General features: G+C 35.4%; 2 protein-coding genes across 3 annotated transcripts; one reads left to right on the top strand and one right to left on the bottom strand.

Annotated features, from left to right (window-relative positions):
• Positions 1–32,188: 32,188 nt before the first annotated feature.
• LOC110792609 (uncharacterized) lies at positions 32,189–33,417 on the bottom strand. Its single transcript, XM_021997435.1, has 2 exons — positions 32,886–33,417; positions 32,189–32,679 (listed from the first exon to the last, which is right to left on the bottom strand). Exons 1-2 carry the CDS (start codon positions 33,415–33,417, stop codon positions 32,189–32,191), a joined length of 1,023 nt encoding a protein of 340 aa, XP_021853127.1.
• A 3,792-nt stretch (positions 33,418–37,209) lies between these two features.
• On the top strand, positions 37,210–66,392 carry LOC110792610 (uncharacterized). Of its 2 annotated transcripts, none has more exons than XM_056831671.1 (17): positions 37,210–37,341; positions 42,501–42,615; positions 43,504–43,597; positions 62,492–62,613; positions 63,338–63,370; positions 63,471–63,575; positions 63,689–63,808; positions 63,901–64,036; positions 64,261–64,431; positions 64,524–64,679; positions 64,780–64,886; positions 64,979–65,063; positions 65,150–65,291; positions 65,367–65,526; positions 65,614–65,730; positions 65,822–65,945; positions 66,040–66,392. In XM_056831671.1, the coding sequence occupies exons 2-17, from the start codon at positions 42,521–42,523 to the stop codon at positions 66,295–66,297; spliced, it is 2,025 nt and encodes a 674-aa protein (XP_056687649.1). In that variant the 5' UTR covers positions 37,210–37,341; positions 42,501–42,520; the 3' UTR covers positions 66,298–66,392. The 2 variants fall into 2 exon arrangements, with proteins under 2 accessions (XP_056687649.1, XP_056687648.1); XM_056831670.1 differs by having other exon boundaries at positions 43,483–43,597.
• Positions 66,393–72,089: the final 5,697 nt, after the last annotated feature.

Here is a 72,089-nt window from a genome sequence, read left to right as displayed (position 1 = left end):
ATTTCCGATTCTGACAATATTTCCGTTTCCGGCAATATTTCCGATTCTGGTAATATTTCCATTTCCAACAATATTTTCCGATACGTACCATGTTTCCGTTTCCGGCAACATCTACGACTTGGATAATATTCATATTTCCGATACGATCCATATTTCCGTTTCCGGCAATATCATCGTTTCCGGAGTATTCATTTCTTGCCTGTGACGATCTTAGCTCCCACTGAAACCAAGATCCGTCGGTTCCGAATATTCATAGATGGAGTATTTAATGCCATTAAATACTTGATCCGTTTACGTACTATTTGTGTGACCCTACGGGTTCAGTCAAGAGTAAGCTGTGGATTAATATCATTAATTCCACTTGAACTGAAGCGGCCTCTAGCTAGGCATTCAGCTCACTTGATCTCACTGAATTATTAACTTGTTAATTAATACTGAACCGCATTTATTAGACTTAACACAGAATGCATACTTGGACCAAGGGCATTATTTCCTTCAATTTTTGTGTCAATTTTGCATGTAAAGGGCATTCTAAAATTTTGACAAAAACACTATTTTTCGGCCGAACTCAGAATTCCCAAATTCGAAGCCTAACTATGACTTTTCGGAGGTTTTAGTTTTTCGAATGCAAAAAGTTTGTAATTTTAAGATGTTAAAATAAATATTTGTGATTCTTGTTGTAAAATCTTGAGTTTTTGATTGACCTACTGTATATGTTTAACAAATTTAAGTGCCTAAGCTTATTAATTATACAACCTAATTTGTAATTGTAATTAATTTGTTGAAATTCGAATAATTTAGAATTGATTTGATTTTCATAATTAATTGACGATTTAATTAGGTATCCATGCTTAAAAACCACTATAAAAAATTGTTAATTTGTGATAAATTTTAAATTTTTATGACCTAGATTTGAATCCATGATAATTGGAAATTAATTGAATAATAAATTTTCGATATTTCGCCCTAAAATTATGAAATTAATATGATTTATTAATTTGTCATTAATTTTGAATTAAAAAGTTTTAATTTTTTATGAAATTTGCTCATAATTGTTGCACGCACAAAGCAAAGGACGCTACGTGTTACCCTTAAGGGGTGTTGTATAGTGCGGGCACGCGACGACGAGCAAGGGAGCTCGTCGCCCGTGCGGTACGAATGCCGCGAGCAACAAGTGATGGCGCGCGCGCGAAGCAATGGTGCTGGACGTGTGTGCTGCGCATGGGCGATGGGCGATGGGCAATGGCGTGAGCCAGGCGAGCAGTCGCGTGTGGGCAGCGAGCGTGTTGCGCCACTGCGCGCGCTGCCTCGCCCAGCGAGCATGGCAGTAACGTTGTGCAATGCGGGCTGCGCGCAGCGTGGCCTCGCATGGCTGCGATGCGTGTGGCCTGCCCGTACGTGCCTAGCGATCAGTCGATGGGGCGCGCATGCCTCATGACTCGATGGGGCTTGGGAGCAAGCCCAAGTGCCTCGTCTTGTTACGATTGACGCGTTTTAAATTTAATTTTAAATTTTCAGTCCGGAAACGATTTTAATTAACTTTAAAATTCGTAATTTAAATTGTTTTCTCGGAATATAATTTTGAATAATTTAATTATTATAAATTTTGATTTATACTAATTATTTTACTAAAATTAAAACCTTGAATTAATTTAAATTTAATTATTTAATTCAACTGAAAATAAATTAAAGGATTCATTTAATAAAGTATATGAGCTTTAAATTTTAATTAAATTTGTATGTTTCCGGTTAGACTAGGAAATACATTTTTATGTTTAAAATTAGTAAAACATGTACAGTTATTGGTTTAATTGGGAGTTTTTTAGTCATAAACTTTTGATTAGGTCTACATTCCTTTAAGGTTAAAACAACTTGATTAGAAAGGTAACAGTAAATTTCCTCGATTGGTAGTGAATCTAAGAACGATTCATGAAAATAAGAGAAAGTGAGCAATTTAAAATGTACGTTTCTTTTAGTGACTTTTATGGTTGTTTTCGAGTATCAAAGTCGAATGGCAAACCGATTGGTGCTTGTGAATTCAAAATACAATGTAGTTTTGAGATCATAAAGCATTGAGTTTAAAAGCTCATTTTTACCAATGGTTAACAACCTAATATCTTTTATCCATTTAATTCTCGAATGAGTCTAGTCCCTAGACATTCGAATAGATCGATGCTTAGAGAACTTTAGAATCTTCTGGTAAGATCATCTGGTTGAAACAAAATATTCAACATAAATTAAATGGTTAAGAACTTTGATGGAGTGACATTGGACATGTCTAACAAAGTATAAAAGGCAACACTAGAGAAATCAATTCTTAAGACTATAAGAAAGGGTACAAGAAATAGGAAATTAAGGAACAACTGAAAGGAATTTTACTATTTCGTTTCTACCTATAAGTTTATGTTTAAAGAGAAGTGACCTAGCAATCAAATTTCCTTGGTATCATATACCGCTTGAGATTCTTACTTCGGTAATAATTCAAACAATGGAAGCTAGGCTACACTAATGACCTACAAGTGGGAAATGAAGCATGGGATTGCTACATTAGTTGTAGGGTCATCTAGTTTGTTTTAAGTCATTTCAAGGCTGGAACTTAATGGCTATTTTGTTCCAAATCAGCATACCTAAATTTCTGTTTTCAAACACAGAAAGACTTACATTCAAGAAAAACAAAAACAATGTTTGTTTGTTTATTTGAATGAAATGGTCATTTACGGGTTGAGTCAATATGCTTGATTAAAACGAACAACTCTTTAACAATAAACTTTACTAGGTTCAAATCAACCTTGTGATTTGAGTTCCACTAATCTTTGGCATTGTTGCTTAGACCATATCAACAAGTTAACATTCAAAAGCTCTATTTTGATGGACTTTTGAAAGTTGATTGATTTCTAGATCATTCATGACAGGCTAGTCTTACTTGTTGAAAGTAACAAAAGATATGAACTATTGTTAGAATGCCTAGACAATAGAGTTCAAAGCTAAAGAAAGATTTTATGACTTTATTATTTCACATGGTTTTGAGTGAATATGGATTTATTTACTCAAAGTGATATAAGTTTGAATCTGTTTGGTTAGTTCAAAGATTCAGAAATATAAAATCCACTTGGCAAGGAATCATAAAGATCTAGGTTAGATCATGACGATGATCACTTTAAGACCAAAAATGATCATTAATGATTGTGTGTAGTAATTTTCACAATCTAGCTCCATAAGATATGGCATATCTAAGTTGGAATGATCGAAGTACATTGGTACTTGATTCGATCAATGATGATTCATAAAGACTTTTCCTATAATTTCTAAAACAAAATGCTCAACTACCACCAATCTAAACCAAATTCGTCAAAGCTATTGAAAAGAAATTTCAGAATAACTTTTCGATAATATATATCTAGAGAGTTGCCAAACTCAGTGGGAGCTTAGTGTTTCTTATTCGACAAACTAAGGCCCAAGTATAGATATATGTTTCATTCTGGTTTATTCAAATGAGACAAAGGGTATTGTTTCTACCACGAATTTTTGAGAACATAATGTTTGTTTGCTCGAAATAATGTCCTTTTAGAGATTCCTTTCCAAAATGACAAGTGGGAGAAAATAGACCTCGAAAGGTCTTCGAGGCGAACAACAAACATAAACGGACATTCCGGAGGCTTTTCGAAGTTCTTCAAAAAATCCGAACACTTATTCTTTAAGGAGTTTAGAAGTGGCTTTAAAGAATGGACATCTCTTAGAAGACTTTACAAGTGCTTCAAGGAGAACAGAATATTCAAAGGACTTTCAAGTGGCTGTTGATATTCTATTGTTTGATGTTCTATACCCAAGTAGGCATATAATTTAATTCACTGAAACTATGAGATTCTTCTATTAGATAGTGAAGAAACATGGAGTTTAGGTCACTGAAGCTATGTGATTCTTCTATTAGATAGTGAAGAAACCTACAACTTGCAGTCAAACTATTATCATGTAGATTAATGAGTTTGTGACTTGTAAGAAAGCTATGACGAAACCTAGATTCCCTAAAATGGTTAGAATCCATATATAGACTCAAATGTTTTAGATGGTTAAAGGCCATAAACATAACCAATGTTTTGATGACAAAATTGAAATTTTGTTGATTTGCAAGAATAGTTTCACACCTATTGGTTGCAAGTTGGTTTTAAGGATAAAAACCATCAAACATAGGAATTATGTTCACACACAAAGCTAGATTAGTTTCTAAAGGTTACAAGCAAATTCATGGCATGGATTGTGTTGAAACCTCATGCATAATCGTAATGCTCAAGTCTATAATTCAAGCAATGATTGCATATTGGTACATATGACAATTGGATGACAAAACGTATTCCTCAATCAAATGTTGGAAGAAACTATGTACATGGCATGTCATAGGGTTTGTGGATCCAAATAATGCTTGAAAAGAAAGCTAGCTTATGAAATCTAAGTACAGATTTAAGCAAACAACTGGGAATTAGAATTGCATTTTAGTGAAGCTAATAAGTTTTTAGTTTCATAAAATGTACATGATTCTTATAGATGTATAAGAAGTTTAGTGGGAGTACATAAAACTTTATTGGTCCTATGTGTATCACACACATATCTCTCTATTATGAAATGACATTCAAATGCTATTAAGTTAGATTTGAAATTATTCATCAAGGATGGACCAAGGCGAAACTTAGTACATAATGGGTTTTAAGATCTATTTACAAAGATCTTATATTATTGTTTTAGATTAAGTAATGGCATTTACTAAATCAAACACCAAAGACTCCATTGGAGATATTCGACCCATATGAATAAATCTAAGTAATGAATGTTTGAACTATGTATAAGAATTTACTAAGTTAAACATCAAAGGATCTAAATGAGATTCTTAACCTATATTATATGTCAATGAATTTAGCTGGATTCAGTATCTAATTGAATGAGCTAAAGTTACATGAATAGTATTCAATTGGGAATTATTCTGCAAAAGAATTTATCATGTGTAATATAATATGAGGATCACCAAAAACGTATCGTATGACTTAAGGCATGACGAACATATACCAATCTCTATTGGTCTAAGTAAAGATCAACTAGATTGAGATCAAGAATACCTATACTACTTGAAAAAGTACATAGGAATAGTTCTTGATTCAAGGAAATAAAGATATGCTAAATATTGATGCTACACGCATAAACACTGGCAAAGGATCAAGCAAGATCCCTTTGGAGTTAACCATTGGCAAGGACGGGCTATAGAGCATTGTGTTTTGAAATGACAACATGGATTGGAGACCATGAGTTGTTGCGTGGGAAATTGAATATTAATTTCTATGTTCTCCACATATCTGTGAACTGCTTGGATAAGTAGATCCAAACAAAGCATCACTAGCAAGCTATACAGTTGAAGTAAAAGTACTAATTGCCTAAGAAGCAATAAAACAGGGTTGTTTATGTTAAAGAGTTCTTCATTGAACTTGGGTAGATCACATGTCTGTTGACTTAATGGTTTTTCATTGCAAAATGCGTAGAATCATTATTGAAGTAAGAAAGACTAGATCACATAATAAACAAACTCAAAAGATCTTATCATCCTATCTCGAAAGAGATTCGATGAAAAGGATATTAAGATTGGCAAAGCATTATAACTAAACCTATGCAACAAGTGAGAAACAACACTCATATTGTAGCACTGGAAATCAAGCATAGCTTTGAATTCCATGAACTGTTTTAAAGATGGGTTAGAGGCCCATGGTTGTAAAATATTGGGGTTGAACATTTATCATATATAAAATGTATTTTCATATTCCATTTAATCTTGGTTTAGTATTAAATGATGAGTCCCTTCAATTTGACGATATATTCAAGATAGAATGTCAGGACCAGTCATGTGACTAAGAAATGTCTATCAAGTGAAATTGAATGTCAAAAGTTAAAAATGGTCCCTCGTCGGAGTTTTCTATAAAGATGGACGCATAGAAAACGTTAGACGACTAGAATGCAAGATGACTAGTAGTTCAGTTTCTTGAACTATGTGGACATGGCAATGTCGGAATCATTTGCATAGATACTTACTTTGGGAAGACTAGTATCCGACAGACCGATGAAACTTTACTGTAAGAGATGAAAATCTGTCATAAGTAAATTTCATTAAAATTATTAGACACTAATCCTCAATACCTGAGTGATTTGAGATTACTTGTTTGAGAACTGCTTACTTTGACGTTGTCAACCATCGCACTGTAAAAGGAGGCTATAAAGGCAACGCTCGGGTAATCACCTATCAAACGAAGTCTAATCTCAAGATCGCAAGATTGGGATTGTCCTCCTATAAAGCGGGATAAGATGTTGAAAGTTGTACAAGGCCACTCGGAGAGCTAGAAAGTGTAAAATGCATGGCCGTGCTCAGATGAATCATAGGCCATGATTATCTGTTTAATTGATCAGTTGAACTCTGAAACCGAGAAACACCTCTGGATATAATAAGGATGACAACTCTTACCTTATGTTCAAGAGCAAGCATCGAGCGACAAAGGAATTAGGAAATGCACACTTGTCCCTAAGGACAAGTGGGAAACTGAAGGAAATAATGCCCTTGGTCCAAGTATGCATTTAATGGTAAGTCTAATAAACGCGGTTCAGTATTAATTATACAAGTTAATAAATTCAGTGAGATCAAGTGAACTGTATGCCTAGCTAGAGGCCACTTCAGTTCAAGTGGATTGATGATATTAATCCACAGCTTACTCTTGAATGAACCCGTAGGATCACACAAATAGTACGTAAACGGATCAAGTATTTAATGGCATTAAATACTCCATCTATGGAAATTCGAAATCGACGGATCTTGGTTTCAGTGGGAGCTGAGATCGTCAAAGGCAAATAATGAATACTCGCGATGATATTGCCGGAAACAGAAATATGGAACGCATCGGAAATATAAATATTATCCAAGACGTAGATGTTGCCGGAAACGGAAACATGGTACGTATCGGAAAATATTATCGGAAATGGAAATATTACCGGAATATGAAATATTGCCGGAAACGGAAATATTGTCGGAATCGGAAATATTATCGGAATCGGAAAATAATTTCGGAAACGGAAATATTAAATATTCGTTCGAAACGGAAATTAATTCCGAAACCGGAAATGTAAAATATTGTTCGTATCGGAAATGAATTCCGGAATCGGGAAATTAATCGGAAGCGCGTCGTACGAATTAGCATCGGACGAGCTTGCTAGACGAAGGCCCAGCGCGAAGCCAGGCCCATGTCCAGCAAGCATGGCGTGCCACACAAACAGCCCAAGGCTACGCCAGGCCCATCGCAAGGCAGGCCCAGCGCGCGCCTAGGCTGCGGCAGCTTCGTGGGCTTCGTAGCTCGCGTGGGCTTCGTAGCTCCGTGGGTTTACGCGGGCATGGCTTGCGCGCATGCGGGTCATGCTCATGTGAGTACGAAACCTAAATCGTGTAGGATTCGTTTAATGATTAAATTCCTATTCCTAATGGATAAATTAATTAATAGAGTTTTAATTAGATTCTAGTTAATTAATTCGTTTCCTAGTAGGATTCCAATACCTTTTCCATACCCTATAAATAGGTGATTAATGCTCACAATTTATAACGAGTTTCAAGTATTAAAAAAGAGAGAATTTTAAGCAAAAATTCAGTCACTTATTTGCCTCACATTAGCCGAAAATTATAGTACCTTAAGGGCGATTCTTGTTAGTCAAACTTAAGGCGGATCCGGACGTGCTGTGGACTTTCTACGGAGGGACGACACTTGGAGTCCTAAAGACTTGTTTTTGTTCGGTTCGGGCGCAGCAAGGGAGGGCACGCTACAAAGAGTATTCATTCTAAATTATGCTAATTGTTATGTGGAAATTAATTTGAATCCTGGCTTTATGGTTTTTCCGCATGATTTATATTCAATTATATGTATCATAACCTAACACATAACACAATTGAAATCTCCACACAAGATCCAAGCATCTTGTGTATTAAAGATTTCAAATCCTTCCACAACCCTTCTCTATTATGACTATCATTGAAAGCATATATGAAAGTACAAAAGAAACCAGGCATACCACTCATTGGTTGAATGAAGCAATGCATGAACTGACTAGAAGCTGCTTGAATGTTCACAGAAAAACTTCCTGGATTCCAAGCAATGATTATTCTACCACCCTTATGATAGCTAGCATTACTAGTGAAGCACCGGTTTGGAAAAACTCTTTGGTAAAGCTTCCCTAAGTTAGAAAGCTTAACCTTATGCTCTAGGAGCCCAACTAACCCCACTTTATACTTGTGAAGAAAATGCTTCACAGTATCCTGTTTCTGAATTAGATTGATGCCCCTAACATTCCATGATAGGATTCTATCAGTAAGATTTGGAAGATTCCCCTCTTCCTGTGCTAACATCCTCAACCTCATCACCCCTATCCAAATCAGCAGTACTGCAAGCACTATGGTCACCATCATCATTAAGCATTTAGAAATGATTAGCAACTAGTGTTGGCACTAAGCTGGTAGTTCTAACCCTGATTGGCCTGAGAGTTCTTTGAAATCCCTCCTGATCCACCTCTGGTTCAACCACCTCTGTTGGTACTTAAGCCTGTTGCTTTTTCTGCACCCAGATCTTCCTAGTTTTCCCCTTCTTACACTCAGAGGTTAAGTGACCAACTAGTTTGCAATTATCACAAATAGTTGGCCTCCATTCATAAGTGATGGGAACTTGAACCAACTCACTGTGTTCATTCATAAAAGATACTTGATCAAGAAGCTTTTGAGTGATTGGCATATCAACCAAAACCCTAGCAAACTGAAGTTTGTCCCTAGTCACAGTGGCTGCATCCCTCTTGATTGGTTTACCTAATTGACTCGATCACTATTTTGAAAAGAGACTTTTCACCCCAATACTTAAAATTCAGACTCAACTGAATCCAAATAGGGACACATTTGATCTCCTCCTTCTCCATATCCATGTCAACATTCCATTGGCTTGCTGTCAAAGAAAAAATGGCTAGAAGTGACCTTATCCCTCATATCCATAGTTAAGAATCTCACCAAATAGATCCCCTTCTTCACCAGCACCACCTTATCAACATTAAATTTCTTCCAAATTCGTCTAATAAACCCTTCCATTACATGTATTGGAGGATTAGCACCAAAAATATAACATATAATAGAAGAATTCCAGAAATTCACCCCTTCCTGTATATCATCAAGTTCAATCTGTACAGGGCTAATTACTGTGTTGGTTTCTATTGTATCAACTGATCTAATTTCATCATCATTACTACCAGCATGCTCAGTCATAACATCATCAAATTGTTGTAAAATTGGAATAGAAATCGTACCAATATCAACATTGGATTGAGTGTTATTCACCTTGTTGGCTGATCGATGAATCGTTTGCATCTATTCATTGAATGAGTGCCTGAGTTCAGAACGAGCTTGTAAGTGTTGCAACCCAGATTTAGGGGTGAGAATCTCATTTTCCATCGTCAAATCCAACGCTTCAACTCCCAAAACCTCCTCAATCGATCGAGTTTTAAGGGCCTGAGAATCGGATGATGGTCCACGTGGTTTCTTCTTTGCATTGCCATGCTTACTACCTTGCGATTTATCCCCAGATTTCCTTGCCATGGCAGCAGTGCACAATAAGGTATCATGCACCGAAAGGAAACTTGGAGAAAAAGGCAGAAACAGAGACTTGAAACTATAAAGGAAGACGCATGTGGAACTGACTCTATAACGTGGAAGACACATACAAATGCGTGAAACTCTTTTCTTTTATAGCCTTCTTAGATGCCTTGGTCACTACCTCATGAGGAACATGATCTTATCCACTACATATAATGCATCCTAGATTTTTGGCACGATCCCCATATTCCTAAAACCAACCAGTAAAATGTCAGTTTAATATAACACGAAATTTACAATGGATACATAGGCCAGATTCTAAAGTTTTTTTTGGATAGCAAATGAAACTTTATATTAATTGGATAAGCATCAATCAGTAGCAATAAAATCATCAATCACTGCCAGGCACCCCCCCCACCCATATCCTAGTAGAGTAATCCAATGGACTTAGGTGAGCGATGACGTGAGCCGCTTCATTCGCCTCTCTAAACACATGATCAAAACTAACAAAATCAAAAGAGCTAGCTATAGATAATGCCTCTCTGACAATGACCCCAAGGTAAGACCCATCTCCTTCATTAGCTTGGAGCAACCTCACCACCTGTAAACAATCACACTCGAGTGCCATAACCTTCACCCCACATTGTAGCGCCATCTTTAGGCCCAACACGACAGCCTTCGCCTCCACTATGCTTACCTCCCACACTTGCTCCATTTGTTAACACCCTGTTCGAACAACAGTACCCTCATGGTCTCTTATGATTACTCCCAACCCTTCCCCTTTCTCTCCAAATGTAGCACCATCTACGTTGACTTTCATAATCCCTTCATTTGGATGCTGCTAAATGACCTGTCTTCTTGGCCTTAAACTCCCTTTCCCCCTGCTATTATCCACCCCAATAGCCTCCCAGTAAGCTGCCAAGTACAACAATGCCCCAACAGCCACTTCAGTCAAGCACCTAGGCAAACTTCCATGTGTTACCGTATCCCTTTCGTACCAAGTTCCCCACAGTATGCACGCTACATGTGCCATTTCGCCGCCTTGTAAGCAGATTAAAACACCAATCCACCCATTCTGCTGCACTCCCAACACCACGTCCCTCCAGCACCCCTTCACATCCCCCATCGTCCCAAAAGTTTGCTGCATATGGGAAACATACTATGGCATGGATGTCAGTTTCCATCTCATTGTTACACCTCCCGCATACAGGATCACAGCTCTCCATCCTCTTATACAGGCCCATCTTAGTAGGAAGTGTTAGGTTATGATACATATGACAAAACATAAATCATGCGGAAAACCTTAATGCCAGGAAACATATTATTTACACATAATCAGTTAGCATAGTTTAGGTGCATACACTTTGTAGCGTGCCCTCCCTAGCTGCGCCCGAACCGAACAAGAACAAGTCTTTAGGACTCCAAGTGTCGTCCCTCCGTAGATAGTCCACAGCACGTCCGGATCCGCCTTAAGATTGACCAACTAGAATCGCCCTTAAGGTACTATAATTTTCGGCTAATTATGGGCAAGAATGTGACAAATTTTTCTGCTCAAAAATCACTGTTTTATTGTATGAATACTTGTTGAAAAACTCGTATATAAATTTATGACCCTAGGCATATATTTATAGAACCATGGAAAGGATTTCGAATCCTGTTAGAATACTAAATAATTAATTAGAATGCTATTAGAACTCTAAATAATTAATTTAATCTTTTAGGATTAGGATTTAATCAATGCACGAGTTCCGATAGCTTTAGGATTCGTATAGCATGTACACACGCACCGCACGAGCACCGCACGCCCTTGCGCAAGCCTCGCGGCCCACGCTGAGCGCACGGCGCACAGACCCACTGCCCGCAGCCCATTTGTGCGCGCGCGCCAGCCTTGGCTGGGCCTGGCCTTGCGCTGGGCCTGGTCGAGGCCTTGGCGTGTGTGCTTGATGCGTGTGGCTTGCTGGGGGACAGTCTGGCTTCGTGCTGGGTCTTCGTCTAGCAAGCTTCGTCCGATGCTAATTCGTACGATACGCTTCCGATTAATTCCCGATTCCGGAATTCATTTCCGATTCGAACAATATTTAACATTTTCGATTCCAGAATTAATTTCCGTTTCGAACAAATAATTAATATTTCCGTTTTCCGGAATTATTTTCCGATTCCGATAATATTTCCGATTCTGACAATATTTTCGTTTCCGGCAATATTTCCGATTCCGGCAATATTTCCATTTCCGATAATATTTTCCGATAGGTACCATGTTTCCGTTTCCGGCAACATCTACGACTTGGATAATATTTATATTTCCAATACGATCCATATTTCCGTTTCCGGCAATATCATCGTTTCCGGAGTATTCATTTACTTGCCTTTGACGATCTTAGCTCCCACTGAAACCAAGATCCGTCGATTCTGAATATCCATAGATGGAGTATTTAATGCCATTAAATACTTGATTCGTTTACGTACTATTTGTGTGACCCTGCGGGTTTAGTCAAGAGTAAGCTGTGGATTAATATCATTAATTCCACTTGAACTGAAGCGGCCTCTAGCAAGGCATTCAGCATACTTGATCTCACTGAATTATTAACTTGTTAATTAATACTGAACCGCATTTATTAGACTTAACATTAAATGCATACTTGGACCAAGGGCATTATTTCCTTCAGTCTCCCACTTGTCCTTAGGGACAAGTGTGCATTTCCTAATTCCTTTGTCGCTCGATGCTTGCTCTCGAATATAAGGTAAGAGTTGTCATCCTTATTATGTCCAGAGATGTTTCTCGGTTTCAGAGTTCAACTGATCAAATAAACAGATAATCATAGCCTATGATTCATCTGAGCACGGCCATACATTTTACAGTTTCTAGCTCTCCGAGTGGCCTTGTACAACTTTCAGCATCTCATCCCGATTTATGGGAGGACAATCCCAATCTTGCGATCTTGAGATTAGACTTCGTTTGATAGGTGATTACCTGAGCATTGCCTTTATAGCCTCCTTTTACGGTGCGACGGTTGACAACTTCAAAGTTAGCAGTTCTCAAACAAGTAATCTCAAATCACTCAGGTATTGAGGATTAGTGTCTAATAATTTTAATGAAATTTACTTATGACAGATTCTCATCTCTTACAGTAAAGTTTCATAGGTCTGTCCGATACTAGTCTTCCCAAAGTAAGTATCTATGCAAATGATTACGACATTGCCATGTCCACATAGTTCAAGAAACAGAACTACTAGTCATCTTGCATTCTAGTCGTCTAATGTTTTCTATGCGTCCATCTTTATAGAAAACTCCGACTAGGGACCATTTTCAACTTTTGACATCCAAGTTCACTTGATAGACATTTCTTAGTCACAGGACTGGTCCTGACAGTCTATCTTGAATATATCGTCAAATTGAAGGGACTCATCATTTAATACTAAACCAAGATTAAATGGAATATGAAAATACATTTCATATATGATAAATGTTCAACCCTAATGTTTTACAACCATGGGCCTCAAACCCATATTTAAAATAGTTTATGGAATTTAAAGCTATGCTTGATTTCCAGTGCTACAACGTGAGTGTTGTTTCTCACTTGTTGCAAAGGTTTAGTTATCATGCGTTGCCAATCTTAATATCCCTTTCATCAAATGTTTTTCGAGATATGATGATAAGATCTTTTGAGTTTGTTTATTATGTGATCTAGTCTTTCTTACTTAAATAGTGGTTCTACGCATTTTGCAATGAAGACTATTAAGTCAACAGAAATGAAGAACTCTTTAACATAAACAACCCTGTTTTATTGCTTCTTAGGCAATAAGTACTTTTACTTCAACTGTATAGGTTGCTAGTGATGCTTTGTTTGGATTTACCTATCCAAGAAGTTCATAGATATGTGGAAGACTTTCCAACTATATCTTAGAACATAGAAATTATTATTTTAATTTCCCACGCAACAACTCATGGTCTCCAATCCATGTTGCCATTTCAAAACACGATGCTCTTTAGCTCGTCTTTGTCAATGGTTAACTCCAAAGGAATCTTGCTTGATCCTTTGCCAGTGTTTATGCGTGTAGCATCAATATTTAGCATATCTTTATTTCCTTGAATCAAGAACTACTCTTATGTACCTTTTCAAGTACCATAAGTTTTTCTTAATCTCAATCTAGTTGATCTTTACTTAGATCAATAGAGATTGGTATATGTTCGTCATGCCTAAAGTCATACGATACGTTTTTGGCGATCCTCATATCATATCATACATGATAAATTCTTTTGCAGAATAATTCCTAATTGAATTCTATTCATGTAGCTTTAGCTCATCTAGTTTCAGTAGATACTAAATCCAGCTATATTCTTTGACATATAATATAGGTTAAGAATCTTACTTAGATCCTTTGATGTTTAACTTAGTAAATGCTTATACATAGTTCAAACATTCTTTACTTAGATTTATTCATACGGGTCGAATATCTCCAATGGAGTCTTTCGTGTTTGATTTAGTAAATGCCATTTACTTAGACTAAGATCTTTGTAAATAGATCTTAATACCCAGTACGTACTAAGTTTCGCCATGGTCCATCATTGATGAATAATTTCAAATCTAAGTCATTAGCATTTGAATGTTATTTCACAATAGAGAGATATGTGTGCGATACACATAGGACCATTTAAGTTTTATGTACTCCCACTAAACTTCTTATATATCTATAAGAATCATATACATTTTATGAAACTAAAATACTTATTAGCTTCACTAAAATACAATTCCGATTCCCAATTGCTTGCTAAAATGTACTTAGATTTCATAAGCTAGCTTTCCTTTTCAAGTATTTATTTGGATCCACAAATCCTATGACATGCCATGTACATAGTTTCTTCCAATATTTGATTGAGGAATACGTTTTGTCATCCAATTGCCATATGTACCAATATGCAATCATTGCTTGAATTATAGACTTGAGCATTATGATTATGCATGAGGTTTCAACACAATCCACGCTGTGAATTTGCTTGTAACCTTTAGCAATTAATCTAGCTTTGTGTGTGAACACAATTCCATGTTTGATGGTTTTTATCCTTAAAACCAATTTGCAACCAATAGGTGTTTAATCTTTTCTTGCAAATCAACAAAATTTCAATTTGTCATCAAAACTTTAGGTATGTTTTATGGCCTTTAACCGTCTAAAACATTGACTCTATATATGGCCTCTAACCATTTTAGGGAATCTGGGTTTCGTCATAGCTTTCTTACAAGTACAAACTCATTAATCTACATGATAATAGTTTGACTGCAAGTTGTAGGTTACTTCGTTATCTAATAGAAGAATCGCATAGTTTCAGTGATCTGAAATCCATGTTTCTTCACTATCAAATGGAAGAATCTCATAGTTTCAGTGACTTGAACTCTATGCCTACTCGGGTATAGAACATCGATCAAACAATAGAATATCAACAGCCACTTGAAAGTCCTTTGAATATTCTGTTCTCCTTGAAGTACTTGTAAGGTCTTCTAAGAGATGTCTATTCTTTGAAGCCACTTCTAAAGTCCTTCAAGAATAAGTGTTCGGATTTTCTGAAGAACTTAGAAAAGCCTCCGGAAACTCCGTTTTATGTTTGTTGCTCGCCTCGAATACTTTCGAGGTCTATTTTCTCCCACTTGTCATTTTGGAAGCGAATCTCCAAAAGGACATTATTTCGAGCAAACAAACATTATGTTCTCAAAATTTGTGGTAGAAACAATACCTTTGTGTCTCATTTGAATAAATCACAATGAAACATATATCTATTCTTGGGCCTTAGTTTGTTGAATAACAAACACTAAGCTCCCACTGAGTTTAGGAACTCTTTAGATATATATTATGAAAAGATATTCTGAAATTTCTTTTCAATAGCTTTGACGAATTTGGTTTAGTTTGGTGGTAGTTGAGCATTTTGTTTTGAAATTTTAGGAAAAGTCTTTATGATTCATCATTGATCGAATCAAGTATTAATTGACTTCGATCATTCCAACGTAGATATGCCATATCTTATGGAGCTAGATCGTGAAATTACAACACACAATCATTGATGATCATTCTTGGTATAAGTAATCAACAACATGATCTAACCTAGATCTTTATGATTTCTTGCCAAGTGGATTTTATACTTCTGAATCTTTGAACTAGTCAAACAGATTCAAATTTATATCACATTGAGTAAATAAACCTATATTCACTCAAATCCATGTGAAATAATAAAGTCATAAAATCTTTCTTTAGTTTTGAACTCTATTGTCTAGGTGTTCTAACAATAGTTCATATCTTTTGTTACTTTCAACAAGTAAGACTAGCTTGTCTTGAATTGATCTAGAAATCAATTAACTTTCAAAAGTCCATCAAAATAGAGCTTATGAATGTTAACTTGTTGATATGGTCTAAGCAACAATGCCAAAGATTAGTGGAACTCAAATCAAGGGTTCGATTTGAACCTAGTACAGTTTTTATTGTTAAAGAGTTGTTTGTTTTAATCAAGCATATTGACTCAACCCGTAAATGACCATTTCATTCAAATAAACAAACAAACATTGTTTTTGTTCTTCTGAATGTGAGTCTTTCTGTGTTTGAAAACAGAAATTTAGGTATGCTGATTGTGGAACAAAATAGCCATTAAGTTCCAGCCTTTGAAAGGTTTTAAAACAAACTAGATGACCCTACAACTAATGTAGCATTGCCATGCTTTATTTCCCACTTGTAGGTCAATAGTGTAGCCTAGCTTCCATTGTTTGAGTTATTTACCGAAGTAAAAACCTCAAGCGGTATATGATACCAAGGAAGTTTGATTGCTAGGTCACTTCTCTTTAAACATAAACTTATAGGTAGAAACGGAATCGTAAATTCCTTTCATTTGTTCCTTGTTTTCCTATTTCTTGTACCCTTTCTTATAGTCTTAAGAATTGAATTCTTTAGTGTTGACTTTTATACTTTGTTTGGACATGTCCAATGTCACTCCAACAAAGTTCTTACCATTTTATTTATGTTGAATATTCTGTTTCAACTAGATGATCTTACCAGAAGCTTCTAAAGTTCTCTAAGCATCGATCTATTGGAATGTTTAGGGACTAGACTCATTCGAGAATTAAATGGAAAAAGATTTTAGGTTGTTAACCATTGGTAAACTGAGCGTTTAAATGATCTCAAAACTACAGTATATTTTGAATTCACAAGCACCAATCGGTTTGCCATTCGACTTTGATACTCGAAAACAACCATAAAAGTCACTAAAAGAAACGTACATTTTAAATTGCTCACTTTCTCTCATTTCCGTGAATTGTTCTTGGATTCACTACCAATCGAGGAAATTTACTGTTACCTTTCTAAAAGGATTTACTGTAGTGCAAGATATTTAATTATAAACAATAATTAAAACATACATTGAAGCATGCAAAGTCTAAACATTTATCATGAATAATAACTTGAAAATTAAAGAAATCATGCAATTTAAACAAGTTATTAGCATTTTATTCGAATTTATTGTTCCGGCAGGTGTGAATAAAATGATTCCAAGACCCTAAAACCATTGAATAATTAAGCACATTATGTATTTAGACTCAATTCTAAAATCTTTTAGGTAAGCAAAAGCCTTTTGCTAATAGTCTAGAAACTACTCTTGGTTGATAGGTACGTTTAAGAGCTTATTAGGTAAACCTATCGAATTTGCCACGACATAAATGGACTCCTTACTTATATCGTTGAGTTTCACCAAAACTAACATGTACTCACAATTATTTGTGTACCTTACCCCTTTAGGATCAATAAGTAACACCTCGCTGAGTGTAAAACTATTACTAGATTGATGTAAAGGTTATCCAAGTAAGTATTATTTTGGCATGGCACCTTTTTAACTCACTTTTTAAACTTTGGAACTTAAGGCTCTTACTATGTTGGTAATATTTTAAGTGAGCTAAAATCCTTAATCATGCAACATAATCAAGCTATAATCTCATGCATAATTAAGACATATTTAAAGCAATAAATAACTTAAAGCATGCATAAGATAAATGTGATCTAGTGTGGCCCGACTTCATCTTGAAGCTTCAACTTCAAAGTCCGTCTTGAAAATGGATTGGAGCTCCGTATTGAATTTCACCATGGGAGGCGCCATTTTCTTCAAATAGGATCAGCTATAATTAAACTAATTACAACTATTTGATGGTATGCATACCATATTTGAATTGAAAAACAAACTTTGGTGCATTAGACCAATTACATTCAAATTAATGGTACGCAGACCATATTTTCTATTCTATTTGGGCCATACTAGTCACTTCATAACCTGCAAAACAGTACATATACAATATATACCATTCACCCATTCATTATCATGAATGGCCCACATAGCTGGTTAGTAAAACACATTGTATGCATCACATAAATATTTGCAGCAATTAATCAAGGGCACCAATAATCTACCAATTATTCAGTCCTTATTAATTCTAATCAAGTTGTTTAACCTTAAAGGATTTGTAGACCTAATCAAGAGTTTATGACTAAAGGCTCCCACGTAAACCAATAACTTTATATGCTTTACTAATTTTAAACATAAAAATGTATTTCTAGTCTAACCGGAAACATACAAGTTTAATTAAAATTTAAAGCTCATATAAAATTATAATCGAATCCATTTAGTTTAATTTATTTTCAGTTGATTTAAACGAATTTAAATTAATTCAAGGTTTAATTTTAGTAAAATAATTAGTATAAATTAAAATTTATAATAATTATAATATTCAAAATTAAAATCCAAGAAAACAATTTAAATTATTAATTTTAAACTTAATAAAAATTATTTCCGAACTGAAAATTCAAATTAAAATTCAAAACGACTCAATCGTAACACGACGAGGCACTTGGGCTTGCGCCCAAGCCCCATCGAGTGAACGACTGATCGCACGGCCATGGCACAATGCAGCAGCAGCTACACGCAAGGGATGCACCGCTCGCTAGGCACAAGCAATCTCTCGTGGCGAGGCTGCGCTCGTTGGTGCGCGGAGCAGTGCTCGCTGGGCGACCCAGCTTGCGCTCTCCCGCGCGCGCACCTCGACTTGTGCCACGCCCCATCGCCCACCGCCCAAGTACACAGCACACACGCCCAGGAAGCCTTGCCTCACGCGCGCGCCATGCTTGGTTGCTCGCTGCATTCGTACCGCACGGGCGACGAGCTCCCTTGCTCATCGTCGCGTGCCCGCACTATACAACACCCCTTAAGGGTTACACGTAGCGTCCTTTGCTTTGTGCATGCAACATTCAAGAGCGTTTTTCATAAAAATTTAAAATTTTTAATTTAAAATTTATGACAGATTAATAAAACATATTAATTCCATAATTTTAGGGCGAAAAATCAAAAATTTATTAATCAATCACTACAAGAAAATGACCATTTAGCGACGGATTTTTGTAACCGTACAAATATCGGTTGCTAAATTACTACTTGTCAAGTGTCAGTCGCCACTTTGGTACGGAAGTATTTTCGGTCCCTATTTAGCTTCGGATTATCATTCAGTCACAACAATCTGTAACAAATTACCTACCAAGCATACGTTGGTCACTAATTATTTACTGAAATAATTTTAGCCACTATTTAATTACCAACAAAATTTCAGTCACTAAATAGTTACAGAAATACTTTTTAGTCACTATTTTGATATAAAAAATTTTCAATCCCCATATAGCGACAGACACGATTTCAGTCGCAATGCGTTAGTCACAAAACAAGGACTAGCTAATTTTCTGTCACTTATTAGTTACAGTTAATGTTCTGTCACAAATTCCAGTCGCAATTTTATTACCAACTAAATTTCAGTCACTAATTAAACACTGAATAACTTATGGTCCCTATTCCACTACGAAGATAATATTGACTATAAATTTTCGATTGAAATAAGACATGAGTGTGCTTGTACGTACATATAAAATCAATACAAACACGAATTTAACCAAACTATATATTCACGTATGACACGACAAGTTAAATATATGTAATCTTGTACTTCATTTGTTACGTTCCTGAAAGTTTTCCATTTCTTTGGGCTCGTACACTTGCCAATGCACATTTTGTAGCATTAGCATCTCTAATTACATGTTAGGAAAAAATATACATTTTTGATATTTTTAAAATACTGGCCGAGACGAAATAAACAATACCCACATGATTACATTTTTTCTTACATATCCTATATAATAATAAAAAAAGTCATTGGCTTATGTGAGGCCTCCAAATCTCCAATGAAGCAATTCTATACACTACCGCCAAAAGTACTTAAATCCCACCCAAACAACCATCACAAAATTTAAAAATTGAAGAAACAAACTCCCATTTAATAACTTCCCAACTAAAACTTACGTAAAAACAAAAGCCACCTAAATTTATGGTACACTTTCTCTCTCTCTCTCTCTCTCTCTCTCTCTCTCTCTCTCTCTCTTCAATTTGTAAAAGCTTTATTTGCCCTTTTGTACCATGGTTCACGACAACACAAGAAGAGTGCACATTCGAAATTTTCAGAGGGGGCTGCATGCAATTTCTAGGGTTTTGATTTTAGAAGGTTCAGAACCATATATGTTCTCTATCAATCGAATTGCTTTTTTTATTTTAGATGAAATTTTGTTGTTTGGGGATTACCCGTCTAAGCCCATGTATGTCGTTGATTGCTACTATATGGGATGGATCGGATTGGGCTACCGATGGAGGCCGGTATAAGATCAACCACGGATATGATCCGTTTGTGGCTGAATTTACCGGAGTTGTGACCCTTGGGTGTGCATTCGACCCAATACAAATTCCATCAGGTTGCGGTGAAACAGGTTGCGGTGAAATAACACTTGAAGGATTACGAGACTATGAGGAGTTTAGGAGGCAATAACTGACATACACTACAAGAAAACGTGGCATATATGGACCCAAGTACTTCGACGCTTTTAAAGAGGGTCGGTAAGTTTTTTGTCTTGAAAAAATGTTAAGGAAAATTAAAATCTAATAATCTAACCTTTGTCCGGTAATCTATTAACAGTCCCACCTATGAGGTATTCCTAGCTGATCCAACCTTTGGTACCCATTTTCGTTTAACAAACCCTTTTACCGGTTACCTGAAAGAAAAAGTCAACCAATTTATAATTGACTCAATTACGCTTGCGTGGCATTTTTTTTTTTTTAAGTTTTATGCTGACTGGGAAATAACCCTTCATTTCCCTCCCTTTCCCTCTTAGTATCTGATATCCATAACCATGTCTAAGTGTCAAAAATTGGACAATACTGGTAAAATGAAAAAACCAAATTTTTACTCCACTCTACAAAATTGGCAACCAAAGGCGGGAACATCCAGGAGAGAAAAACCCAAAGCCCTTAATTCTGAATTTCTCCAGCCATGTCATCAACCTTAATAGTCCTCGACAACGACGACGGAACCATCAACATCGACATCGGAGGAGACAAAAACCCAACCCTCATCACCCCAAACGCCACCGCAAAACCACCACTTTCTCTCTCCAAAAAGCTCCTAACTTCCGACGAAATCCTCTCCTCCGACCCCACCTCCGACAAAATCTGGATTGTCAACCCATCTTTATAACACTCAATCGACTTATCAATCCGACCAACATAGAATGCATAAACCCAGAAAACGCCGCCAAAGCAAGATCAGTTCCTCTAGAAAGTTCTGGAACTTCAATTGCCCTTTCAAGCACATGAATCGCCTCATCAAACCTCCCTAAACTGCAGTAAATCGCAGCAACAACATGAAGACTCATCGCCAAATCCAAATTAGGCCTCCCTTCAACCGCACATCTCTCGAACGATTTAGAAGCCCGAACCGCAAAATCCAGAGCCTTAACCCGGCCATCCCCATAAGCAATAGTGTCTCTAGCAAGTTTGAGGAGAAACAGACCTAGATCTGGTTGTCGAGGGAGGATTCATCTAATTTGAGGGGCCGAGTAGTTTTTGCGGGTCGAGTTTTCTCTTCCCGGAGGATCGGTCAGGGGAGGGTTTAGCCCGAGAGGTAGAGGGGAAAGGGGAGGGAGTGCGTTTGGGTGCGGGAGATGGGGAGTTGAGGCGGGACCCGATGGAGGGGCGGATCTGGCTGGTGAGAGTGGTGGTTTCTGCGGTGGAGAGAGAAAGTGTTGGTGCCTGCCATTTTTGTTTGTTAGTGTGGGAGGAGAGAGAAAAGGGGAGAAGTTGGAGGAAGAAGATGAAGAATGACTTGGTTTGGTGGTGAAAGAAGGAAACCTGCAAAAATCACAATGGTCATGCCACGTAGGACATGTGACCTGAATTAGCAGGTCACCATTTAAAAGGGTTTGTTAAAAGAAAATGGGTACCAAAGGTTGGATCAGCTAGGAATACCTCATAGGTGGGACTGTTAATAGATTACCGGGCAAAGGTTAGATTATTAGATTTTTATTTTCCAAATGTTGATGAATATAGACGTTTTTAAACGTATAAATATATATCGGCTGCCAAAATAATCGAAACTTGCGAAAAATAACACGTTTCACATTACGTGTCTTTCAATCCCCACTACTTTGAAATATTCAAAGACTAAAAAAATTCATAATCCCGCTTTAGACCCACGAAACCCTCAACCTCTTCCCTTAACCGACTTATGCCGCCGTGTAATTGAGCTCAGATCTATTCTTCAACAAATTGATTCTCAGCACAATCTCATGAAGAAATACATAGTTCTCACTCCTCGCCTCTGATTTCATCCGTTTATGCTTCTTTGAATTTGCGTTTCGCAAAGCTTGTTGTAAATATGAAATTGAAGTTTAATTGGTAATTTGTTTAATGAGGATTTCAAACCAAATCGGAGCTCCATCAACTCCGGAGCCGAATAATACATCTCGACTGATTATCGCTACTAAATGTAAGTTTTTGAGTGTCCTTCCTGCAACGCATGTTAATTAGAGTGAATTGTAAAATTTCAGTGCTCGTAATTTTTGCTATTGGGGTTTTAATGATAGTTGTTGTATGCTAGTTTTAATGGAAGGGGAGAATTCTAAAGTGAAGATAGAACGATTTAAGGAAGGGGACGCTTTTTATTGAGTTTATGTAGTTGATTGTAAATTTGTAATTACTCTTGTTCAACAGGTTCAATTTGTTTCTAATTTGTATTCTCTCTTTGTCGATTTTTTTAGTTATTTTAGTGAAATCCTAATTCGTGGCATTGTTATTCCACAAATTGATGTTAGTATAATAAAAAAAATCCATCTATTTTACTATTTAGGTGTTCATTAGATAAGTATGCTTTAATTATATAGGTTTTAGATTTAGTTGTAGATTGTATTGCTTCTAGAGAATTTGGGTCATAAGGATCCGAGTAAGGAATAGTGATTATTATTGATTGCTTTTTCTTTTGATAAGTGAAACACGTTTAAGAACATTTATCTTATTTCTCAGTTATTAGAAAAAATTGATAATTTGTGGACAATCACATTAGAACTGAAAAAATAATAAGGGGGCTAATTAGAAAAGAACAGTACCTTTTACATGTAATTCAACCAGAATACCAGATGATTACTGGGAGGTTGATTGGTCTTGGTATATGTCAATAGTTTCGCCAACTAATATGCTATGATGTTTATTCAAGCCATACAAACTTTTTGTCTCGTAACCTGTTCGATCATGTAATCTCTTGTATGGAGTAATAAGAAAGGACTAGTAAGAAAATCCAATCAATGCCATAAATTTTCCATTTATTTTTCCGTTTATTGTTTTCCTACAGGTTTTTATGGTGGTCACAGTTGGTATATTTGAGGATTTGGAGTAATGGATTAGTAGTCAATTTTATGGTAAATTATATTGTTCTCGGACCCCGATTCGATTCTTCTTCTTCATCGACTTATGCTGCTGCTGCCTCAGACAATCTTCGTCCTTATGGCGCCGCCTCGGTCAAGGTCTGTAAACTTTTTGGGTTTAGATATGTTGATTTTAATTGATTTAGCTGTTTTTATGATCTGGGATTTGTTTGTTCTTCACTTTTGTTAAGTGGGTATTGTTTTTTGGATCTGGGTTTGTTGTTATTGATCTGGTTTTGTTTTATTGTGTTTTTTGTTGGTAAAGTTTTGAACTTTTTGTGTTTTGAATGGTGGATTTTTATGCCTTTTATTTTCATGTTAGTGTCATAGTGTGTTCGTGTAGGGAAGAATTAAAAATTTTCGTTTAATAAGGTTGGTGTAGTGCATTGAGCTGGATTTTCTTGGCTGTAACTTGTATTTTGATAATGGAATTCCGAACTTGGTTAATTTTGGTAATGGAGAGATACATGATAAAGGGAATCCAATTCCAACCTGGGTTTGCTTCCTCAAACTCACACCTGCTTGCAGATTTAATAAATTCAACGTAGCACTTGCAACCATGGAAATTGGAATGAACAACTCAATTCTTGATTTTTCCGATTCCTGATTGTTTTCTGGAGGAGACAGAAAAGGTTCCTTGTTCTTCTTTCCAGTTGTAATCCTCTCTTCAAAATGTAAACTTGTTATCAAAATTAAATCTAATTAAGAAGCGCCTTTCTTCTAAATTCTAAAAATATTGTTGCATGTCTGCTTTATAAGAAAAACAAAATGTATGATAAAATCACGCGTCCTTCAGTGTTTATTTGAACACATATTTAGGTGAGATATGAATTAGTCGTGTCTCGCTCATAAAGAATCCTACAGACATTTATGTATACTGTATTGCGCTCATAAGGGAACTTACAAGACATTAATGTTGTTATGTATGTCGAATTGGATGAGCGAATAATTGGAGCTTTATTGATTAACATTACACTGGTGTGCTATGCCGTGACTAGCTTAGCACATGTGTTAGGCACGTACACTCCCCTAATGAAGTGGGTTCGTTTCATTTTATCGTTTGGTTGGTGAATTGTTTAACTATTGTCTGTTCTTTTTGCTGCTGCTGTTGGTGAAGAGTCTTCTTGCTTCTTAATTTCAGTTAGCTCTCTCTTAATATCCTGTTGTTGCTGAGGTAGATTGTTTCTCATCTTGTTAGACAAGATTATGTTCAATCTAACCATCTTGTTAGACAGTCAAAATTGAGACAGTCACAAATCAGTCATGTTGTTGCTACAAAATTTTAACTGTCTCAATTTTGCGACCAAATCAGACAGTTAAAATTTCCTTCAACTTTGATTATATATAAACTATCCTCTAAAGCCATATACAATAATTCGCCAGTCGCCACAACCTCCAGAACATTATCCCCCTCACCCTCCGAATGTGGAAAATAACAAAAAATAAACCCTTTCTAAACATGGCTGGTAACCAAGGAAACACATAACAAGGAATTTAAGCATCAGAAAGATTCACCAAGACAGCCCCTTATTATTTTTTAAGGATAATGTTCCTAGAAAGTTCATGTTTGCTAATAATGTCAGAACATAACATAATCTGATTGGCATAAGGAAACTCAATTCATGGTTAGATTGAACATAATCTTGTCTAACAAGATGAGAAACAATCTACCTCAGCAACAACAGGATATTAAGAGAGAGCTAACTGAAATTAAGAAGCAAGAAGACTCTTCACCAACAGCAGCAGCAAAAAGAACAGACAATAGTTAAACAATTCACCAACCAAACGATAAAATGAAACGAACCCACTTCATTAGAGGAGTGTACGTGCCTAACACATGTGCTAAGCTAGTCACGGCATAGCACACCAGTGTAATGTTAATCAATAAAGCTCCAATTATTCGCTCATCCAATTCGACATACATAACAACATTAATGTCTTGTAAGTTCCCTTATGAGCGCAATACAGTATACATAAATGTCTGTAGGATTCTTTATGAGCGAGACACGACTCATTCATATCTCACCTAAATATGTGTTCAAATAAACACTGAAGGACGCGTGATTTTATCATACATTTTGTTTTTCTTATAAAGCAGACATGCAACAATATTTTTAGAATTTAGAAGAAAGGCGCTTCTTAATTAGATTTAATTTTGATAACAAGTTTACATTTTGAAGAGAGGATTACAACTGGAAAGAAGAACAAGGAACCTTTTCTGTCTCCTCCAGAAAACAATCAGGAATCGGAAAAATCAAGAATTGAGTTGTTCATTCCAATTTCCATGGTTGCAAGTGCTACGTTGAATTTATTAAATCTGCAAGCAGGTGTGAGTTTGAGGAAGCAAACCCAGGTTGGAATTGGATTCCCTTTATCATGTATCTCTCCATTACCAAAATTAACCAAGTTCGGAATTCCATTATCAAAATACAAGTTACTGCCAAGAAAATCCAGCTCAATAAACTACACCAACCTTATTAAACGAAATTTTTTAATTCTTCCCTACACGAACACACTATGACACTAACATGAAAATAAAAGGCATAAAAATCCACCATTCAAAACACAAAAAGTTCAAAACTTTACCAACAAAAAACACAATAAAACAAAACCAGATCAATAACAACAAACCCAGATCCAAAAAACAATACCCACTTAACAAAAGTGAAGAACAAACAAATCCCAGATCATAAAAACAGCTAAATCAATTAAAATCAACAGATCTAGACCCAAAAAGTTTACAGACCTTGACCGAGGCGGCGCCATGAGGACGAAGATTGTCTGAGGCAGCAGCAGCATAAGTCGATGAAGAAGAAGAATCGAATCGGGGTCCGAGAACAATATAATTTACCATAAAATTGACTACTAATCCATTACTCCAAATCCTCAAATATACCAACTGTGACCACCATAAAAACCTGTAGGAAAACAATAAACGGAAAAATAAATGGAAAATTTATGGCATTGGTTGGATTTTCTTACTAGTCCTTTCTTATTACTCCATACAAGAGATTACATGATCGAACAGGTTACGAGACAAAAAGTTTGTATGGCTTGAATAAACATCATAGCATATTAGTTGGCGAAACTATTGACATATACCAAGACCAATCAACCTCCCAGTAATCATCTGGTATTCTGGTTGAATTACATGTAAAAGGTACAGTTCTTTTCTAATTAGCCCCCTTATTATTTTTTCAGTTCTAATGTGATTGTCCCCAAATTATCAATTTTTTCTAATAACTGAGAAATAAGATAAATGTTCTTAAACGTGTTTCACTTATCAAAAGAAAAAGCAATCAATAATAATCACTATTCCTTACTCGGATCCTTATGCAACCAATTGACCCAAATTCTCTAGAAGCAATACAATCTACAACTACATCTAAAACCTATATAATTAAAGCATAATTATCTAATGAACACCTAAATAGTAAAATAGATGGATTTTTTTTATTATACTAACATCAATTTGTGGAATAACAATGCCACGAATTAGGATTTCACTCAAATAACTAAAAAAATCGACAAAGAGAGAATACAAATTAGAAACAAATTGAACCTGTTGAACAAGAGTAATTACAAATTTACAATCAACTACATAAACTCAATAAAAAGCGTCCCCTTCCTTAAATCGTTCTATATTCACTTTAGAATTCTCCCCTTCCATTAAAACTAGAATACAACAACTATCATTAAAACCCCAATAGCAAAAATTACGAGCACTGAAATTTTACAATTCACTCTAATTAACATGAGTTGCAGGAAGGACATTCAAAAACTTACATTTAGTAGCGATAATCAGTCGAGATGTATTATTCGGCTCCGGAGTTGATGGAGCTCCGATTTGGTTTGAAATCCTCATTAAACAAATTACCAATTAAACTTCAATTTTATATTTACAACAAGCTTTGCGAAACGCAAATTCAAAGAAGCATAAACGGATGAAATCAGAGGCGAGGAGTGAGAACTATGTATTTCTTCATGAGATTGTGCTGAGAATCAATTTGTTGAAGAATAGATCTGAGCTCAATTACACGGCGGCATAAGTCGGTTAAGGGAAGAGGTTGAGGGTTTCGTGGGTCTAAAGCGGGATTATGAATTTTTTTAGTCTTTGAATATTTCAAAGTAGTGGGGATTGAAAGACACGTAATGTGAAACGTGTTATTTTTCGCAAGTTTCGATTATTTTGGCAGCCGATATATATTTATACGTTTAAAAACGTCTATATTCATCAACATTTGGAAAATAAAAATCTAATAATCTAACCTTTGCCCGGTAATCTATTAACAGTCCCACCTATGAGGTATTCCTAGCTGATCCAACCTTTGGTACCCATTTTCTTTTAACAAACCCTTTTAAATGGTGACCTGCTAATTCAGGTCACATGTCCTACGTGGCATGACCATTGTGATTTTTGCAGGTTTCCTTCTTTCACCACCAAACCAAGTCATTCTTCATCTTCTTCCTCCAACTTCTCCCCCTTTCTCTCTCCTCCCACACTCCTGTCAAACAAACAAAAATGGCAGGCACCAACACTTTCTCTCTCCACCGCAGAAATCATCACTCCCACCAGCCAGATCCGCCCCTCCATCGGGTCCCGCCTCAACTCCCCATCTCCCGCACCCAAACGCACTCCCTCCCCTTTCCCCTCTACCTCTCGGGCTAAACCCTCCCCTGACCGGTCGGATTGATAAGTCGATTGAGTGTTATAAAGATGGGTTGACAATCCAGATTTCGTCGGAGGTGGGGTCGGAGGAGAGGATTTCGTCGAAAGTTAGGAGCTTTTTGGAGAGAGAAAGTGGTGGTTTTGCGGTGGCGTTTGGGGTGATGAGGGTTGGGTTTTTGTCTCCTCCGATGTCGATGTTGATGGTTCCGTCGTCGTTGTCGAGGACTATTACGGTTGATGACATGGCTGGAGAAATTCAGAATTAAGGGCTTTGGGTTTTTCTCTCTTGGATGTTCCCGCCTTTGGTTGCCAATTTTGTAGAGTGGAGTAAAAATTTGGTTTTTTCATTTTACCAGTATTGTCCAATTTTTGACACTTAGACATGGTTATGGATATCAGATACTGAGAGGGAAAGGGAGGGAAATGAAGGGTTATTTCCCAGTCAGCATAAAACTTTAAAAAAAAAATGCCACGCAAGCGTAATTGAGTCAATTATAAATTGGTTGACTTTTTCTTTCAGGTAACCGGTAAAAGGGTTTGTTAAACGAAAATGGGTACCAAAGGTTGGATCAGCTAGGAATACCTCATAGGTGGGACTGTTAATAGATTACCGGGCAAAGGTTGGATTATTAGATTTTAATTTTCCTTAACATTTTTTCAAGGCAAAAAACTTACCGACCCTCTTTAAAAGCGTCGAAGTACTTGGGTCCATATATGCCACGTTTTCTTGTAGTGTATGTCAGTTATTGCCTCCTAAACTCCTCATAGTCTCGTAATCCTTCAAGTGTTATTTCACCGCAACCTGTTTCAGCGCAACCTGATGGAATTTGTATTGGGTCGAATGCACACCCAAGGGTCACAACTCCGGTAAATTCAGCCACAAACGGATCATATCCGTGGTTGATCTTATACCGGCCTCCATCGGTAGCTCAATCCGATCCATCCCATATAGTAGCAATCAACGAAATACATGGGCTTAGACGGGTAATCCCCAAACAACAAAATTTCATCTAAAATAAAAAAAGCAATTCGATTGATAAAAAACATATATGGTTCTGAACCTTCTAAAATCAAAACCCTAGAAATTGCATGCAGCCCCCTCTGAAAATTTCGAATGTGCACTCTTCTTGTGTTGTCGTGAACCATGGTACAAAAGGGCAAATAAAGCTTTTACAAATTGAAGAGAGAGAGAGAGAGAGAGAGAGAGAGAGAGAGAGAGAGAGAGAGAGAGAGAGAGAGAGAGAGAGAGAGAAAGTGTACCATAAATTTAGGTGGCTTTTGTTTTTACGTAAGTTTTAGTTGGGAAGTTATTAAATGGGAGTTTGTTTCTTCAATTTTTAAATTTTGTGATGGTTGTTTGGGAGGGATTTAAGTACTTTTGGCGGTAGTGTATAGAATTTCTTCATTGGAGATTTGGAGGCCTCACATAAGCCAATGGCTTTTTTTATTATTATATAGGATATGTAAGAAAAAATGTAATCATGTGGGTATTGTTTATTTCGTCTCGGCCAGTATTTTAAAAATATCAAAAATGTATATTTTTTCCTAACATGTAATTAGAGATGCTAACGCTACAAAATGTGCATTGGCAAGTGTACGAGCCCAAAGAAATGGAAAACTTTCAGGAACGTAACAAATGAAGTACAAGATTACATATATTTAACTTGTCGTGTCATACGTGAATATATAGTTTGGTTAAATTCGTGTTTGTATTGATTTTATATGTACGTACAAGCACACTCATGTCTTATTTCAATCGAAAATTTATAGTCAATATTATCTTCGTAGTGGAATAGGGACCATAAGTTATTCAGTGTTTAATTAGTGACTGAAATTTAGTTGGTAATAAAATTGCGACTGGAATTTGTGACAGAACATTAACTGTAACTAATAAGTGACAGAAAATTAGCTAGTCCTTGTTTTGTGACTAACGCATTGCGACTGAAATCGTGTCTGTCGCTATATGGGGATTGAAAATTTTTTATATCAAAATAGTGACTAAAAAGTATTTCTATAACTATTTAGTGACTGAAATTTGTGACTGAAATTTTGTTGGTAATTAAATAGTGGCTAAAATTATTTCAGTAAATAATTAGTGACCAACGTATGCTTGGTAGGTAATTTGTTACAGATTGTTGTGACTGAATGATAATCCGAAGCTAAATAGGGACCGAAAATACTTCCGTACCAAAGTGGCGACTGACACTTGACCAGTAGTAATTTAGCAACCGATATTTGTACGGTTACAAAAATCTGTCGCTAAATGGTCATTTTCTTGTAGTGATATAATTAAATAAACGCAATTTGCAATTAATTAACAATTACGAAAATTAATCACCCCTTTTAATTCTTTGCAAATTTGTAAAATTTAACCATGTCATGCAATTTAGATTATGTAAATAATAAGAGGCTTGTGATACCACTGTTAGGTTATGATACATATGACAAAACATAAATCATGCGGAAAACCTTAATGTCAGGTAACATATTATTTACACATAATCAGTTAGCATAGTTTAGGTGCATACACTTTGTAGCGTGCCCTCCCTAGCTGCGCCCGAACCGAACAAGAACAAGTCTTTAGGACTCCAAGTGTCGTCCCTCCGTAGATAGTCCACAGCACGTCCGGATCCGCCTTAAGATTGACCAACTAGAATCGCCCTTAAGGTACTATAATTTTCGGCTAATTATGGGCAAGAATGTGACAGAGTTTTCTGCTCAAAAGTCACTGTTTTATTGTATGAATACTTGTTGAAAAACTCTTATATAAATTTATGACCCTAGGCATATATTTATAGAACCATGGAAAGGATTTCGAATCCTGTTAGAATACTAAATAATTAATTAGAATGCTATTAGAACTCTAAATAATTAATTTCATCTTTTAGGATTAGGATTTAATCAATGCACGAATTCCGATAGCTTTAGGATTCGTATAGCACGTACACACGCACCGCAAGAGCACCGCACGACCATGCGCAAGCCTCGCGGCCCACGCTAAGCGCACGGCGTACAGGCCCACTGCCCGCAGCCCATTTGTGCGCGCGCGCCAGCCTTGGCTGGGCCTGGCCTTGCGCTGGGCCTGGTCGAGGCCTTGGCATGTTTGCTTGATGCGTGTGGCTTGCTGGGCGACGGCCTGGCTTCGTGCTGGGCCTTCGTCTAGCAAGCTTCGTCCGATGCTAATTCGTACGATACGCTTCCGATTAATTCCCGATTCCGAAATTCATTTCCGATACGAACAATATTTAACATTTTCGATTCCGGAATTAATTTCCGTTTCGAACAAATATTTAATATTTCCGTTTTCCGGAATTATTTTCCGATTCCGATAATATTTTCGATTCTGACAATATTTCCGTTTCCGGCAATATTTTCGATTCCGGCAATATTTCCATTTCCGATAATATTTTCCGATACGTACCATGTTTCCGTTTCCGGCAATATCTACTACTTGGATAATATTTATATTTCCGATACGATCCATATTTCCGTTTCCGGCAATATCATCGTTTCCGGAGTATTCATTTACTTGCCTTTGACGATCTTAGCTCCCACTGAAACCAAGATCCGTCGATTCTGAATATCCATAGATGGAGTATTTAATGCCATTAAATACTTGATCCGTTTACGTACTATTTGTGTGACCCTACGGGTTCAGTCAAGAGTAAGCTGTGGATTAATATCATTAATTCCACTTGAACTGAAGCGGCCTCTAGCTAGGCATTCAGCTCACTTGATCTCACTGAATTATTAACTTGTTAATTAATACTGAACCGCATTTATTAGACTTAACATTAAATGCATACTTGGACCAAGGGCATTATTTCCTTCAGGCAGTGCCCTGCTACATAGTCTCCATAAGCACATCTTTACCTTCGGGGGCACATTAATACTCCACACTTTCTTCCAGACATCCGACTCAACGGAGCAGCCAGCCATCCCAGAAATCGAACTTATAAAAATTGATAAAATTAAAACCACTTTTAACCGAATATATACCTGACTTGTGATATGCCCACGTAAATATATCATCTAGTGCGACAGAAGACAGTGGAATGTTGAGTATTTCATCGGCCTCAAACGTTAACCTTATGTGAATCCCATCTGTTTGTGTCCTTGTTGATAAGGTTTCCTACCTTCCCCAAGTTGCACCCCACAGGTCTGCTAGAAATTGGCTTAAAGGAGGGCGGATGGCTCAGCCATGGGTCATCCCATATGTCTACACTCCTCCCATCACCAACTACCCACTTACACCCCTTCTCAATCACCCACTTACAAGACCATATGCTTCTCCAAACATAGCTCGACCTGCTCTCGATTGTCGAGCTCAAGAAGCTACCATTCAGGTAGTAACGTGCCTTCAGAAGGCGAGACGAGAGCAGCTCCGGCTGTTGAATCAATCTCCACCCTTGCTTAGCCAACATGGATTCATTGAAATCAATTACCTTGCGGAACCCCAAACCAACAGAGTGTTTAGACACACATAATTTATCCCAAGCAACCCATAAAATCTTCCTCTCCTCCTCCTTGCAACTCCACCAAAAACGGGCCATCATCCTTTGGATATCTAGAAAAAAACCAACCGGGAGGCGAAACAAGCTCATGAGATAGGTGGGAATCTCTTGGACAACTGCCTTTAAGAGAACTTCCCTACCCGCGAACGACAAGAGTTGTTGTTTCCACCCTTTGATTCTTTTCTAGACCCGTTCCTTCAATGGGGAAAACACGTGGGCTTCGACCGGCCAATACTCCCCGGCATGCCAAGGTATTTACCTTGTGAGTCAAATAGTTTAACCCCTAGAGTAGAGGCTAAAATATATCGGTCATAATGAGCAACATTTCGACTAGTAGACATCTCTGACTTGTTAAAATTGACTACTTGCCCTGAAGCATTCCCATACAGCTCCAGCACCTTCCCGATTGCCTCTACAACTTTTCCATCTGCCCTGTAAAAACTAATGCTATCGTCGGCGAACAATGGATGAGATATTTCTGGGGCGTTCCTGCATACCCGAACCCCATAAAGGGCCTTCCTGTTCACCTCCATTTGGATGAGGTGAGAAAAGACTTCAACACAGATAATAAACAAATCTGGCGATAATGGGTCTCCCTGTCTCAGGCCCCTCTCTTGCATAAAGAAATCTGACGGTTCCCCATTATTGACAACCGCATGAGCAACTGTCGACACACACTTCATGACCCAATTAATCCACCTATCATCAAAGCCCATTTTCTTCATCACCTTTGAGACAAACATCCACTCAACCCTATTATATTCTTTACTCATGTCCAGTTTCACAGCCATACATCCCTTCTTACCCGAACATACACTATTCATATAATGAAACGTCTCATACGCCACAAGGGTATTATGGTGATGAGTCGTCCCGGTGTGAAGGCACTTTGATTTAAGGATATAATGTGGGAAAGAATCAGTTTCATATGGTTTGCCAACATTTTCGAGATAGTTTTATAAATCATTGTATAAGCTTATCGGCGATATTCAGACATTGATGTGGGGTTTTTTTTACCTTAGGGATTAAGACAATATGTGTGGCATTTATATCCGAAATGTCATGACCCCCGTTCATGACCGAGATCACATAATCAGAAACATCATTTCCAACAATATGCTAGTGCTTCTGAAAGAAATTTGCATTTAACCCGTCAGATCCGGGTGCTTTGCTCGGATGCATCTGGAACATGGATAGTTTAACCTCTCCAGGATCAAAAGGCCGTATGAGCTCCTCATTCATCTCCTCTGACACCCTGGTATGCATCCCCTCTAGAGCCCCGTCAATGTTCGAAGGCCCCATTGTTTTGAACAAATTCATAAAATACTCCATTGCAACCTCCGTGATCTCTTCATGCCCACTTACCCACTCACCATTCTCCCTCTTGACACCTCTTATAGAATTCTTTCTTCTCCTCGATGTTCCTTTCATGTGAAAATACACTAGTAGAAAAATGTTCATTTGCGTCGGTCTTTTAAGCCCATTGTGCGACGCAACTGCCTGCGACGCAAATGACTTTAAAAAAAAATGTAAGTATCTTTTGCGCCGCACTTTTGCTAAAATGCGACGCAAATGACTATGTTTTTTTATAAAAAAAAATAAGTTTATATCATATGATCATCCTACATAAGTTTTTGTACTAATATATCATTTGGTTCGTTCCGTAGGTTCAATTATTTATTTATTATTTATTGTATTATTGATTAATAATTGCTACCATAAAATTGTAATATAAACCATCCGTCTCTTTTTGTTTTTTACGTTTTCCTTTTTGGGTATTTCAAAATATTATTTACATTTCCTTTTATATTATCACATAATATCATAATATTCGATCAAAATCTGTGTCCAATAATTATTTTAACCAATTAAATTCATTGAGTCATTTAATCTCTCACACTTTTCCATTGAGACATTAAATATTTTCTCATATTCCCAATATCAGAATTTTGATAAAAGTGAAAACATTATAAATAAACTTAATTTGTCTTGTTTAAATAAAAAAAATAAAGGAATATCAACACACATTAATTAATCGTTAAAACGCGTGAAGAATATCAAACGTAAAAAACAAAAAGAGACGGAGGGAGTACTTTCTAGGGATATAGTCTTATATGCACGCAATGCGTGCTGTATTATATATCTAGTTAAATGTAAATTGTTGGGTTTTTAACTTTAGGGGCAGAGTAGTCGTTGGATCTCCATCAGCCATGGCGATTATTCTGAGATTTCCAGTGAGTTCTTCTTGTATTAATTCGTCCTCAATTGTTTGTGGGAAATGATGGGGTTTTATAGCTCTTTCATTTTAGGCGTTATTTAATTAAATTAAGTTGTGAACTTATGAAGGCCCTTTACTGCTATTTGATTTAGATTTTAGGCGTTTTGTAATTAAATTTGATAAATTATGTATATAATTAGAATATTGTGTAATCTTGTAAATTAGATTAGCATATCTTTTGGTCAATAATTATTCCGTAATTTTGGCCTAGCACAATCTGATAGTTTAGGCAAGCATATATTTTGGTCAATAATTAGTCCTTAATTATAGCCTAGATTTACGTCCTCCGCTCTTCCGAATAGAGATATACGATGATTTCCTAATTTACAAATATACTACGAATATCTTTGGGAAAAATAATTGCAAATTTAATGTTGATTTAGACATTTTCGTATACTATGCTTTAGACATTTTCGTTTCAAAGGGGATTACTATTTCTGCTTTCTCTCTAATAAAAATAAAGGGAAATGAAAATAAAATGAAAGAAAAAAGAAAAAAAAAACATGATAAGACTCCAGAAAATCCATAACCGATTAACCGTCCTCCACTTCTTAACAAAACGCAGAACACATCAAGCAAATTAATGAAACCTTATTATTGCTAATAAACTGGGGAGAACGACAGATAAAAGAAAACAAAAAAGTATAAATATAAATTAAGCAAATAATCAAATTACAGGAGCTCTTCTTTGAAGTTTCAGATCTGATATGGGAGGTAAGAGAAGAGAGGAGGGAGAGGAATTAAAGAGGATGCAACTGATTAATTATGGGCATATAAATGTGTTTTACAAATTTATTTTCAAACCTCTAACAAAAACATTGCTTGAAGCAGCGTAACCAAAAATAGAGTTTTCACATCCCCGTCATCGAAGCGCATGTCTGCTCCTCCGTCGCCGGCATTTCACCACCGTTCTCCGTCACCGGTGTACAATCCGAGTCACTCTAAATTTAACAATCAAGAGAACTAATAATATTAAAAACGATAGTCAATTTGACAAATTCATAAATTTAACAAAATTAAGAGAACTAATGATATTAAAAACGATAATCAATTAACGAATCGAATTGGGGATTTACCAAAATAGAGATTTGAAATTTTGATTGATCTGCTTCTGAATCAACCGACTTGAATTCAGGATTTAAAAACATAATAGGTCAATTTCGTTGATGGAAAGTGGAGAGGAAAGAAAGAGATGGTGGAAGGAAAGAGACTCGTATAATGAAGATGGGGAAGAATCCAAATCAATTTAAATTCTGTTAAATTCTGAAGATGAAGATGGCCAGATTTATACTCCAATTGAACTCGAATCAAACTAAAAATTGAAGAAAAATAATGGTAAATCCGCTAATTTATTCTAGATCTTTAACAAAATCTACGAAATTATAAATAACGAATTGACAATCACTCACCTCGCATTTCTCGCGCAGAAAAATCCTTAAAACCCTTTCAAATAACAGCCCCAATTCAGCCTGTTGAACCAAAAGTTGATATTCCTTTCTATTCCAAAGTGGAACAATCAGGTTGTAGCTTTGTAGAAGAGTCGAAAGAATCTGGTTTGAGACAATTAGAAATTGTTAGGAATTCAACGGCTTCATTTTGTGGAAGAGGATTAGAGGAAGAAGATCGAAGAGGAACGAAGGAGAAAATCAGAAAACTGAAGGAAGGAGAGAGAAAACGGGAGGGATGAAGGAGAGAGAAAACGATGGAGCAGGGTTAGGGTAGTTTAAGAGAGATGCTCAACACGATAACAACGAAAAGGAGGGTGTTTTGGTATTTTTAATTGGGGACACGAAAAGTGTATTTACTTATTTACCCTCAGCTGTTCCTTTATAGAATAGAGATATAATTTTCTATACTACTTATTCCGTTCATTTTTAGATAACAACATTTAACTTTTCGGACTATTCATGTAATAAATTATGACTATCACTTGTGATTTATACTTAAGAAAAAAAAATATAGTCGTACGGGTCTTGTTAATTCACTTTATTGTATATATTTATAATATCAACTTTTAAAAAGTTACCAATTAATTCGGCAAACGTGATAAAATAATTGTGTCAACTAATTAAGAATAAATAGAGGAAGTACGTTAAAGATTAATATATTTTGTTATCAGAATAAAAATTTAATTCCCATTAGATGGATGAAAAGAAAATAATAGACCTTTCGATGAGAACATCTGACCTAGTCCTCCGGTTAAGGAAACGTTTATGTCCATCAAAATTAAAGAAAGGAAATGTTTTAATCATAGAAAGGGTGATTAAGATTAAATGGTGATTTATACCAATAATTTGAGAGCTATTTTCTACCCTAAAATTCTTTCTATTTGAACTCTGAAAAAAATAATTATATTTTCCTGACGAAAATTCTTATCGGAACTCCTAATTGATTATTGAGAAGATATCTTTACAAATTTGATACATTTAGATTTCAGGTACGATCATAAATTCCTTTTCTAATGAAATAAAATAACTAAATCCTAATATTTGATTCTTATGCATGCATAAAAGGTATCGAAATATCATTTAGTTAATGTTAATGTATGGTCTTTTCTTTTTACGGAATGTATGGTCCTTTTTCCTTAAGCAAATAAACCAAATAGTTGAATTGCATCTTTTCTAAACATTGACCCATCCTCCTTGCTTCATCATCTTTTTGTCCTGTAAATATTACAATTGTTTGGTATGAGAATCCAATTGAACATAATCCTGGTATTAAACATAATTAAGGTCTAAGGTTTAGACATATAATGTGTCTAAAGTTTTACATGCGATATCATACATGAAATGAAGGGAAAAAAAAATTAACTTTTCATGGACATGGTTAACTATTACCTCTATTTTCGTTGATTGTTTTTCAATTGTTTGTAGACTCTTCTGGTACCGTAACAAAATATTTATTAATAGAATGTTATGTGGTACGACGTCTGTAACAAAATTATGCTTTGTATATATAGAGATTTTTATAGTCCAAGTACGTATACGTAGTATTAGTCGATCTGATCGCATTTTATTCAACTTGTATACTCTGTCCTTTCTACAATAATGTTCCAATTTACACTCTTTATGTTTGCCAATTCACATTTTGTATTATTTATATATCTAACTATATATTAGCAAAAATTATAAAATTATGATATTATTAAAGTATTAAGTGAGACGAATTAAACAAGACCCCACATGAATATATATGTTTTTTTTCTTATGTATTGGAAATAATTTAGAAAACTCTCTTCAATTGCAAAAAATGTCAAAATTTTAAATTGGAACATCATTTTGGAATAGAGGGAGTAAAACATAATCCAAAATGCTGAGGCCGATTATCCTCGCATGACAATTCAACCCTTGGATATGGCACTTGGAGTTGTGGTTTTTATACGTTTCGATCACCAAAATTAAAAGGGTACACAACCAACCTACTCGACAAATCGATGAGGTCAAACATAGCACTATGTTTTATAAATAAAAGGAAAATAAAACAATTTTAGTTACATAGGCGGTCAATATATGGTCATATAGTTTCAGGATTCTTAATTAAGATGATGTAGGAAGGTTGATCATATATGTTCAATATGTGATTGTAGAATGATAATTTTATGTCCGGTTATTTTCTCCAAGAATAGTTTTATTCTGAATAAAAGGTCTTGTGCGCACAAGGTGTACAATAAATTTATTATACACTAACATAACTTTAACCTTTTTTTTGTAACTTTAACCTAGTTTTGATTAACTTTTATATTAGTAAAAAAAATTTGATAGATAAATATTTTAAAGGTTTAAATAATTAATTTTATACATCATTAGTGATTTTGAAGAAATAAGTTTTACTAAAATGAAAAAATTTATCACTGAAAAATAGATAACTTTAACATATATATGCTTAACTTTTAAGCATCTTGAGTTAACTTTTACTCCGGTGTACAATATTTATTGTACACCCATTGTAAATAAGAATTTGTGTTCTCCTTTTACTCGGTAAAAAAATACACTTGTGATGCAATTTGGTCAGAACATATTACATATATACTAGCCCTATTTTCTTATGCGAACATTCAAGTTTGCTCTTAATTAAATTTTTTTATTGAATAAATTTGAAAATATTTCCTTTATTCCGGGATTAATTACTCTTATGGTAAAAAGTTTATAAGTAATTAAACTTGCATCATTTTTTAAATAATTTAAAGATTAAAGAAATGGGGACACCTTTTATAAATTCAATTTAATTAGTAACTAGGTAGCTCCTGTGCAACGCATGAGTTCATTAATGTATTTGAGCATTTAGTTTGTTTCTTTTGATTATCAATTAAAACAATTAAAAAAATGAGTTGCTTTTAGATGCAATAAAAACAATAAAATAAATATATTTATGCCATCGTAATTTAATGTTTTACTCCATCGTAATTTACGTCACAATAAATATTTTAAAATCATTATTATTTTCAAGAAATATTTATTAGAGGTACTACAACTCAACTTATAAAGAATATAAACCAAATAATAATATGTGATGTTTAGGAGGAAAAAACAATTGTATTTTAGTATAATATATAGATTTAAGGAAGATATTTTAGTATTTTTATGTAGTACCAAGTCCTCCCCTCTTCCGTTATAGAATAGAGATGCAACTAGTATAGTACCCGTGCGATGCACGATTTATGATATGAATATTAAATTTGCATACCTAAACTTTTACTAAACTATAGCTATAAACAATTATCATCAACAAATCTTATTGAGATAATGCAAAAGAAGCAAATCACGGTTTGTAATTTAAATATAAATTTATATGAAATCTAAACTATAATGGTATTCAATAATAATCAAAATCGAGGTTATAAATATTCTCCTAATTAAAATTAATGATGGATAATTTCATTATTGCCCTATTAGTCGTCTTACTTGTTAAAAAAATAAAACAAAAAAGGGTACATGGACAAAATTATATTCATCTTAATTCATCACTTGTCTCAAATATAAAACAAAAACATCCACCATTCCCTTCGATAGTCATATCTACTTAATACTCGTCGCATCTGCCACATTATTCGACCACTTAACACGTAACCTCACCATTTACTGTAGCTAGAGATCACTTTGAGGCGAGGCGCGACCTTTACATCGTACCCGCCCAAAAAATTTCATCCCCGTCCCACCACCAGTGATAGGAACAATAGCCACCCCTCCCAATCCCCGTCTCGAGGGGGAAAACAAAATTCATCCCTGCTCCACCACCCACCAACGCATCCACACCCACCTCAAACCCTCCCCTAGACTCACCTATTTTTTCGGTAAAAGAGTTTGAATTTTAAATCTTTTTTCCAGAGTATTCGACAATTCGGTTATTTGATTAGAGTAATTGAGTAAATAAACAAAATTTATACTACATAATATGTAGGATAGTATTCTATCCGTCTCAATTTAATTGTCACATTAAGTTTTCACGGAGTTTTATACACAAAAGTATTTTAAACACAAAAGTATTTTAATTGAATGAGAGAATAAGTGAGACCTTTTTTTTAAATAGTGAGAAGAGAGAGGTTATATAATAGTGAGTACATACCATAAAAGAAGTAGAGAATCGAAATTAAATTTGGCGGTCGAAAAAAGAAAGTGTGACGATTAAATTAGAATAGAATCAGTAGTAAAAAAAATGTTGATATATTTATAATGAATTAGATGAAGGATAATCAAGGAAGTCAGGTCCAATCTAAAATTCATCACCGCCTCAACACCCGTGTGGAGTACATTTTTTTAACCCCATCACCCACCAAAACTATCCTCCATCCCCGCTAGGCCATGAGACGAATCCGCGAGGGATCTCCCAAAGAACCCGCTCGCTAACAATCTAACATCCCTATATTCGGTAGATAATTTACTTTATTTTTCACCTAACTTTTGAATAAATTGACATATGCTGATTTCGGGGTATTAAAACTGATTATGTTGATAATATAATTTTAAAAAGTGACATACATAATTTGGATTTATTGAGTGTTTTCAAATCCAATAAATTTAAACTCGCTCCATCACCAAGGTGGGTACATGATATCCTTAAATCCGCTCATCAACACAAAATATCTATTTATTAATCAATTATCAATGTCTATCTTCGTCGTTAGCCCAACCTAAAAACAAACTCGTCCAATCATAAAGTATGATGCACGGTTTACATATCAAAATGTTAAATTTGCACGAAAATTTTTATATAAGTGATATTGAAATCCTTTACATTAACATATTCAAAATATTTATGTTGTTGCAAACATATTAATACATACTAATTTTTGTTACAATGCTACCACCATTTTTAAATAGTTGCACAATTTTAACTATTTTTTTTAGTTTGAGATGAATCTCAACATTAATTTTAATCTAAGTTTTTTTAGAAAATTTTATAATAAGTTATTTTTATTGATTATTTCCTTAATTTCTTATTTTTCTAAATTTTCAGTTTAACTTATTTACTTTGCTTTTTTTTTTTAAGTCTATTCCTTAAATAAATAATTACTTTCTTAACAATATGATTTTGTTTTAAATGACAATTTTATTGAATGAAATTTATAATCAATTATTTTCTTAATTAGCTTCATTCACAGTCAATTATAATTAATAGTCAATTCAAAATTTACTTGAGTGCATACATATTAGGTTCTTGCATTTTTTGTTTTTTGTCAAATTGCATGTCATTTGAAATTTATTTTTCGTTCTAAATTGCGGAATTTAAGAGATAAATTAAATCTTTTATTCCCTTAATTATTTAAACTGTAATTTTGACTCTTAAAGCATTAGTATTATCAAGTTTTAAAAGAAAAAAAAATGTAATACGCATTAATTTTATCAACTTTTGTCAACAATCAAAGTCTCACAATCTCCGGCTTAATTTCTAAAATTTTGCAAGGGGTGATCTCAGGGACACCATATATAGTGAATATACATGTAATACATTTTTTATAATATTTTATGAAAGGATTATTGGAACATAGAATATTTTTATCTCAAAGATTATCGCAAGTGTACAAGTAAGATTAGCGTATACTGTACTCCTTATATAACATGGAAAAGAGATGAAGTATATGAGTATATAATAAGTTTTCTTCTTTTAATCAAGTTTCATAAACTATTTTTTTGGCAAATATTGTTGCAATTTTAAACAATGTTATGTTAAAGATTAGCGGCTACTTATAGCTAAGATAAAACAATATCATTTCATTTGTAATTTTCCATAATAAGTTTGACTCATTTTTGCAATCAATTTACAGATTATGTAACAGATATTTTTATACGTATATGTAAATCTCAGTTCTATTTTTTGGGAAGTTATTCACAAATTACGTGATATTATTGGTATTTGAAATTTGGTTGCTTTAATTTTTTATTAAAGTTAATTATTTATATTAAAAGAGAGGCGAATCATGTAATGACATTTGTCATCATCACATTGATTTCCTCTCTTTTAATATAGTATATAAATAGGTGTTCTACCTGTAAGTAGGATCTCCTAATGCTTTCCTTTGCTTCTTACTGTTAAAAGTACATTCTAAGTATATATATTTCGACATTAAAGTTCTTGTTTTATTAAATTGAGATTTTTCAGGCTCAAAATTAAACACAAAAATGGAGAAAGACAAGGTCATTAAATGGAAGGGTCTACTTTGGACTACAATTTTTGTTCAATTATTATTTACAGGACATTGTAGGGGGAGAATCCAGTAAGTTCTTTAATTTTGTGCCCTACTTCTTACTACTCATTCCGTCTCTTTTTGTTTTTTACGTTTCCTTTTTTGGTGTTTCAAAATGTTCTTTACATTTCCTTTTATATTATCACATAAATAATTTAATATTCTATCAAAATTTGTACCCAATTATTATATTAACCAATTAAATCAATTGAGTTATTTAATCCCTCACACTTTTCCATAAAGACATTAACTTTTTCTCATTTTCCCCATATCAGAATTTTGATAAGAGTGAAAACATTATAAATAAACGTAATTTTCCTCGTTTACATGAAAAACTTAGAAGAATCTCAATGCACATTAATTAGTCGTTAAAACGCGTGTAAAATACCAAACGTAAAAAACAAAAAGAGACGGAGGGAGTAACAAATTTTTATGTTGGTACCCTAAGATTGATATTTAATGCATTTTATTGGGTTGAAAAATGTTCGCTTTTAAATGTTCTTACACAACTTGTTTGCATGAACATCCACGTGTATAAGCGATGAATAATAGGCATATATGGACGTAAAAAACAAAAAGAGACGGAGGGAGTAACAAATTTTTATGTTGGTACCCTAAGATTGATATTTAATGCATTTTATTGGGTTGAAAAATGTTCGCTTTTAAATGTTCTTACACAACTTGTTTGCATGAACATCCACGTGTATAAGCGATGGATAATAGGCATATATGAATATAAGAGTATCAAGCTTATCTTGGTGTAGTGGTTAGAACTTGTCCTAATAGGTATATACGGATATAAGAGTAGAATATTGTCACAAAAGCATGTCATATTATATAAAATGAATGTTTCATTTGAAAATTTTGAGAGTTTTAGATTGCTTAAAATAGAAATAGTACTTTGTGTGTGACTTGCAGTAGAAGAGGACTTCAAGTCAAACCAAAGTTGGAGCCAATCACATCAATTTCGGGGGAGGTTACTGGTGTTCGGGTCAATACAACAACCAATATGGTACTTCCTCCGTTATTTTTAGTTGACACACTTTCCTATTTTAATAAACTAGTGTGTGTCCGTACATTAGCACCGGTAATGATAAAAAAAAAAATTAAAAAGAAATCTACAGAAAATTTAAAGAAACTAAATAATACGGAGTACTTAATATTTTACAACAAAAAAAAAAAAAATCAAATATACAGTTTTGGCCCGTACAAATCATTTTAATAAAAAATTTAAAGTTTTACGTTGAATATGAATGAGAGAAATAATTTTAAAAAAAGTGTACAGAATTAAGGGCGTTTTTCTCCTCTCTTCTCACTCTCTCTCCTCTTCTAGGGCTTTATTTTCTTGGTTGTTCCCGGTCGTATCAATTAGAATAGTTAATAAATGTATTAGAGAATCAAGAGATTTTTTTTTATCGTTGTGCATATTTTTTTAAAAATATCTTTAAGATTTTAAAGTTTCTTTTATGGGTTAGAAAGCATTTTTTATTTACGTTGTCTACAAATACAACATTTGATCAATTCTATCAAAAAGGTAATTTTATTATATTCAAAAATCTAATATCATTAACATTTAAGAAATTAAATTACGATTGCGATTTGTTTTATATAGGATATAAGAAAAAAAAAATGTAGGTGACTGCCATTTTCTAAATGATTTCCGGGTAAAAGGTTAGATATCGAAATTCTTGAAATAAACCTCATCTTACTTTTATTCCAAATCTATCGTCTATGAATTATGTTAGAAAGAAAAGCGGTTTATTTATTATCTGTCAATATGAAACCGTCAAATGAATTAGCGATTATTTAAGATAAACCATATTAATCGGGGCAGTATCCTACTTAATGAACCGCCCATTCTGTTGGCAGTTTTATACAGATAATTTTCTACCATTCTGTTGGTACTAAAAAACCATAGAAAGTCAATTTCAATTCAACCAAAACTGAAGAGTTCCGCTTTAGTGGATCTTGTCCAGTGTCACCCACCCATTCACTACCCTTACCACCCATCGCAACGTCCATCCATGTCATCAACTCTACCACATAATTAGCAACACTAAACTAAACATAGAAAATGAAAATTTACTATAGTCTTCACATGCATCATCATGACCCAAATGGATTTTGCAGCCAATCCCATCAAAATCTAAATAAAAGTAAATCATCAAATTTGAAAATTGTACAAAAGAAAGAGTAACAACCGATCTTACGATTTAAGTAAGCACCTAATCGCAATGAAGTACATAAGATGATAAGATTACAACTACAAGAGTAAATTAACAAAGCCATTGTAAAGGAAAAGAAAACATACTTTTCGAACGTATGATTATTTGTTTGAGTTGCATGTCTACATCCATGACTCCTACGGGCTACAGGCGCAACTTGCGAGTACGTAATACCTGTTAGGTTATGACAAATATAAAACATATATTTCATGCAGAAAACCCATAAAGCCAGGAATCCAAATTAATTGCCACATAGTCAATTAGCATAATTTAGGATACATACATGTGACGCGTGCCTTCCCTAGCTGCTCCCGAACCGAACAAGAACAAGTTTAGGACTCCAAATGTCGCCCCTCCGTAGATAGTCCACAACACGTTCGGATCCGCCTTAGATTCAATTAACTAGAATATTATCTAATGTATTATGTTTTATTCGAAATAAGATTAGTTATTAGTTTTAGGCAAATTATTAAATTCGTTTAAACTTAAACTATATGAATACTTATTGATTGTGATATATAAATTGTGATTATGAATCATCTATTTATAGGGAAGAAATATCGGACTTAGATTTCCACTAGGATTCAAATAACTAATTCTATCAGAATTCTAGTTAAATTAATCCATTAGAATTTAATGTTTAATAAAACACAAAATATTTAATTCTTCTGGAATTAGGAAAACGATTAATCACGCAATCCTAAACGACAAGGGATTCGTAGCATTGCACACACACACATACACAGCCCACGAGAAGCGTTGTGCGCGGCTCGGCCCAAGGCAAGCGCCGGCAGCACGCGGCCCATCCTTGGGCGCTGCTGCTGGGCCTTACCTGGCTCGCTTGCTGCGGGCTTGGCTGTGCCTTGCTCGTTGCTCGCGGGCCTCGCTGGCCTTGCTGCGCGCGGGCTTCGCTAGGTGCGGGCCTGGCTTCGTGCTGGGCCTTGCGTCTAGCAAGCTCGTCGGACGATCGTTTCGTACGTCGCGCTTCCGATTCCGGAATTCATTTCCGATTCTAACAATATTTAATATTTCCGATTCTAGAATTTATTTCCGATTCCGACAATATTTCCGTTTCCAGTAATATTTCCGTTTCCGGCAATATTTCCGATTCCGGCAATATTTCTATTTCCAATAATATTTTCCGATACGTACCATGTTTCCGTTTCCGGCAACATCTACGACTTGGATAATATTTATATTTCCGTTATGATCCATATTTCCGTTTCCGACAATATCATCATTTCCGGAGTATTTATATTTGCCTTTTGACGATTTCAGCTCCCACTGGAACCGAGATCCGTCGATTCCGAATATTCATAATTAGAGTATTTAATTCACTTAAATACTTGATCCGTTTACGTACGATTTGTGTGACCCTACGAGTTCAGTCAAGAGTAAGCTGTGGATTAATATTATTAATTCCACTTGAACTGAAGCGGCCTCTAGCTAGGCATTCAGCTCATTTGATCTCATTGAATTATTAACTTGCATAATTAATTAATACTGAACCGCATTTATATTAACATTGAATGCATACTTGGACCAAGAGAATTATTTCCTTCAGTCTCCCACTTGTCCTTAGGGACAAGTGTGCATTGCCTAATTCCTTTGTCGCTTGATGCTTGCTCATGAACATAAGGTAAGAGTTGTCATCCTTATTATGTCCAGAGGTATTTCTCGGTTTCAGAGTTCAACTGATCAAATAAACAGATAATCATAGCCTATGATTCATCTGAGCACGGTCATGCATTTTACAGTTTCTAGCTCCACGAGTGGCCTTGTACAACTTTCAGCATCTCATCCCGATTTATGGGAGGACAATCCCAATCTTGTGATCTTGAGGTTAGACTTTGTTTGATAGGTGATTACCTGAGCGTTGCCATTATAGCCTCCTTTTACGGTGCGACGGTTGACAACGTCAAAGTAACCAGTTCTCAAACAAGTAGTCTCAAATCACTCAGGTATTGAGGATAAGTGTCTAATAATGTAATGAAATTTACTTATGACAGATTTTCATCTCTTACAGTAAAGTTTCATAGGTCTGTCCGATACTAGTTTTCTCAAAGTAAGTATCTATGCAAATGATTGCGACATTGCCATGTCCACATAGTTCAAGAAACAGAACTACGAGTCATCTTGCATTCTAGTCGTCTGGCGTTTTCTATGCATCCAACCTTATAGAAAACTTATGACCAAGGACCTTTTTCAACTTTTGACATTCAAGTTCACTTGATAGACATTTCTTAGTCACAGGACTGATCCTGACAGTCTATCTTGAATATATCGCCAAATTGAAAGGACTCATTATTTAATACTAAACCAAAATTAAATGGAATATGAAAAATACATTTCATATAAGATAAATGTTCAACCCCTATGTTTTACAACCATGGGCCCCTAACCCATCTTTAAAACAACTAATGGAATTCAAAACTATGCTTGATTTTCTGTGCCACAACGTGAGTGTTGTTTCTCACTCGTTGCATAGGTTTAGTTATCATGCTTTGCCAATCTTAATATCCCTTTTATTGAATGTTCTTCGAGATAGGATGATAAGATCTTTTGAGTATGTTTATTTTTGTGATCTAGTCTTTCTTGCTACAAAAGTGGTTCTACGTATTCTGCAATGAAGAACCATCAAGTCAGCAGACATGTGATCCACCCAAGTTCAGTGAAGAACTCTTTAACATAAACAACTCTGTTTCATTTTTGCTTAGGCAATAATTACTTTTACTTCAACTGTATAGGTTGCTAGTGACGCTTTGTTTGGATTTCCTATCCAAGAAGTTCACGGATATGTGGAAGACTTTTCCAGCTGTATCTTAGAACATAGAAATTAATATTTTAATTTCCCACGCAACAACTCATGGTTTTCAATCCATGTTGCCATTTCAAAACACGATGCTCTATAGCTCGTCCTTGCCAATGGTTAACTCCAAAGGGATCTTTCTTGATCCTTTGCCAGTGTTTATGAGTGTAGCATCAATATTTAGCATATCTTTATTTCCTTGAATCAAGAACTATTCCTTTGTACCTTTACAAGTACCATAGGATTTTCTTAATCTCAATCTAGTTGATCTTCACTTAGATCAATAAAGATTGGTTTATGTTCGTCATGCCTAAAGTCATACGATACATTTTTGGCGATCCTCATATTATATTATACATGATAAATTCTTTTGCAGAATAACTCTCAATTGAATTCTATTCATGTTACTTTAGCTCATCTAGTTTCAGTAGATACTAAATCCAACTAAATTCTTTGACATATAATATAGGTTTAAGAATCTCATTTTGACTCTTTGATGTTTAACTTTAGTAAATGCTTATACATAGTTCAAACATCTATTACTTAGATTTATTCATATGGGTCGAATATCTCTAATGGATTCTTTCGTGTTTAATTTAGTAAATGCCATTACTTAATCTAAAACAATAATATAAGATCTTTGTAAATAGATCTTAATACCCAGTATGTACTAAGTTTCGCCATGGTCCATCATTGATGAATAATCTCAAATCTAAGTCATTAGCATTTGAATTTTATTTCACAATAGAGAGATATGTGTGTAATACACATAGGACCAATTAAGTTTTACGTACTCCCACTAAACTTCTTATATATCTATAAGTATCATGTACTCCCTCCGTCCCGGAATACTCGACCCGGTTTGACCGGCACAGAGTTTAAGAGACTTGAATTGACTTATTTAATTTAATAGGTAGTAGTTGATAGTGGGGTATTATTTTAATGTAGTTAGTGGGAGGTGGGTTAAGAGGTGGGGTTGGGGGAGAGTAGGGGTTGAATTTTTAATTATTTTTTGTATGGAGTAGGGGGTAGGTGGGTTAATGGGGGTGGAGTGAGAAATAATATAATATTGTTAGAATATTTCCATTTTTAGAAACAGGTCATGTATTAAGGGACGGCCCGATAAGGAAAACAGGTCAAGTATTCCGGGACGGAGGGAGTACATTTTATGAAACTAAAATACTTATTAGCTTCACTAAAATACAGTTCCAATTCCCAATTGCGTGCTTAAATCTGTACTTAGATTTCATAAGCTAGCTTTCCTTTTCAAGTATTTATTTGGATCCACAAATCCTATGACATGCCATGTACATAGTTTCGATCTTCCAAAATTTGATTGAGGAATACGTTTTGTCATCCAATTTCCATATGTACCAATATGCAATCATTGCTTGACTTATAGACTGGAGCATTACGATTTTGCATGAGGTTTCAACACAATCCAGGCCATGAATTTGCTTGATACCTTTAGCAACTAATCTAGCTTTGTGTGAAGACACACTTCCATGTTTGATAGTTTTTTATCCTTAAAACCAATTTGCAACCAATAGGTGTAAACCATTCTTGCAAATCAACAAAATTTCAATTTTGTTATCAAAACATTGACTATGTTTTATGGCCTTTAACCATCTAAAACATTTGAGTCTATATATATGGCCTCTAACCATTTTAGGGAATCTAGGTTTCGTCATAGCTTTCTTACAAGTCACAAAATCATTAATCTACATGATAATAGTTTGACTACAAGGTTTCTTCACTATCTAATAGAAGAATCTCATAGTTTCAGTGACCTGAACTCTATGTTTCTTCACTATCTAATAGAAGAATATCATAGTTTCAGCGACTTGGACTCTATTCCTACTTGGGTATAGAACATCAAACTATAGAATATCAACAGCCACTTGAAGGTCCTTTGAATATTCTCTTCTCCTTGAAGCACCTGTAAAGTCTTCTAAGAGATGTCCTTAAAGAATAAGTGTTAGGATTTTCTGAAGAACTTCTAAAAGCCTCCGGAACGTCCATTTATGTTTGTTGTTCGCCTCGAACAATTTCGAGGTCTATTATCTCCCACCTGTCATTTTGGAAATGAATATCCAAAAGGAAATTATTTCGAGCAAACAAACATTATGTTCTCAAAAATTCGTGGTGGAAACAATACCCTTGTGTCTCATTTGAATAAATCACAACGAAACATATATCTACACTTGGGCCTTAGTTTGTTGAATAACAAACACTAAGCTCTCACTGAGTTTAGCAACTCTTTAGATATATATTATGAAAAGATATTCTGAAATTACTTTTCAATAGCTTTGACAAATTTGGTTTAGTTTGGTGGTAGTTGAGCATTTTGTTTTAGAAATTATAGAAAAAGTCTTTATGGTTCATCATTGACTTCGATCATTCCAAAGTAGATATGCCATATCGTCATGATCTAACCTAGATCTTTATGATTTCTTGCCAAGTGGATTTTATACTTTTCTATGAATCTTTGAACTAGCCAAACAGATTCAAACTTATATCACTTTGTGTAAATAAATCCATATTCACTCAAAACCATGTGAAATAATAGAGTCATAAAATCTTTCTTTAGCTTTGAACTCTATTGTCTAGGTGTTCTAACAATAGTTCATATCTTTTCTTACTTTCAACAAGTAAGACTTGCTTTGTCTTGAATGATCTAGAAATCAATAAACTTTCAAAATTCCATCAAAATAGAACTTTTGAATGTTAACTTGTTGACATGGTCTAAGCATCTCTAGCATCATCAATACTCAATTCATATCTATCATACAAGATAGTTTCACAAAAATGTTTATAGGATAGTGGTAATGAACATAACAAGTAAATTGCAAGATCCTCATAATCTAAAACACCATCAATATTTTAAAGTTCATAACAATCAAAAAGAACTCATCTAAATGATACTTAAGAGAACTACCTTCCTCAAGCCGAAGATCATAGAGTCTACTCTTGAGTAGTAGACGATTGGTGACACTTTTAGCCATATAAAGAGCCTCCAACTTTGACCATAGATCATTGGCGGTTTCCTCCTTGGCAACTTCCCTCAATACTTCATTCGAGAGGCAAAGTTATATCGCCGACAAAGCCTTCAAATCAATCTCCTCCCACTTCTCTTCCGTCATGGTAGTGGGTTTCTTATCCTTCCCTTCAAGAGCCTTGTGCACACCGTTTTGTATCAAAATAGCTTTCATTTTCAATTTCCAAAGGCCAAAGTTGATTGACCTATCAAACTTCTCAATATCCAACTTCATTGTCGACATGAGTATTCAATACTCCCCAAGAAATCAAACAAACAACCCAAACACAACCTTAGCTCTTGATACCAATTGTTATGAATTAAGGACATTTTAAATGTTGATTTGTATGACAAATTTAATGTTGGAATACTGAGAATAAATAATTGAACAAATTAAAACACACACAAAGATTTAAGGTGGTTCACTCTTCAATGAGCTACATCCACCACGGGGGAGGGTTTGGAGCTTGTATTACTCTTCAATGGGGAAAGGATTACAAAGAGGAATTCTCAAAGGTGAAGAAGAGAGAATTCTATGTATGCTTAGATCTAGGGTTTCAACCTCACTTGTGTTTCTCTCTCTTAATTATGAAATTCTCATTACATTTGGTATTTATAGTGTTAGACATCAAACCAATCTAAGGGACAAGAAGAGACCAGTCGATTAAACCTTGCGGAGAAGAAAACAGTTTACCCGCAGGGTTCGGTCGAACTTTTAAAGGGTTCGGCCGAACCAAGGTCAGGTTCTGCCGAACTTACCCAAAGTTCGGGCGAACCTCCAAAATCTCAAAGTTCCTGATTCTCTTCAGGTTAGTCCGAACTGTTAGGTTATGATACATATGACAATTCATAAATCATTCGGAAAAACCATAAAGCCAGGAAAGCATATTATTTACACATAATCATTTAGCATAGAATAGATGCATACATGTTGTAGCGTGCCTTCCCTAGCTGCGCCCGAACCGAACAAGAACAAGTCTTTAGGACTCCAAATGTCGTCCCTCCGTAGATAGTCCACAGTACGTCCGGATCCGCCTCAAGTTAGACCAACTAGAATCGCCCTTAAGGTTACTAGGAATTTCGGCTATGTGTTTGCAAGTGTATGGCTGATTTTTCTTTCAAAAACTTACCCTTTGAATACTTCAATCGTACCCATAAATTGTGACCCTAGGCACTTATTTATAGGAGTATGGAAAAGGAATTGTAATCCTACTAGGATGTGGATTTGCTAATTAGAACTTTATTAGGACTCTAAATAACAAAGCATATCTAATAGGATTAGGATTTTAATCTTTGCACAAATCCTAATAGGATTAGGATTTCCCGCACACGCATCGTACAAGCCGTGCACCTGCGCAGGCCTTGCGGCCCACGACAGACGCACAGCCCATGTGCGGTGCTGCGCGCGCGCGCCCTTGGCTGGGCCTGGCCTTGCGCTGGGCCTGGTCGAGGCGTGCGTTGCTGCGTGCAGCTCGCTGGGCGATGGCCTGGCTTCGTGCTGGGCCTTCGTCTAGCGGGCCTCGTCCGATGCTAATTCGTACGATACGCTTCCGATTAAATTCCCGATTCCGGAATTCATTTCCGATACGAACAATATTTATTATTTTCGATTCCGGAATTAATTTCCGTTTCGAACAAATATTTAATATTTCCGTTTCCGGAATTATTTTCCAATTCCGATAATATTTCCGATTCTGACAATATTTCCGTTCCCGGCAATATTTCCGATTCCGGCAATGTTTCCATTTCCGAAATATTTTTCGATACGTACCATGTTTCCGTTTCCGGAAACATCTACGATTTGGATAATATTTATATTTCCGATACGATCCATATTTCCGTTTCCGGCAATATCATCGTTTCCGGAGTATACATTTCTTGCTTGTGACGATCTCAGCTCCCACTGAAACCAAGATCCGTCGATTCCGAATATCCATAGATAGAGTATTTAATGCCGTTAAATACTTGATCCGTTTACGTACTATTTGTGTGACCCTACGGGTTCAGTCAAGAGTAAGCTGTGGATTAATATCATTAATTCCACTTGAACTGAAGCGGCCTCTAGCTAGGCATTCAGCTCACTTGATCTCATTGAATTATTAACTTGTTAATTAATACTGAACCGCATTTATTAGACTTAACATAGAATGCATACTTGGACCAAGGGCATTATTTCCTTTAGTCTCCCACTTGTCCTTAGGGACAAGTGTGCATTTCCTAATTCCTTTGTCTCTCGATGCTTGCTCTTGAACATAAGGTAAGAGTTGTCATCCTTATTATGTCCAGAGGTGTTTCTCGGTTTCAGAGTTCAACTGATCAAATAAACAGATAATCATAGCCTATGATTCATCCGAGCACGGCCATGCATTTCACAGTTTCTAGCTCTCCGAGTGGCCTTGTACAACTTTTAAGCATCTCATCCCGATTTATGGGAGGACAATCCCAATCTTGCGATCTTGAGATTAGACTCCGTTTGATAGGTGATTACCTGAGCGTTGCCTTTATAGCCTCCTTTTACGGTGCGACGGTTGGTCAACGTCAAAGCAACCAGTTCTCAAACAAGTAATCTCAAATCACTCAGGTATTGAGGATTTAGTGTCTAATAATTTTAATCAAATTTACTTATGACAGATTTTCATCTCTTACAGTAAAGTTTCATAGGTCTTTCCGATACTAGTCTTCCCAAAGTAAGTATCTATGCAAATTATTATGACATTGCCATGTCCACATAGTTTAAGAAACAGAACTACTAGTCATCTTGCATTCTAGTCGTCTAACGTTTTCTATGCGTCCAATTTTATAGAAAACTCCGACCAGGGACCATTTTCAACTTTTGACATTCAAGTTCACTTGATAGACATTTCTTAGTCACAGGACTGGTCCTGACAGTCTATCTTGAATATATCGTCAAATTGAAGGGACTCATCATTTAATACTAAACCAAGATTAAATGGAATATGAAAATACATTTCATATATGATAAATGTTTAACCCTTATGTTTTACAACCATGGGCCTCAAACCCATCTTTTAAAACAGTTCATGGAATTCAAAGCTATGCTTGATTTCCAGTGCTACAATGTGAGTGTTGCTTCTCACTTGTTGCATAGGTTTAGTTATCATGCTTTGCCAATCTTAATATCCTTTTCATCGAATGTTCTTCGAGATAGATGATAAGATCTTTTGAGTATGTTTATTTTGTGATCTAGTCTTTCTTGCTACAATAGTGGTTCTACGCATTTTGCAATGAAGAACTATTAAGTCAACAGACATGTGATCTACCCAAGTTCAATGAAGAACTCTTTAACATAAACAACCCTGTTTTATTGCTTCTTAGGCAATAAGTACTTTTACTTCAACTTTATAGGTTGCTAGTGATGCTTTGTTTGGAATTACTTATCCAAGCAGTTCAAATATATGTGGAATACTTTCCAGCTGTATCTTAGAACATAGAAATTAATATTTTAATATCCCACGCAACAACTCATGGTCTCCAATCCATGTTGCCATTTCAAAACACGATGCTCTATAGCTCGTTTTTGTCAATGGTTAACTCCAAAGGGTCTTGCTTGATCCTTTGCCAGTGTTTATGCGTGTCGCATCAATATTTAGCACATCTTTATTTCCTTGAATCAAGAACTATTCCTATGTACCTTTTTAAGTACCATAAGTATTCTTGATCTCAATCTAGTTGATCTTTACTTAGATCAATAGAGATTGGTATATATTCGTCATGCCTAAAGTCATACGATACGTTTTTGGCGATCCTCATATTATATCATACATGATAAATTCTTTTGCAGAATAATTCTCAATTGAATTCTATTCATGTAACTTTAGCTCATTCAATTTCAGTAGATACTGAATCCAGCTAAATTCTTTGACATATAATATAGGTTAAGAATCTCACTTAGATCCTTTGATGTTTTAACTTAGTAAATGCTTATACATAGTTCAAACATTCTTTACTTAGATTTATTCATATGGGTCGAATATCTCCAATGGAGTCTTTCGTGTTTGATTTAGTAAATGCCATTACTTAATCCAAAACAATATCATAAGATCTTTGTAAATAGATCTTAATACCCAGTATGTACTAAGTTTCGCCATGGTCCATCATTGATGAATAATTTCAAATCTAAGTCATTAGCATTTGAATGTTATTTCACAATAGAGAGATATGTGTGATACACATAGGACCAATTAAGTTTTATGTACTCCCACTAAACTTCTTATATATCTATAAGAATCATGTATATTTTATGAAACTAAAATGCTTATTAGCTTCACTAAAATACAGTTCCAATTCCCAATTGCTTGCTTAAATCTGTACTTAGATTTCGTAAGCTAGCTTTCTTTTCAAGCATTTATTAGGATCCACAAATCCTATAACATTCCATGTACATAGTTTCTTCCATCATTTGATTGAGGAATACGTTTTGTCATCCAATTGTCATATGTACCAATATGCAATCATTGCTTGAATTATAGACTTGAGCATTATGATTATGCATGAGGTTTCAACAAAATCCATGCCATTAATTTTCTTGTAACCTTTAGCAACTAATCTAGCTTTGTGTGTGAACACAATTCCATGTTTGATGGTTTTTATCCTTAAAACCAACTTGCAACTAATAGGTGTGAAACTATTCTTGCAAATCAACAAAATTTCAATTTTGTCATCAAAACATTGGTTATGTTTTATGGCCTTTAACCATCTAAAACATTTGAGTCTATATATGGCCTCTAACCATTTTAGGGAATCTGGGTTTCGTCATAGCTTTCTTACAAGTCACAAACTCATTAATCTACATGATAATAGTTTGACTGTAAGTTGTAGGTTTCTTTACTATCTAATAGAAGAATTGCATAGTGACCTGAACTCCATGTTTCTTCACTATCTAATAGAAGAATCTCATAGTTTCAGTGATTTGAACTCTATGCCTACTTGGGTATAGAACATCAAACAATAGAATATCAACAGGCACTTTGAGAGTCCTTTGAATATTCTGTTCTCCTTGAAGCACTTGTAAAGTCTTCTAAGAGATGTCTATTCTTTAAAGCCACTTCTAAAGTCCTTAAAGAATACGTGTTCGGATTTTCTAAAGAACTTCGAAAAGCCTCCGGAATGTCCGTCTATGTTTGTTGTTCGCCTCGAAGACTTTCGAGGTCTATTTTCTCCCACTTGTCATTTTGGAAACGAATCTCCAAAAGGACATCATTTCGAGCAAACAAACATTATGTTCTCAAAAATTCGTGGTAGAAACAATACCCTTGTGTCTCATTTGAATAAATCACAATGAAACATATATCTATACTTGGGGCCTTCGTTTGTTGAATAACAAACACTAAGCTCCCACTGAGTTTAGGAACTCTTTAGATATATTATGAAAAGATATTTTGAAATTACTTTTCAATAGCTTTGACGAATTTGGTTTAGTTTGGTGGTAGTTGAGCATTTTGTTTTAGAAATTATAGGAAAAGTCTTTATGATCTATCATTGATCGAATCAAGTACTAATTGACTTCGATCAATCCAACTTAGATATGCCATATCTTATGGAGCTCGATCGTGAAATTACAACACACAATCATTGATGATCATTTTTGGTCTCAAGTAATCATTAACATGATCTATCCAAGATCTTTATGATTTCTTGCCATGTGGATTTTTATACTTCTGAATCTTTGAACTAGCCAAACAAATTCAAACTTATATCACATTTGAGTAAATAAACCTATATTCACTCAAGTCCATGTGAAATAATAAAGTCATAAAATCTTTCTTTAGCTGTGAACTCTATTGTGTAGGCGTTCTAACAATAGTTCATTTTTTTTTGTTACTTTCAACAAGTAAGACTAGCTTGTCTTGAATGATCTAGAAATCAATCAACTTTCAAAAAGTCCATCAAAATAGAGCTTATGAATGTTAACTTGTTGATATGGTCTAAGCAACAATGCCAAAGGTTAGTGGAACTCAAATCAAGAGATTGATTTGAACCTAGTAAAGTTTTATTGTTAAAGATTTGTTTGTTTTAATCAAGCATATTGACTCAACCCGTAAATGACCATTTCATTCAAATAAACAAACAAACATTGTTTTTGTTCTTCTGAATGTGAGTCTTTCTGTGTTTGAAAACAAAAATTTAGGTATGCTGATTGTGGAACAAACACTACAAGAATTTGTATCTTTTACGACAACCTAATTACGACGGGTCAAAAATCCCGTCGCAAAAGCCTTTTGTGACGGGGCTAAGAACCAAACAATGACGGGAATAACCGTCGCAAATGTCTTTTACGACGGGTTTACGACGGGATTTTCTATTAACGACGGCCCCCTTTTATGACGGGTTCGCGACAGGAAATCCCGTCGTTAATCAACAATTATTGGCCTTTCGCGACGGGATTTCCCGTCGTTAATAGTACAATTTCTTGTAGTGAAAATAGCCATTAAGTTCCAGCCTTTGAAAGGACTTTAAAACAAACTAGATGACCCTACAACTAATGTAGCATTGCCATGCTTCATTTCCTACTTGTAGGCCATTAGTGTACACTAGCTTCCATTGTTTGAGTTATTACGGAAGTAAGAACCTCAAGCGGTATATGATACCAAGGAAGTTTGATTGCTAGGTCACTTCTCTTTAAACATTAACTTTTAGGTAGAAACGGAATTGTAAATTCCTTTCATTTGTTCCTTTGTTTTCCTATTTCTTGTACCCTTTCTTATAGTCTTAAGAATTGAATTCTTTAGTGTTGACTTTTATACTTTGTTAGATATGTCCAATGTCACTCCAACAAGGTTCTTAACTACCATTTTAATTTATGTTGAATATTTTGTTTCAACTAGATGATCTTACCAGAAGCTTTTAAAGTTCTCTAAGCATCAATCTATTCGAATGTCTAGGGACTAGACTCATTCGAGAATTAAATTGACAAATATATTAGGTTGTTAACCATTGGTAAGGCTGAGCGTTTAAACTCAATGCTTTATGATCTCAAAACTACATTGTATTTTGAATTCACAAGCACCAATTGGTTTGCCATTCGATTTTGATATTCGAAAACAACCATAAAAGTCGATATAAGAAACGTACATTTTAAATTGCTCATTTTCTCTCATTTCCGTGAATCGTTCTTGGATTCACTACCAATCGAGGAAATTTACTGTTACCTTTCTAAAAGGATTTATTGCAGTGCAAGATATTTAATTATAAACAATAATTAAAACATACATTGAAGCATGCAAAGTCTAAACATTTATCATGAGTAATAACTTAAAAATTAAAGCAACCATGCAATTTAAACAAGTCATTAGCATTTTATTCGAATTATGTGTTCCGGCAGGTGTGAATAAAATGATTCCAAGACCCTAAAACCATTGAAGAATTAAGCACAGTTTGTCGACTCAATTCTAAAACATTTTAGGTAAGCAAAAGCCTTTTGCTAATAGTCTAGAAACTATTCTTGGTTGATAGGTACGTCTAAGAACTTATTAGGTAAACCTATCGATTTTGCCACGACATAAAAGGACTCCTTACTTATATCGTTGAGTTTCACCAAAACTAACATGTACTCACAATTATTTGTGTACCTTGCCCCTTTAGGACCAATAAGTAACACCTCGCTGAGCGAAAACTATTACTAGATTGATGCAAAAGGATATCCAAGCAAGTGTATATTTTGGCATGCCACCTTTTAACTCAATTTTTAAGTTTGGAACTTAAGGCTCTTACTATGTTGGTTAGATTTTAAGTGAACTAAAATCCTTAATCATGCAATATAATCAAGCCACAATCTCATGCATAATTAAGACATATTTAAAGCAATAAATAACTTAAAGCATGCATAAGATAAATGTGATCTAGTATGGCCCGACTTCACCTTGAAGCTTCAACTTCAAAGTCCGTCTCGAAAATCTCCGTGGGAGGCACCATTTTCTTCAAATAGGATAAGCTATAATTAAACTAATTACAACTATTTGATGGTACGTAGACCATATTTGAATTGAAAAACAATTTTGGTACTTTAGACCAATTACATTCAAATTAATGGTACGCAGACCATATTTTCTATCCTATTTGGGCCATACTAGTCACTTCATAACCTGGAAAACAGTACATATACAATATATACCATTCACCCATTCATTAACATGAATGGCCCACATAGCTGGTTAGTAAAACACATTATGCATCACATAAAAATTTGCAGCAATTAATCAAGGGCACCAATAATCTACCAATTATTAAGTCCTTATTAATTCTAATCAAGTTTTTTTAACCTTAAGGATTTGTAGACCTAATCAAGAGTATATGACTAAAAAGAGCTCCCACTTAAACCAATAAATTCATATGCTTTACTAATTTTAAACATAAAAATGTATTTCTAATCTAACCGGAAACATACAAATTTAATTAAAATTTAAAGCTCATATAAATTTATAATTGAATCCAAAAAATTTAATTTAATTTCAGTCGTATTTAAATTAATTCATGATTTTAATTTTAGTAAAATAATTAGAATAAATAAAATTTATTATAATTACAATATTCAAAATTAAAATCCAAGAAAATTATTTAAATTATTAATTTTAAAATTAATTAAAATTACGTAAACTGAAAATTTCAAATTAAAATTTCAAAACGATCTAATCGCAACGCAACAACCCCATGCAACGCACGCCCATGGGCCACACGCACACAGCCATCGCTGGCCATGTGCGCGCAGCCCATGCGCTGCGTCGCATCGCTGCTGCTCCCCATCGTAAGGCGCGCGCCAGCGCTCGTCGCAACAAGCATGCTGCCGCAGCCCATCGCTGGGCGCAGCGCTCGTCGCACGTCGCAACAGGCAAGCTGCTCGCCATCGCTGGGCGCAGCGCTCGTCGCACGTCGCAACAAGCACGCTGCACGCCATCGCTGGGCGCAGCGCTCGTCGCACGCACACTTGCGCTAGCTGCGCGCGAGGCTCCGCATGCTTGCGCGAGGCAGTGCGCGCTGTGGCGCAGCACGCTTGCTGCCCACACGCGACAGCTCGTGCCTTGCTCTCGCCCTTGCCCATGCGCCCATTGCTCACAGCCCACGACACAAGTCAGGGCTGCTGCCTTGTGCTCGTGCACCATGCCCTTGCTCGCTGCATTCGTACCGCATGGGCGACGAGCTCCCTTGCTCGTCGTCGCATGCCCGCACAATACAACACCCCTTAAGGGTAACACGTAGCGTCCATTGCTTTGTGCGTGCAAGTTATATAAGCGAATCGCATAAAAATTAAAAATTTATATTCAAAATTAATGACAAATTAATAAATAATATTAATTTCATAATTTTAGTGCGAAAAATCGAAAATTTATTAATTTATTGATTTCCGATTAATATGGATTCAAGTCTAGGTCATAAAAATTTAAAATTTAACATAAATTTACAATTTTTATGGTGGTTTTTAATCATAGGTATCTAATTAAATTATAACTAATTATGAAAATCAAATTAATTCTAAATTATTCCAATTTTCAACAAATTAATCATAATTACAAATTAGATTGTATAATTAACAAGGCTAGGCATTCAAACTTGTTAAACATATACAGTAGGTCAATCAAAAATTCAAGATTTATCAACAAGAATCGAAAATATTTAATTTAACATCTTAAATTTACGAAATTTTGCATTCGAAAAACTAAAACCTCCGAAATGTCATAGTTAGGCTTCGAATTTGAGAATTCTGGGTTCGGCCGAAAAATATTGTTTTTGTCAAAATTTTAGAATGCCTTTTACATGCGGAATTGACACAAAAATCACTCGATTTGGATGAGTAACGAAGAAACTGCCGAAAAACTGCGTACGTATAATTAAATAAACGCAATTTTGCAATTAATTAACAATTACGAAAATTAATCACCCCTTTTAATTCTTGCAAATTTGTAATATTTAACCATGTTCATGCAATTTAGATTATGAAAATAATAAGAGGCTCGTGATACCACTGTTAGGTTATGATACATATGACAATTCATAAATCATGCGGAAAAACAATAAAGCCAGGAAAGCATATTATTTACACATAATCATTTAGCATAGAATAGATGCATACATGTTGTAGCGTGCCTTCCCTAGCTGCGCCCGAACCGAACAAGAACAAGTCTTTAGGACTCCAAATGTCGTCCCTCCGTAGATAGTCCACAGTACGTCCGGATCCGCCTCAAGTTAGACCAACTAGAATCGCCCTTAAGGTTACTAGGAATTTCGGCTATGTGTTTGCAAGTGTATGGCTGATTTTTCTTTCAAAAACTTACCCTTTGAATACTTCAATCGTACCCATAAATTGTGACCCTAGGCACTTATTTATAGGAGTATGGAAAAGGAATTGTAATCCTACTAGGATGTGGATTTGCTAATTTGAACTTTATTAGGACTCTAAATTACAAAGCATATCTAATAGGATTAGGATTTTAATCTTTGCACAAATCCTAATAGGATTAGGATCTCCCGCACACGCATCGTACAAGCCGTGCACCTGCGCAGGCCTTGCGGCCCACGACAGACGCACATCCCATGTGCGGTGCTGCGCGCGCGCGCGCCCTTGGCTGGGCCTGGCCTTGCGCTGGGCCTGGTCGAGGTGTGCGTTGCTGCGTGCGGCTCGCTGGGCGATGGCCTGGCTTCGTGCTGGGCCTTCGTCTAGCGGGCCTCATCCGATGCTAATTCGTACGATACGCTTCCGATTAAATTCCCGATTCCGGAATTCATTTCCGATACGAACAATATTTAATTTTCCGATTCCGGAATTAATTTCCGTTTCGAACAAATATTTAATATTTCCGTTTCCAGAATTATTTTCCAATTCCGATAATATTTCCGATTCTGACAATATTTCCGTTCCCGGCAATATTTCCGATTCCGGCAATATTTCCATTTCCGATAATATTTTCCGATACGTACCATGTTTCCGTTTCCGGCAACATCTACGATTTGGATAATATTTATATTTCTGATACGATCCATATTTCCGTTTCCGGCAATATCATCATTTCCGGAGTATTCATTTCTTGCTTGTGACGATCTCAGCTCCCACTGAAACCAAGATCCGTCGATTCCGAATATCCATAGATAGAGTATTTAATGCCATTAAATACTTGATCCGTTTACGTAATATTTGTGTGACCCTACGGGTTCAGTCAAGAGTAAGCTGTGAATTAATATCATTAATTCCACTTGAACTGAAGCGGCCTCTAGCTAGGCATTCAGCTCACTTGATCTCACTGAATTATTAACTTGTTAATTAATACTGAACCGCATTTATTAGACTTAACATAGAATGCATACTTGGACCAAGGGCATTATTTCCTTCACGAACCACCTAAGAGTTCGGCCGAACTTCCAGCAGGTTCGGCCGAACCTCCAGCAGGTTCGGCCGAACTTCCCCTGCTGCATGTCAACTTCTCGTAAAATAGTCATAACTCCCTCATTTCTCATCCAAAATGAGCTTATGACTAGGCGTTGGAAAGATATTGAGCCAAGATTTTACCTCCAACTTGAATCAACTCAATCTAATGAGTAGATCATGAGATATTTCCATTTTAAGTCAGACCTTTCACTATAACACCCTAACATGTTTCAAGAAAGATTCGAGGCACACATAACATTTGACATAGAGGAGAGCGAAATACCAGTGTTGGAGGAAGATGAGAGCGAAATTAAAAATCATGGTTCCTTTTCTTATACTTGTATCAAAACACTATCCCTTGCGTCAACAATTTCGAATTCATGTGTTTTGAAAAAATATTGAAAAAACTAAACATAATTCATGTCACGTGTGAATTGAAAATAAAACTACACTTTTTGTAGGTTGTTTTGGACAATGGCATAGTTCAAGTCGCCTTCTCTGTTCCAGAGGGATACATAACAGGGATACGCTATGGTGGCCTAGATAATATACTTGATGTAACCAAGAAGATATCTCATAGAGGGTACATTCTTCTTTTTTACTTCATTGGAATTTATTCAGTTACTTATACCACTCACTTTGATCAAAATATAAGCCTCTTTAACTTATTACGTCCACCCTTCGTATGTTTTTTTTAAATAAAAATGGATCACTTGCTTGTTATGGGATTTTTTTTAAAAAAATGTATCACTTTTATAGTTGACATCCTTCTACCATAATTTATTATTTTTTCTCTTTCATAAATCCTTACTCATTTTTTTATTGTTTATCACTCTCGCTCATGGTCCACACTTGAATAATAATAATAATAATAATAATAATAAACCTCATATGCAATTTCTATCATGGTCCCAATTATTGGTTTTACTAAAAAAGTAACTTATTTACTTGCTCTATTGAACAATACAACAAAATAACAAATTATCTATTAAAATTGTGTGTCCATTCAAGTGATGCATTTAAATAAACAAAGGAAGTAATATATATATATATATATATATATATATATATATATATATATATATATATATATATATATATATATATATATATATATATATATATATATATATATATATATATATATATATATATATATATATATATATATATATATATATATATATATATATATATATATATCATAAAATGGTTGTATAATGTTGTAGAAAGACTTATATTTTGTTATAAATAATCTATAATAAGCTAAAACGACTTATATTTTGGTTCATGTGTTTTATGTACAGGTACTGGGATACAGACGAATCAGATGAAATAGGGTACATTTTGAGTGTCATTCGTGTGTGTGTGTGTTGTTATTTTACTTACATGGTAATAATGCATTGTTGAAAACATCTAACAAGTGACTTCAATTTGCAGGATTTCAGGATCAAGTTTTAAAATCATAAACCAAACAGAAGATCAAGTAGAAATTTCATTTTTATGTCCCCAAACTAACTCACAATCAATGAAAGTAGATATTAGGTAATATACATATAATTTCTACGAACTAACAAACACAACTACAACAAGGATAAGAGGCATTGTGAAGGAACTTGAGGCTAATTAATTAATATTATATTTGTTTATTTATGTAGGTATGTATTGCTTCGAGGTAGCTCTGGGTTCTACTCTTATGCCATATTTGAGCGTGAACAAGGATCACCTGCTTTGAATGTGGATCAGATAAGGACTGTTTTTAAGCTTCAACCTCAAAAGTATGATTATTTCTAGAGCTCATGCACAATTTATTTATTGTTTATATATGTATATATTTTGTTTCCTTAGGAAGATATCGTATTTTTGTTAGGTTCCGTTATATGGCTGTTTCAGATACTATACAAAGGTTAATGCCATTAATACAAGACCTTCACACTGGTCAGACTTTGGCCTTCAAAGAAGCCGTTCTCTTGACAAATCCAACTAATAAGAAGATCAAAGGACAGGTATATCTATATTATACTCAAGCTTTCCTAAACTAATTTTAATAATAAAACTATTTTGAACTATTTAAGGTGTTTAAGAAGAGAAGTCATGTATAAATTTTACTTGGTGTGTCTTCAGTTTGATGTAGAATATTTCTCATGAAAGGAAGTGCGTACCTCCTATAACAAATTGTGTTACAAAAATTTGTATAAAAGGCATTGTTTTGATTTCAACTTTTGTTTAGGTTGATGATAAATATCAATATGCTTGTGATGATAAAGATAACAAGTTACATGGTTGGATTTCCACTGATCACGGAATTGGAATATGGATGATAACAGCAAGTGATGAATTTCGAATGGGAGGACCTCTTAAACAAGACCTTACATCTCATGTTGGTCCCACAATGCTTGCCGTATGTACTCAACCTAAACATTTCTACTGTTCCTTATGTTATCTACAAGTTTGTATGCTCGCAAGGTATGATTTATTCCTACCAATTTACAGATGTTTCATAGTACTCATTATGGTGGTCCCGATCTAATAATGAAGTTCAAGGACGGGGAGCCATGGAAAAAGGTGTTTGGACCATACTTTGTGCATTTAAATTCCATTCCTGGGAAAGGAGATCCTCATATTCTTTGGAAAAATGCAAAAGATCAGGTATATAAATATGACTTAAATATATATTTTTGTATCTTTGCAACTAAAATTTAGCAGATTAACCAATTAAATAAGCCCCTACAACTTTCAATTATATCAGATGCTTAAGGAAGTTAAGAGTTGGCCTTATGATTTCCCTTTATCGAAAGATTACCCTAAGGCTAATGAACGTGGATCAGTCGAGGGAAGATTGCTCGTTAGTGATGGGTATTTTCTTAAATATTTTATATATTACCCTCGTTGTTTAAATCATGATATATATTTTTATATTACCCTTATAATTTTTCTATGAATCATAGAACTAAAGAACCAATTCCTGCAAATTCTGGATGGGTTGGTTTGTCTGCACCGGGTGACGCGGGCTCATGGAAAACGGAAATGAAAGTAAGGAACAAATATGAATAGCATATGATTTCATATTATATATCACATAATGTGAACACCGAAATAATTATCTCTTAGTGGTATAGGGTTATCAATTCTGGACTCAAACTGACCGTGAAGGAAAGTTTATGATTAAAGGTGTTCATGTTGGCACTTACAACTTTTATGCATGGGTTCCAGGATATATAGGAGACTATAAATCTGCATCAATTGTCCACATTGAATCAGGTATTGATCTTGATGCGTCGAACTTCTTAGTCTAAATGAATATTCAAACATGCGTTATGTCTTCCTAATTTACAGGGAAACAAGTTAGTTTGGGTAATCAAGTTTATACACCTCCACGAAGTGGAGAGACACTTTGGGAAATAGGAATCCCTGACCGTACTGCAGCAGAATTTTTTGTGCCTGATCCTAGACCGGAACTAGCAAACCCAATGTTTTTACAAGATGAGACAAACAAGTTAGTTTTTCCACACTCCTTTTCTTATATATTTGTACAATAGAACTTAAAATCACCATCCGAATTCCTTCTTTGTTTCTATAACAGGTACAGACAATATGGTCTGTGGGACCGATATACTGATCTTTACCCAAAGGAAGATCTTGTTTACACTGTTGGTGTTAGTGATTTTCGGAAGCATTGGTTCTTTGCTCATGTACTTAGGTACATCATTTAGCACACTTAATATACATCTCATAATTATATTCTTCTTTTCTCACTATTCGTTTTATTGTGGAGAAAATTTATGTTATAGGAGGGTAGGAGATAAGTATGAGCCAACCACGTGGCAGATTTTATTTCCCTTAAAGGAAGTGGTTCCCAACAATAACTATACCCTACACATCGCGCTCGCATCTGCAACTAAATCTGAATTACAGGTGAGAAATTAATACAGTTCATTTTATCACCAAACAAAGTGATATTTAAAATATTTTAGCACAATCAATTCAAATATTGTTGTGTGCATTTCAGGTTAGAGTCAACAATCCTGATGTCCAATCTCGCCCAGCTTTTACGACATTGCTGATAGGCAAGGATAACGCGATTGCAAGGCATGGGATACACGGAGTGTATATGTTATATAGCATAAGTCTAAAAAGCGAGTTGTTTCAAAGTGGAGAAAACACAATTTTTCTGACTCAGTCGAGGAACTTTAATTATCAATTCAGTGGAGTTATGTATGACTACTTACGTTTAGAAGGACCATTGTCTGAGTCATCTCCCAGGTAATATGTAGTTTTCTTAAGAATTTTTGATGAGAATTTTATAATATATCCAAATTATTTTCTTTAAATATATAAAAAACGTTCATATGAAAGTATACATGTCTCATGTCACCTCATTTAGCACTAGAACCGTGCCGTAACCTATTTATTAAGTTAAAAGAAAACAAAAATGTGCAAACTTGTGACCAACAACAATTAAAGTATATGTCTTACCAACTTAGCTAATTATACTACAAGAAAAAATAACGTTGGGCGTCAAAATATATCGTCGCACATAACACTTTTTCATCCTCCTAAATTTTGTGCGACAAATTTAATTTCGATAGAAGGTCGTTGCGCAAGGTCCGCCACCCATTGTGGGAACCAAGGGTTACGCTTTTAATTTCTTAGCCAATAGTATGGGCATCGAGTACACTTGTCGTTGCCCATGATTTAACATGTGCCACAAATTTCCTTTTGTGGCCCTTCACTATGGGCTTCGAATTTACACTTTCGTCGACTATGGTTGAGCATTTGCTACAGATTCTTGCATGTAGCTCTTTTTTATGGGTGTCTCTTTAAAAATATTCGTTGCTCATGCTTAAATATGTGCTACTATTTATGTAATTTCGTCGCCCTAATATCGAGGTCTAGCACAAATTCATACCGATAATTATAATCAACAAATTTTCTGTCCAAATTTTGAGCTTTGAAGAAGGAATTTAGGATGAGTGTTACTATTTGAGTGAACCGAAGGCGCCACGGCAAAGAAATTGAAGATGTTGGGTTGGATTAAATGAGTAATGGGCTAATGGGTACGAAATAAAAGGAGTACTCCGTATTTTTTTGGCGCAAATTTTTGGCTATACCCGGGTACAGCCAAAGCTGGCTGTACCCCCATCCAAAATGATGTCGTTTGTGTTGTTTAAAATGAACATTAATATACTGGTACAAAAATGAACATTTACTATTTCGGAAATGAACATTTATTTATTTATTTGGAATGAACATTTACTATTTTGGAAATGAACATTTATTTATTTATTTGGAAATAAACTACAAAAATGAACATTTACTATTTCGAAAATGAACATTTTTTTATTTATTTGGAAATAAACAATATAGGCTCTTGTAAAAACATAAAAGACCAATGAAGTGAACAATTTCATTATGAACATTAACCATATATTTATTGTGAACAAACAAATAAACAAGAAAGAACAAATAATTCAACAAAAAAGAACAAACAATATAAAAAAGAACATAAAATTCCAGAAAAAAGAACAACCAATACAACAATTATGAACAATTTTATGATGAATTTTAAAGCCAACATGAAAGAACAAACAATACAACAAGAAAGAACAAATACTGGTACAAAAATGAACATTTACTATTACGGAAATGAACATTTATTTATTTATTTGGAATGAACATTTACTATTTTGGAAATGAACATTTATTTATTTATTTGGAAATAAACTACAAAAATGAACATTTACTATTTCGGAAATGAACATTTATTTATTTATTTGGAATAAACATTTACTATTTTGGAAATGAACATTTATTTATTTATTTGGAATGAACATTTACTATTTTGGAAATGAACATTTATTTATTTATTTGGAAATAAACAATATAGGCGCTTGTAAAAACATAAAAGACCAATGAAGTGAACAATTTCATTATGAATTTTAAAGCCAACATGAAAGAACAAACAATACAACAAGAAAGAACAAACAATAAAGCAGATAATTATTATGAACAAACAAATAAACAAGAAAGAACAAATAATTCAACAAAAAAGAACAAACAATATAAAAAAGAACATAAAATTCCAGAAAAAAGAACAAACAATACAACAATTATGAACAATTTTATGATGAATTTTAAAGCCAACATGAAAGAACAAACAATACAACAATAAGTTTGATGAATACAAGAAAGAACAAACAGTACAACAAGAAAGAACAAACAATACAAAAAGAAAGAATAAAAGATTAATGAAGAGTTTAATTATGAACATTAACCATATGATTATTATAAACAAACAAATAAACAAGAAAGAACAAACAATATAAAAAAGAACATAAAATTCCAGAAGAAAGAACAAAAAATACAACAATTATGAAAATTTGATGATGAATTTAAAAAACAACATGAAAGAACAAACAGTACAACAAGAATGAACAAACAGTACAACAAGAAAGAACAAACAATACAATAAGAATGAACAAACAGTACAATAAAAAAGAACAAACAGTCGACAAGTATGAACAAACAATATGAGCGCGTCGTTTTTGGGGTACAGCCAGAGCTGGCTGTACCCGGGTACAGCAGTTAGCGATATTTTTTTTGGAGGGAGTGTTCCCAGAATTTTTTCAGTTGGTAAACGCTTTTCGACGTACATTTCCCACCCAAACTTACATTTGTACATAATGACAGGGGTCGAAAAAGCACGAGGCTAATGCGTGACCTCGTCCCTCGTGGGTGTGACGCTTCTTTTTGTCAAATCAAGTGTAATTGGATTTCCTGTGAGTTTACACCCAATTGACTAGTAATATAGGAGTCGCCATTCAATTTTTAACGACAATGAGAAAAACTGACAAAACCCGGTTATCGTGACATAAAGGGAGTGCAATTATGTTTGACCACGACGGCCGTAGGTTCCCTTGTGATCCCTGGTGGTGGGGATCGCTCAACGTACACCCGCAGGATAGAGATTGAGGGTTTGGGGGACTGTAACTACCGAGAGGAGTACTCGCTCTTCGATAACTCCAGAGGCAGGATATCCTTACTAGCTCAGCATAAATAATTGAAGGGACATGCGTTAACTATTAAACTAATCTGAGTTGATTTTATCAATATGCAACATATAGTACTAGATCGAACGCGATTATCTGACTTAGATTGTTTTAAGGGACCTAGCATGATAATCCAATTTCCCAAAAATATCATATTTATTAAGCGTGATCGAACAATCAGATTTTAGTTAGTTTAACAGTTCATAAAAGGGCGAGGAAAGCAATTAAACCATGGAAAAGGGACACATTACGACGCACCCTTGAGAGGTGCGTCACGGTTCTCAGAAAACTAACCACTTTGACTTTGCTATTTCTCCTTTTATTTAACGAATCTCAAATTATGGGACGGGATACGTTCTGTTCGATTTATGGATCGATTGCGACAGAACGCGTGATCAGTTTCGCAGCGTGAGGCTTAGGCTTAGGGGTTTAGAGTCAATACTCAGAATATAATTGTGTGTTGTGTGTCCTTTCACGTCAAACTTAAGGCCCTATTTATAGAAAAGAGTTCGTGGAAAGATAGAATTGCAGAACTCTAATCCACGAGGAATTAGGAAAAAACACGTACCAGGTATTTTCAGCGCCCAGCTCTGGGCGTCAAAGATTTCGGCGCCCAGGGCTGGGCGTTGAAAATAGAGATCCATGCAATTTCGACGCCCAGGGCTAGGCGTTAAAGATTTCGGCGCCCAGCTCTGGGCGCTGAAAGTGATGTCTGGGCCGAGTTCTTTGTCAGATTCGGATTCCTAGAATCCGGAGTATTTGAGATTTAATCGAGTCTTCTAGTGCGTATCAACTTTATGACGGAATGCGTCTGGGCCCGTTACGAACTCTAGGCTCGTTAGGATTTTAACTAATACGTAACTCTTATTTGCGAATCATACTAGGAACCTGATTCTTATCGCAAAGTCTATCTCATTTAGGATTTATGTTGGAGTGCAACACCTAATTCTGACAGCTTTCTATCTTTTATGACTTGCCACTTTTAACAACTACCCATTACGGCCGTTACTATTTTTAGCAGGTTTCCATAAATAGCAGGTTTCTATAAATAGCAGGTTTCGGGTGAAATGAAAAGGGGTAATGAGATTCGTTATTTTATAGGAGATGCGTTTTCAAGTGGAGATTTACGTTTTCATCATCGAACCTTTCCCTTTCGGGAATGGGGACAAAAGTAGGTGTCTATAGTTAGCCCCCACTTTGACTGAGTCTCGGGATGAGACGATGGTCAAAGTACTGGACGGAGTGCGCCACACAAGCCATGGTGTATGTGACCTGTTTTGCGAGGGTCTCACGAGCCCCCGAGTGATAACATTTGACTTAAGGGTCATCACTTGAAATGTCGACATATCCCTCACGTGTCATTGGGATTTGTCAACGGATAGTATAGAATACTCCCTCACTTTGTCATTGGAAGTATCTAAAGAAGCGTAGAAACTCCCTCACTTTGTCATTGGGAGTAGCTACAGATGTTTTCGAAATCAAAGCTATAAAGTGTAATTGGGCCTGGCCAAGCCCAACCACGAGGTAAAAATGTTTTTAAAGATTCTCATTTTCAGGGTTAGCTAAACGAGAAAAACCCCCTTGTTTTTATGGGACGTAAAACGAACGAAAATCCAGCACATCGTTCTTTTTTGGAAAAAGGGAAAACCAATCCTTTAATTTTTGGAAAAAGGGAAAACCGATCCTTTAATTTTTGGAAAAAGGGAAAACCGATCCTTTAATTTTTGGAAAAAGGGAAAACCAGAAAAAGTTATCGTTGCAGCGACTAAGGACCTGCGCGGTTAGTGGCGCAGACCCCGCCGGCTAAAGATGGCGAGCCTGTCCGCTAAGGGTGGACACCCCGTCCGATAGAAGTGGACGAATCTGTTTTGAAGTTTGTTTGCTTTTTTTTAAAAAATAAGGACCTACGCGGCTTGTGACTTAAACCCCGCCGGCTAAAGATGGCGAACCTGTCCGCTAAGGGTGGACACCCCGTCCGATAGAAGTGGACGAATCTGTTTTTGAAATTTGAAAATAAGGACCTACGAGGTTTGTGACGTAGACCCCGCCGGCTGAAGATGGCGAGCCTGTTTCATTTTGTTTTTGAAGATTCTATTTTCGAAAACTGAGGACCTGCGCGGCTAGTGACGCAGACCTCGCCCGCTGAAGGTGGGCGAGCCCTGTCCGCTAAGGGTGGACGCCCCGCTCGCTGGAGGTGAGCGAACCTGAATTCGACTTTTCGATTTGGGATTTGCGTGGTTCGTGGCGCGATCTTGCCCGATTGAGGTGGACAAGTCCCTATTTCATTTTTTCTTGTGATTTCTCTTGAGAATTTCTTTTCTTATTCATTCTCGCAGGAGCGAATTCTTTCGAGGGATGCTCGGATTTAGTTGCAACCTGAATGTGGGTTGACAACGGGCTTAGACGGACCATTGTCTCGTGGTCATCATCTTTCATGGTCTTGAGCTAGTCTTTACGGCTCAATTTTGCCACTACTTGGGTCCTTGATTAGGGGACTATGTATAAGTATCAACGACGACCTTTGTCTTGAGGTCGTAAACCGGTTTTATTTTTTGAGACATCTAGACACGTAGTCTGGGAATATTGTTTTAACTTTGCATAATATATATTTTCTTTCGAGCCCCCAAGCACTCGTGCTTGACGGTCATTTCTTGTCAAAGGGGTTCCTTGGGGATACGCAATTTGTGATGTCCTTGATCATGTTTGGGATTGTACTCGTAAGTGCGAGCGATCTTTGTAGTGGTGTGCTACTCTTGACAAAGTCGTGAGGTGCGACTTTCAGTATGGAAATCGGCAATTTTCGAGTCGAATGGATGCGGCAGGGCCCACTAGAAGTTAGGGCCTTTTTTGAGCCTGGGTACATTTTCGGCGCCCAGGCCTGGGCGTTGAAATAATTCACGCCCAGGTGGGGCGTTGAAAGTGTTGTTTGGGCTGGTCTTTTGATGACATAGTTGGCCCCTTTTGTTCATTCGTTTATTTCACTTGGAAGTTCTATGTATTCTCTTTTCTT

The sequence above is a fragment of the Spinacia oleracea genome, chromosome 6 (assembly GCF_020520425.1).
Source record: "Spinacia oleracea cultivar Varoflay chromosome 6, BTI_SOV_V1, whole genome shotgun sequence".
NCBI classification, from domain to species: Eukaryota; Viridiplantae; Streptophyta; class Magnoliopsida; order Caryophyllales; family Amaranthaceae; genus Spinacia; species Spinacia oleracea.
The sequence above is the reverse complement of the archived record's forward strand: the minus strand, read 5'-3'. Positions and strand labels throughout refer to the sequence as shown.

Coding starts and splice junctions, on each gene's coding strand:
- LOC110792609 (XM_021997435.1), bottom strand. CDS start 33,417: ATGGCTGTGAAACTGGACATGAGTAAAGAATATAATAGGGTTGAGTGG. Junction 32,680..32,885: donor TAAACTATTTGACTCACAAG/GTAAATACCTTG, acceptor GTTTTTTTCTAG/ATATCCAAAGGATGATGGCC.
- LOC110792610 (XM_056831670.1), top strand. CDS start 42,521: ATGGAGAAAGACAAGGTCATTAAATGGAAGGGTCTACTTTGGACTACA. Junction 42,616..43,482: donor CATTGTAGGGGGAGAATCCA/GTAAGTTCTTTA, acceptor AAATAGAAATAG/TACTTTGTGTGTGACTTGCA. Junction 64,037..64,260: donor ATAAGAAGATCAAAGGACAG/GTATATCTATAT, acceptor ACTTTTGTTTAG/GTTGATGATAAATATCAATA.